At 49.4% G+C, this 72,089-nt stretch overlaps 1 protein-coding gene across 1 annotated transcript; it reads right to left on the bottom strand.

Moving 5' to 3' along the window:
- Positions 1 to 18,429: 18,429 nt before the first annotated feature.
- On the bottom strand, positions 18,430 to 51,244 carry LOC122383779 (probable histone-lysine N-methyltransferase PRDM7). Its single transcript, XM_043370535.1, has 11 exons — positions 50,862 to 51,244; positions 37,131 to 37,369; positions 36,696 to 36,856; positions 36,350 to 36,426; positions 36,048 to 36,134; positions 35,808 to 35,884; positions 25,790 to 25,883; positions 24,157 to 24,263; positions 20,287 to 20,430; positions 19,771 to 19,907; positions 18,430 to 19,475 (listed from the first exon to the last, which is right to left on the bottom strand). Exons 1-11 carry the CDS (start codon positions 50,992 to 50,994, stop codon positions 19,358 to 19,360), a joined length of 1,374 nt encoding a protein of 457 aa, XP_043226470.1. The 5' UTR covers positions 50,995 to 51,244; the 3' UTR covers positions 18,430 to 19,357.
- Positions 51,245 to 72,089: the final 20,845 nt, after the last annotated feature.

Below are 72,089 nucleotides of genomic sequence, written 5' to 3'. Positions count from 1 at the left end.
TACAAAACTGTCGCATGCCGACGGTCTATCTCGGGTATCCTGGAACACGGCAAAGACGCAGGCAGGACTCCAAGTAGACATTGATATGGACGAGCCAAAGAACCCAGTGTATGCAGTTCTGGAAACTGGTCTTTTACCCTTCTCCCTGACGGAATGGATAAAAGAGCAGCAAAAGGACAAAGAGCTGGGGGCAATTATCAAAAAAATACGTGAGGACCATAAAAGCCATGGGCCCTTTCGTCACCCCGGGTACACCCTCAATGGCGATGGCGTGCTGGTGTACTCAAACGTCAATGAGAAACAACGCCGAGTAATCCCCCTGGCCTGGCGTTCCGTCCTACTCAAGGGGTATCACTCAGCCCCAGCAGGTGGTCATCGGAATTCCCGAACAATGGCCAAAATGCTCAAACAGAAATACCACTGGGCTGGAATGGAGAGCGACACTCACCATTACGTGAAAGGCTGTTTGGAATGCCAGAAGCGCAACACCGGGCACAGGGGTCGAGCACCAGTCCAGGAGAACTATCAGGCCACGCGGCCATTTCGAAAGGTCAGCATCGACTTTCTAACCGGTCTCCCTGTGACAGCACGGGGAAACTCGGTGCTTCTCACCGCCATTTGCTGTTTTACTCGGTGGGTGGAACTCATTCCGCTACCAAACCGATCGGCGCGAGAGGTAGCCGCTGCGCTCACTCGCCGCATTTTCTTCAGACACGGATGTAGTCAGATAGCTTCAGACTCTGGAAAGGAGTTTATCGGAGAAGTCATGACCCAAGTTTACCAGCTACTCGGGGTAGATGCTCGTACTAACACTCATTACCACCCTGCCAGTCAGGGCAAGATCGAGCGCACCCACCGAGTGATTGCAGATATTCTTGCAAAATACGTTTCCTCTGGACAAACCGATTGGGATTTGTACGTGCCGCCTTGTATGATGGCTATGAACTCGGCAGTGCACAACAATCGATCGGTTCTGGTACCAGTGGGATGCTGCGCCTTTTGAACCACTCGGTGGGTAGCGGTCCCCTCGGGTTGGTGTCAGTTCTCAGGCCCTTTAACAGCTAATTCCGGTTAAGCCAAATATGAACGGTGAACCGTGTATGATTTAACGTCTCCGTCAAATATTCCCATACTCCCGGCTCTTCGCAGTAAAAGATATGTTACAATTTTACCGACGTTATTATTCAAGAAAACACGAAGCCAAGACATTGCAAACAGACTGCTATTGTTAAGTACCTACACGCGCAACTAAAATTTTGAAGACAATCCTCGGAGAGGGAATTCAACCCCCTAGCCAAAAAGCAGGAGCAGACACCTACCTCGAACGTCGCCAGCCACGAAGCGCCCCGATAGACGGCGAGCGCTACGTTTTAAGCGGTCCGAGGCGAAACCACGTGACGTGGCCGGCTCGGGGTAGAGGCCGGCCCCGTTTCGTGGCGGCGGCTGCTCCTGGGACCTACCCAGGCCGCGCTGACATTACAAGAGTTTGTTTCTTTCACCTTCTGGGCATACAAGGTCTTTGGGTGGCTTGGGCTATGCATCTCCGATGTATCTTTGAACGACAGATTTCTGGTGCTATTGATGATGCTTGTCTCTTTCTCCTCGGCTCATGTAGGGGAGGACCTATCATTCGCGGAGTGAGCCCCCCCCCCCCCCCCCATACCTCTCTGCAGTGAATGCATCGAGGGGTCCCCGAGCGACTGTCTTGGTTGGGCGTCATTTTGGGACGCACACTAGCTTACCTTGGCTGTTGCCCTCGCTGTGGCCGAACATTTGGCAACGGAAGCAGCGCGTGGCATCGGAGACACGCGCACAGTTACAATAAACCGCAGACAGTTCTTCCTCTTGGTCCGAAGCAGGATCATCGGCTGCATTTGGGAAAGGACAGTGCATCTGAGAGGTCTGTTGGACCTGATCGTCTGATACCGCATAGAGTTCTTCCTCTTGGTCCGAAGCAGGATCATCGGCTACATTTGGGAAATGATAGTGCATCTGAGAGATCTGTGGTGCCTGCTCGTCTGATACCGCATAGAGTTCTTCCTCTTGGTCCGAAGCAGGATCATCGGCTGCATTTGGGAAAGGACAGTGCATCTGAGAGGTCTGTTGGACCTGATCGTCTGATACCGCATAGAGTTCTTCCTCTTGGTCTGAAGCAGGATCATCGGCTACATTTGGGAAAGGACAGTGCATCTGAGAGATCTGTTGGGCCTGCTCGTCTGATACCGCATAGAGTTCTTCCTCTTGGTCCGAAGCAGGATCATCGGCTGCATTTAGGAAAGGACAGTGCATCTGAGAGGTCTGTGGTGCCTGCTCGTCTGATACCGCATAGAGTTCTTCCTCTTGGTCCGAAGCAGGATCATCGGCTGCATTTGGGAAAGGACAGTGTATCTGAGAGGTCTGTTGGACCTGATCGTCTGATACCGCATAGAGTTCTTCCTCTTGGTCCGAAGCAGGATCATCGGCTGCATTTGGGAGAGGACAGTGTATCTGAGAGGTCTGTGGTGCCTGCTCGTCTGATACCGCATAGAGTTCTTCCTCTTGGTCCGAAGCAGGATCATCGGCTGCATTTGGGAAAGGACAGTGCATCTGAGAGGTCTGTGGTGCCTGCTCGTCAGATACCGCATAGAGTTCTTCCTCTTGGTCCGAAGCAGGATCATCGGCTGCATTGGCGATTTCCACTAGACACGATGGGCTGGGCGTTGTGGTTTCAGGGCCCTCACTACTGCACCGGACTGGTAAATGCAAGAATAGTGTTAAAACAAGTAATCAAAGCAAAGTTTACGTCACCGAGCATCCACTGCTGTTTCTTCGACAGCGCCATTAGACGGAATTTTTTTTCGGAGCCATGATATAGCTGGGAGAGACTGGTGGCCTTCTGCATTTTGGCGAAGAGCCACATGTAGCCACCCAATCCATCAACTGTTTTTATTTATTTATTTGATAATTTTAGATGGCTCATAATTATCAAATAAATAAATAAATACATCCAGCCTTTGTGCTTAACTCCAAAAATGATAAGCAAAAAGGTTGGTAAAAATAAACTTCATCCAGCTCCCTTGAGGTCGTCAACACCTTGCTGACGGTGTGACCAATTTTCAACGTCAACGAGGGATCGCCTAGCCGCGTATTGTCAGACGAGAACACAAAGTAACATATGTGAGGTATGCGATTAGGAAACAGCAAGAGCTGGGATCGTCACGCAGGTGCAGCGGGACACACAAAAAGCATCATGAGTGCTGGCTCTGGGGACGGACATGTGAAAAAGCCTGGCGACTTGTGCGTCGCGGAACATATTGGTCATCGCCTTCGCCAGGGCCTGCCATCGCGCAGCTGACGGTGCACTCCATCGGGGCCAAGGAAGTCATCTGCAAGCGTGAACTGTTCGAACGTGACTTCGGGGTTGGCGCTGGGGCGGGAGAACTGTCGTCGCAGCACCTGGTTCGACAGTCGCCGCCTGCGCCGGTACACCGTAACCAATACATCACGGGCCCGAAGGCGAGAACGCGGCGGGAGCGGCATCACGATTACCCGGCCAGCACCGGCTGCCAGCATGCCCATGGTCAGCTCCTAATGCAGTAGGTACAACCTCCGCAGTACGACCCACACCAGTTTTGTTAACCCCTCCCGGCATCGCTGGTAGGTGTTCAATGGTCCGAAGTTCCCCTCCCGGTTCTGCTTCTCCTTCCGGTCCCTCTCTCGCCACCAGTTCATCTTCCGCGGCACGGCCTCACTGAGGGCCTGCAGTAACTAGCAGCTCGGCCCGCAGCAGTAGCTCGGCCCGGCACGCTGCCAGCACCACCAGGCGGCCACCGCAGCCGGGTTACCCAGCAGGGACTGCAGGTCAGAGTCGGTGAGGAGCCGAGTGAGCGGCGTCACGTCGAGCGTGACGGCGTCACCGACTGGTGACGTCATCGGCTCGCCGCCCGCCAGATAAGTCGGGTTCACCACGCTCCAGGCCATGTACAGGTAGCACTGCTGTTGGTGTGTCCCCGAGTACATGTGGTGGTACCACTGGAGCAGGTGGGGGACGCGCGGACCAGGCGGGGGACGGCGTAACTCCACCAGCTCGCCCAGCAGGGAGCCGTGGTGCGGAGACGGATACCTTCAAACACAGCCAGCCGGAGGAGCAGCCGTCCCAGACGGAGCCGCAGCTTGCGCTCTGAGAACGGCTCCGTCTCGCCTTCCAGCAGGATTTCCAGGTCCCAAAGCTCCTCACAGGAGGCCATCAGGAGGGATGTTAGGTGCTCCCTCACCAGTTGGAGGGAGCCGGTGATGGTCCGCCGTTGGTCCGAGAGCGCAGCGCTGCGCCGCCCAGAAGGCGAAGCTGCCGCCGATGAGTAGCTGCATGAGCGCTGCACTGACTGGGACTGCGCTGACTTTGGCTTTGGTGGGGTTGGAGGTCGCTGCCGGAGCGACGGATGTCGCGGGTGGCTTGGATCCACTTGCTGCATCGTCCGGTGGCTTGGAAGCCATGGTCCGGGGACGAGCGTGACTGGTCCAGGGACTTCGCGGGTCGCGTATTCGCTAACTGTGTTACACGAATCGGCTATCCAACTATCGACATCTCTAGTGTGACGTCACAGCCATCCAACGCGATAATGCATGCATTGAGGCAGATTTGAGTTGTAACGTTTTGCAAAGTTGAAAGATGATGATCACGAGTCGCCGTAGCCGAGTGGTTAAAGTCTCGGTCTGGTAATCGAGAGAAGGGTGGTTAGATTCCCACGACGTCCGTTTTCAATTAAAGACGTCGGTCGTAGACGCGCATTTTTGGCCCCCTTCGTTTGCACGCCGATAGCGTACGCCCAAAAATCTATGAAAAGTATTCATCTGATTAAGGAATATGTTGTAAAAGAACTTGTACCAGTTTGGTTGCAGTCTGTACACGAATTACCCATTTTGTTATGGCACTGTCGATATTCGTCAAAGTTGGAAGAGCTATTACGAAACACACCCGAATGACAACGGATTCCTGTATTAATTCATCGATCAGATAAACGTACCTACAAGATATGCAGTATTTGTACAGTCGCAGTTGTAAAGCAATGCATATGAACACAGCCGAACACTTTCATAAAAGTTGCTTCCATGGTGCATATCCAGCATAACATGCATGCTTTCACGAACGCACAAGACATGCAGTATTTGTACAGTTGCAGTTGTACAGCAATGCATATGAACACAGCCGAACAGTTTCATAAAAGGTTATAAGCCAGCAGCATATCCAGCAGATAAGCCACGTGCTATCTATGCAAATACACGCCAATACAAATCACCAGTTGGTAGAGAAGTCACGTATCAATGCCAAGCACCATGTCCTTTCGCATTCGGCACGTTAGCGCTAACGTTGCCAGTCAGGCATCGGCGGCGCTTTGCAGGCGCCGTGGCTCCTCCGCAATCCTTCGGGCGCCGCCCCTTTCCCAGCCGAGCGGCGCCACGTGGCTGCCCTTCAGGCGGCCAACATTCGCCGTGTGAGGTCACACTAGCGACGCTGTAGCTTCGGACCTGCTTTCTCGGACCTGGACTAGCTTTCGGACCTGCTTTTTCAGGCGGGCTTTTGACACACTTGTCATCTCACGACACATTGATTGCAGCATCAACCGGGTATACTTACCTGCGATGTCAGCTAGCACTCCTGTGTGTCAGTGCAGCGGGGACCTGTGAACCGCCGCCGACTCGCTCGCCAACATGCAGCGAACCAATCTAATGAAGAAACAACCTGCGGTTACCTACCTGCGATGTCGGCTAGCACGCCTGCGTGTCAGTGCAGCTGGTACCGGAGAACCGCCGGCTCGCTCGCTAACATGCAGCGAACCAACCGCTCTCGGATGGCTGTTTCAAAAATCATTGACCGTGCGTGCACGTTACAGAGAGCTGGACTCCATGCAGAGGTGTACTGGCTTGTTTGGCCACGGGCGGTCCGCTCTGGCGGCGGCTCCGGAGTAAATATGTGCACGGCATACCTTGGGACGTTGTCGGTCACTGAAGGGCATCACTCCGAGAGGCGGCTGATTGGACTGGACTGAGGAGGACGTTCGGGTAGGTCGGTTGGAAGCTGCGTGGTCGGGTCGTCCAGTGGGCACCATGTAGCCAGAACCGATCGGCTTCTTCATGAATGACAGCTGTGACCGCCTGTGCTTTTCTGCAACAGTTGGTTGCCTCAAAGTTGTCGCGTAGCCGATTTCTTGCTTGCTGCGCATCTCTCAAACTTGATATTTCGACACTCACGTATTATGTCGGCCTCGGCAGGGGGCCCGAGGACGCACACGTTTTCGGCCATGTCCAGGAGGCGACCGATGACGCGGGTAGCGTGCTCCCCGATGCTGCCTAAATCCGCTGCGCTGAAGGAGGACATTTGCGTGTACCGGGTGTACAGCTCAGCTCCGTTCAGCCAGATGAACGCGCTGCCGAGGCGCTCACCGCTTGCGGCGGCCGCCACCTGCCATGCGCTGATGTCGGTCTCGATGTTGTTGAGGACCGTCAGCCACGCCGCGCCCTCGCACGCACGGCTGCAGGTCAAATCCGTGACGGAGCCCCAGTCTGGACCTTTCCGCGACTGAGTCACCCAAGACCAGATGCATCCTGGGGTCTCGAACTGGCTCCAGCGGCACCGCCCGCTCCGCGAACCACTGGTCCGCCTCGTCGTTCTGGAAGCATATGACGTCATTCTCGTTCTCTGAAATGAGAAGGCATCAGCAAACACAACAAAAATGGGTGTTTTTTTCCAAGGGCATCCTGACAAGTAAAACAGAGACCGCGTAAAAGAAACGGGATAATTATGGAATTGTAGAGTGATATTGCAAATGAGGATGAATTGCACGCGTCGGAGCCCTCTCCGCACTGGTAAATCCCGCCCTGTTTAAGTCGGACACTAAACCGTACACCAGTGTGCGTCACCAATTGTTTGGGTCGTTCAATGTTGGACGGTAAGTCAGTGAGCCTATGTGGTGAAGTCGGGGGAAGCCTCCAGGCGGTATGCTTTTGTCACGGGTCTCCTTGTTTGACGACCCCGCAATGATATGATCGCAGCTGTCGGGATTCCATCCCTGCCACGAATGAGAGCTAATACACGAGCCAGTGGCCAACGACCTCTGCTCCCTTCCCCATACACTAGGACGATTTCTCCAACTTGGGGATTTGGGCCGGACGTCCGCGGGGGCTTGTGCTCCAAGGATACATCTTCTTTTGAGCATATCTCACTGCTTTTTGGGACGCTCCTCTGAAAAATGCCCGCGATCGCGCGCACACTTCCCCCAAATGACGCCGTAGCACTTTCCCGGCGAGCGGGGCCGAGCTGCCACTGTTCGTGGCGCGGCCCAGCTGCAGTCTGGCCACGACTGATCCGATACGTTGGTCAGCACTGCACAGATCAGGGCCGTTCCAACGAATGGCCGGCTCCATGGCTGCATTATCGTGGGTTAACTGCCGGCGCATGCCGAACACTTCTTTGACTGCGCTGACCATGCTTCCACTTTCGGGCGGACTGATGAGCCAGATACGGATGACCAGGTCCAGGTACGGCTTTGAGACAGCAGTTTGGCGCAGTAAAAGATGTTTCAGGAGCTCCTGATTCGTTTTCATGCCTTTGCATGCATCGGAATTCGGAGCGCAGTTCATTAAAAGATGGTTGACGATCTCCATAGAGCAGGTGATGGGGACGAGACCTGACCTGTATACAGACAGACGTCGTGACTGACATACCCATTTCTGTGAGGCACCGGTCCTCTTGTTCAATCATAAACTCCATTGTAGAACTCAATGGTATCTGAGAGAAGGGGACGGTCGTGGCGGAACGTGGAGAGCACCTCAACGGCATGCTGCAAACCTCGTGTCTGGCCACATCATGGGCCGTAGGGCTTTTTGTTTGATCGTATCTCCGCAGGACATAAGATCCAACACTTTCCTTAGGAGGGCCGTTGGGTAACCGCCGTCATAACCTTTATTGTCTATTGAAGTTGGTCTGTAGCTATCATCATTCGATAATAATTGATGTTTCTCTGGATGGGAGGCCGACTCGCTCGTCACAGCACTGAACACACCTCTGCCCTCCTGACCCAAACAGTGAAGGAACAGCGCCTTCTTCCCGTGAACATCCCTTGTCGTCCACCCAATGGTGACTGCATACAGCTCAAAATCATAATACCATACCGACCATGGCACTCCTAGTGACGCTGTAGCCAGATACGCTGCTGGAGGTCTGGTGCCGTCGGTTGCTGACTTCACTTGTGTTTTGATCGGTTCGATGGTTATTTCAGCACTGTCACGGCAATTTATCGGGAGCAGCGGAGGACCCTGAATACACAGTGGCGGCGACTATGGAGCTGTTAATTACTTACGTGTGTCCATATGACCGGAAGGGTGAGTCCAAATGAATGGAAAAGGAAAGCCTTCGTTCCGCGGCCGCAGCAACTGTCTCAGCGACCCGGCGGCGGCGGCGACTTCTGGGGGGAATGCGCTGAACTCGGTCACCAGGCCGAGGAACGACCGTAGGTCGGTGATGCTGCCCGGCCTGGGGAAGGCCTGGATGGCAAGGACTTTCTTGCCGTCGGCGGTATAGCCAGCTGAATTGATGCGGAAACCGCAGAATTCAACCTCGTCTTCCGTGAACTGACATTCGTTCGGGTTGAGCGTGATGCCGTGCTGGTCACACCTCTGCAGAATCTGCTGGACCTGCTGCAGATGAGCGGCGTTGTCAGCATCGTAGGCCAAGACGTCGTCCACGACCTTACACGTGCGCGGGATGTCGCCGAGCGCGGCGTCACCGCGCTGGTTGTACACGTCGCCAGAGCTGACGATTCCTATTGGGGCCCTCAGGTACCGGTAGCGGCCCCACGGCGGGATTAAACACGTCAGGTCCCTGGCTTCTGGCTGGATGGGGACCTGGCGGTACCCGCCTTCCTGTCCAGCTTGGTGAAGTACGCAGCGCCGGGTGAGACGGAGGCGACTGCGTCTTGAGGCGAGCGGACCGGGTATGTCGGTCGCTTCACGAACCGGTTCAGTTTTGTGAAATCCACGGTCAGCCGGCAGTCGGACACTGGCGTCTGACGACCGCTTGGCCACAGGAACGATCGGATGACATCAGTCTGTGCAGTGCTGGGGCAAGACATATTTAAACGAAGTTTTAATATGATTTATGAACATTCTCTATGAACTTTTTTATCGTGGCCCATGTGTTTGATCAAAACCTCGAAGTACGAGTCCGACAGGGCCAGCATTAGAAAGGTCGTGCCGCAGTATTTACGGAGGCGCGTGGCAGGGAAGAGTTTGGGCTGATCGAGCTTCAGCTCCTCAACGACAGCCTTGAGGACCACGCCTCTGTCGTAGTGGCCACTCTTGTTGCTTGGCGAAGCCAGTATACGACAGCCTTGAGGACCACGCCTCGGTCGTAGTGGCCACTCTTGTTGCCTGGCGAAGCCAGTATACGACAGCCTTGAGGACCACGCCTCCGTCGTAGTGGCCACTCTTGTTGCTTGGCGAAGCCAGTATACGACAGCCTTGAGGACCGCGCCTCGGTCGTAGTGGCCACTCTTGTTGCCTGGCGAAGCCAGTAGATACTTGTTTCCAGCTGGGATGTACTTATCACGGACTTGCATCAACCTCGATATAGCCTGCGCCGCAACCTGCGGTAGCTTGAGTATTATTCCTTCGAGAGAGAGAGAGAGAGAGAGAGAGAGAGAGAGAGAGAGGGAGGGAGAGGGAGAGGGAGAGAGAGAGAGAGAGAGAGAGAGAGAGAGAGGGAGGGAGGGAGAGGGAGAGAGAGAGAGAGAGAGAGAGAGAGAGAGAGAGAGAGAGAGAGAGAGAGAGAGAACATTGGTTTTGGGTTGAACAGCCCTTGTTGTTGTTCCGACAGCCCAGGTTGTCAGTTGAGCAGCCTAAGTTGTTTGTTGGTTAGCCTAGGTTGTTGCTTCAGCTTAGGTTGTTGCTTGGACAGCCAAGGCTGCTGGTTGGGCAGCCTAGGTTGTTGGTTGGGCAGCCTAGGTTGTTGCTTGGACAGCCTAGGTTGTTGGTTGGACAGCCTATGTAGTTGTTTGGACAGCATAGGTTGCTGCTTACAATGAACAGCCAACTACATATTTTCCTACATGCCGGGGTATGTCTTAAGCACCGCACGAGCCGGACAGCAAAACTATGACCAAGAAACTGTCGGTGTCAAAATGCCATGTTATTTGATAGGCCGGGCAGGAAACAAAAGTTTACTGCCCGAGTTTACTGCCCAGGGCAATGACCTCTAAACTACAGTTTATCGCATTAGCCCATGTATAATTGACAGGGAATGTATATTTGACATCATTATTGCATGATATTTGCCGCGTACAATTAGAAAACTAACATTTTTTGGTAAAAAATATCTGCTCTGCCTATCAAGGGTTTTGAAATATTTTGTATTGGTTACAAAGCCGAAATGATGGTAAGATGTGCGCCTAGGTAATCGAAATCCGTTATCGCTTGTTGTCTTATCTTCGTTTGATATGTCCACTGATACCTTGGGCCTAAGTTATTGCGTTATTATGACATTTGTAGACCTTTCCTCGAAACAAACATGTAAAATATGGAAAATATAATGTATTTCACGAAAGTTTAGCCATAGGGCATCAACAAAGTACGATTACCTACATAAATAAAGAAAAGATTCTTGAAAGAACACTGGAAACTTCACGTTAATCACTAGGAATATTATGCCTTCTTCTTGTTCTTATGTCGTGGCAAACTATTCATGTATTATGTTCCTTGGATATCCAGTTGTTTTGCCATTCTGAGTTGATATTTTCAGACACGAATCTTTTTGAAGTAAGGTATTTTGATGCATTTTCTTCTATCAATTTCCTTTAAAGCTTTATCCACAGCAGTAGCGCAATCACTGTTAGGAAATTATGGACAAAACAATTGTAGAAAAGTATCACCAAAACCTGTCGAAACTATAGTTCGTTTTTTTTCAAAAGGACGCTGGCTCCAAGTTCCTTATTGAAGCTCTCACGTGAGTTTTGGCAGCTTCAGCGTCTGGCCAAGAATTTCTTACCGAAAAAGCATTCGATTTCAAATTGTGCACGGTAAGTACCCGGAAATTGTGTCTTGAAAAATTAGCATGTTATGATGACGTCACTGGTAGCAGCAGGCACCCAATGTCCGTACGATGGGACAAAGTTTCGACGAATGTGGGGGAAACTTCGTTTTTCACTGTTGCCGAGGTTATAATCGAGTAAGCGGTTTCGTCCATGATAGTTATACGGTACATTGCAATACAAGTACGAAAGCATGACGTCACCGCTGTTCTCATGTCTGGTTCCAAAACACACGTGTGGAAATTTTCGGGAATACTTCACATTTGCTTCACATGTTAAACTAAGGCGAAGTTCTAGTTTCTCAGGTTCAGTTTTTGCTCGTTTTGCTCGCTAAAACGCGTGCTTTTTCGAAAAACATACTTTGAGCCAGCGTCCTTTTGAAAAAAAACGAACTATACTTAGCTTAGCCCTGTTCGGGCAGCGCATCCTACTGCAAAATTTTGCACCACGCATGCGCAGTAGGGGTCTCTCGGGTGCCAGGCTCCGCCCTTCGGTGTATGACGTCACATGTGTGACGTCGGCACGCGCAAAATCTTTCAGTTTTGCGCAACAAGAAAATAGGAGCTGCAGGAGGCGAAAGTGGCGCGAATTAAAGTTTACCGTCCTATATTTCTTATTGTAAGCGGTTTGAATGCTGCTTTTTGGGTATCATTATCACTTTTTTCAGTGGCACATTGCTATTAACCACATTTGAACGCATTTTATTCAGTTTTTGAACGAAAACCACCAGTCCATCCGCGCCACGGTTCGTCACGCGTCGAATAATGGCTGCCGCGGCCGCCGCGGCCCTCGGCTCTGGCGGCCCGGCGGAGAGTGGGCGGAGCCAGTGGCTGACGTCATTCCAAGTGTGCCGTCACACGCTGCAAAATATTTTGCGCGGACCCGAACAGGGCTCAGGTATGCGGCATGTAGGAAAAATCTTACTGACCTCAGCCGTACGAAATTATTTGGAAACTCGGTTTGCAAAATTTGACTCCGGCCCTCGTGCTTCGCACTCGGGCCTACGTCAATTTTGCAAACCTCGTTTCCAAATAATTTCGTCGGCCCGGTCAGTAATATATATTCCTCTTCACAAACAACTCTATCTTCATTTGTCTCAAAGTCCGTAAAAACAGAGTCGTCAGCAACTGTTTACCTATTGAAAAAAAAAAAACAGAAACCGCTTCACAAATCGACCAAAGGGTATCGTTGCGTCTGCTCTTTGGTCCTTGCCTATTCCCACCTTAACCCAGGCCTAGATCCGCACCTCTAGGTCAGCAGTCGTTTTGACGACCTTGTCATTTACGGTACTGTCCCGCTGAAAGTGAAACATCTTTTCTCGCAGGAACCAGTTGAGGTTGTTGGCGGCCTTTCCGCTGCATATGTTAAACACATTACAGGCGACCCCCACCGCAGCACAATTTCTTGTTGCCACACAGTACTGGGCTCCAACGAAGCCACCTCGCACACCCTCCACGCTGAGTACAACGGCCGTTGACGGTGTGGGTCGCCAGCACCTCCTGCCCACAAGCCTTGTGATCAGAGCACACACCGCCAGGTGCTGCTCTTCCGTAGGTCGGTTAAAATTGATGGCCTTGAGCTGGGCCTTTTCAATATAGGTGTGGTTGTCGAGCAGCACCTGAGGGCTGGAAGCATAAATGTTACATCAGTAGAAATATGTTGATTGTTGAGGTAGAAACATGACCTATGCCCGTCTTGTTTAGCTTTCTTGCAAAATTATGATACCTAGGTAGGCGTGCGGGCTATATCACTGCATCATGCTCAAATGATGTTTGTGATTGTATATGAATCTGAATTTGGTCAGCATGCAGCCCAGGATATAGTATGGCACCTTGTCCAAAGCAGTTTGGAGACAATACTGAGTAAAATGTTCCGGCACTCAGCAATCATCCGTACACTTGTTTTAAATAATTAACGGCTTTTGTTAACACTTGGGTAGCGGCAACCTATACAACAAAGCCAAGACAAAAGATACATTTATAGCTGTTATAGCTGTTCGGGAAATAACTAATAGCTCACCACTGGCTCTGTGCTCCTCATTAGCTCACTATTGGTTCATAGCTCCGCTAATGTTTACCGATGGCTCATAGCTCCACGTTAGCTCACTGCTGCGCTGTATCACCAAGGTTGACCGGATCCATTATGACAAGCTGCTCTTGTATGACAGAAAATAGATGAAGCTGATATGAGATGCAGTGATGACCTGATGAAAGTGGTGACCTGATGTGACCTGACCTTGAGTCACACTGTGCGATCGACGCCAGCACCGGTTGCTGCTTCGGGTTTGTTTGTGTGTGTGTCTGCTGGTGTGTGTTTGTGTTTCCCGAAGGTTTTTTAGACTCGCCAGTCGCATTGTTCATAATCCGTGTTTGTTGGCAATGTTTGATTGGCGGCAACAAGCAATACAAACAATGTTTGTTACCGTTTGATGTCAATGGCCCGTTGACACATTGTGATTGATTTCGTACCAAACTCGATCATGTCAAATACGGTCGTATTTGCGGTCGCCAAGATTGGCATAGAAGTTGCACAATGCGAGTTGAACTGTGGTTTGAAAACGCTGTGTATTGTACTATATAACGGCGTCGATTGATCATGCTGTGTACTTCCTAAATTTTCATGATGATGGTGTCAATAAAATGACTCAGAACATTGGACAACGGCGTCTCTTTACCTCTCGAATGTTCAGCCTCATTTAGTCAGGCGTGCTGTCTGTCCTGTATGGGCCAAGTCTTCAGAGGGTGACAGTGGTACACTTGAAATAAGGGTTATCAATAACTTTGACTGCTTAAAAGTAGTTTTTTCCGTTGATAGCAATAAAACGACTTCTTATTCAACGTGTTAGTTATTGCCCTAGCTTAAACTGTAATGCCATTCGTTCATATCACACATTGCCCGTTCGCCAAGCCGTCTATTCAACTTAGGACTGAAGCAGTCATTCAACAGCCGGGAAATCACATTTCCTGACTTGTGGAAGAGTCTGTTTCAGCCTTTGGGAACTGGGGACACATGCAACGAAATCTGTACTAGATAGTTTTATAATATACATGTAACATACACACCAGGATGCCGCACAATGCACCAACAGAGCACCGAACTCACCTCCCCGTGAATATACGTAGCAGTACGTAGCATACGGCGTGCCGCGCATAGCTAGTTGATATGGGTGATTTGATTGTGTCATGCTGTATTTTCTGGGCGTATTCATGCGTACCCGCGAGGTTGTTTGGACCGACTGTGCAGCAGGTGGTTTAGTTCATGATCTGACCAACGAGGCACCGTCAGACCGTAGCTGACTGTCCATGGTAAGTCACCATGGTAAGTCACCATTTCTAGGGAAGTAGGTATCTGTGGAGGGACCCGTAATCTGTATGTGGTAAACGGATGGGCACTCCATTGCACACATACAAATCCAGGTATCATTTTGTCACACATCATATATGTAGGCATAGGCACAGGTATCTATTTGTTGGGAATGTTAAAACCCAGCTCACTAAAGTGACCGCATTCGAACCTTGTTCACGTCTGTTCCTAGCTGTGCTCCTATGTATATCGTCACAGGCTCCACTCTGACCTCTGCTCACGTCCCGCTCCCGTTTTCAGGCACACTCACCGACCCCTGCGCCTGTCCGGACGGCTGGCTCCTCTGTGCCGGCCGCTGTATCTCCTGGCGAACGACGTCTGCTAGTTTCTCCTCGGCGCGGTCCGGGTGCCAGCAGATGGGCGCTCACCTGGCGACCGCTCGGTCCGAGGCCGAACACCAGTGTACCCTGGGCTCCAAGTACGGCTGGGTGGGTGCCACTGATGAGGCTTCAGAGGGTGTTTATGTTGGTGAGGATGGTCTAGGGGTGAGGGCTATCCCCACCACCTGGTGGCAGCCGGGTGAGCCAACTGACAACAGTTAAGTAACAGTTAAAGGGACTATCCCACCTTTAACATGGGGTTTGAGTTGAGATAGCCAAGTTTGCGGCGAGGTTCAGAAACCACTATCTATCTAGGTTGCAACCCCCGCGGCCTCTTGGTGTTGAAGAAATTCGTTCCCTTCATTTGAAAATGGGCCTTGTACAAGGCCCTATCTTCAACATGGAGCGACCGTTAGTGTGACGTCACCTCGTTTAGTCATTCTGATTTAACCCTATTCCTGGCGGGGGGGGGCCTCAGGAGCCCCCCCCCCCCTGAGGTTTTTTGGTTATTTCTCCCAAACGCGTTGAGCTAGGAAGCTCAAATTTTCTGACTTTTCCTAAAAGGCTTCTACGCAACATGTCTGAAAATTTTGAGTTGATCTGACCTCAGGTCAGGTCACCAGAGGCGGTTTGGTGACCCTACCTCAGAAAAGTTTGCAATCACGCCAGAGCTAGAGTTTTTGACCGATCAATTTCTTCTCTTCAGGCTTTAGTTAGGGTACCAGTATGTGCAATTTGTGTATCTCGGAATTTTGATATCGGTGACCTAAGGTCAGGTCAGTTTCGCGACCTCCCCATTATAAGTCAATGGGGGAAAAATCAACTCCTTGTTTTTACCACTAAAACGGGTCGGAATGGCCCCATATACCATACATGACTTTATATACGATCAACCTTCACTACCTTGAGGTCTGTTTTGCTGTTGGGCAGCTGTGAGGTCATGTGACGTCATCAAAGGTCACCAAAGGTTTTTGGCCAATAACTCCGTACAGAAACAAGATACAGACGCGTGGATGGTCTCATTGTGTTCAGCTCGTCAAGACGCATCGAATGATATACATGATGACCTCGAGGTCACGTGACCTGAGGTCAACCTTTGACCTTGACCTTTCGAGGTCAACATATATATCATTCGATGCGGATTGACGAGAGGATCACGATGATGCCCTTAGTTTGTTCCTATCTTGACTAATTCGAAAGTTATTCGAGAAAAACTCTTCATATCTAGCGCCGCCATTTTGACTTTTTCGACCCCTGTGACGTCATCTTTGACCTGACCTGAAAATGACCTTAGTGAAAATTGTAGACCTTGTCCATGCGTATCCGATGCCGTTTACCGCTTGTCGCTATCTTGCTTCGTTCTCGAGATCTCAGGGGGGGCCGAATCGGCCCCCCCCCCCCCCCCGCCAGTTTCTTGTCCCGGCGGAGCCCGCCAGGAATAGGGTTAAATGGGTTTGTTCGCTGAAAAATCGCTTTGAAGTTGGTCTGAACTTTGTTGTGGTGCCTACAGAGTAAAAAGAATCAGCTTTATGACAGTAATGTGGCCTGGGGAAGGAGGTAATTTTGGGCTGTGACGTCACATATTTGAAAGTTTGTGTTTGGAATATGGGAAGCCTAAGATGTTTAATGAAAAATAAATGCCAGAACCGTGTTCCTGGTCATCCAATCTATAAAGTCGGGCACAATTTAACTGGTTTTAACAACATTTTAGAAGGTGGGATAGTCCCTTTAAGTAAAAATTTACCGATTGTTTTGGCTTTCCGAACCAAGAAACTACAGCGCCCTTGAACAACAAATTGTTTTAATTCACTACTCGAATAACACATAGCACCTCCTACTACTATGCCGGTGTGTCTGTGAACCCGCCTCGTCTCGCCGGCCGACGTCCACGGAGCCCACAGGACCAGCGACGGGACGAACGGCCGTCCTGGACGTCAGCTACCGCTCAAACCAGGGCGGGACCGAGACAAGATTACTTTACTACCTCAGAGCTTTACTGCAGGGACCGAGCTATGTCTCGACGCTGACCAGGGCCCAGGGGAAAAACCAAAACAAAATAAGGATTAAATCGCGCAGTGGCGCACAGACTGGCGGATCCAGAAGGGCGCTATTGGACGCTGCAGGGGCAGTAGCGGCGGAGCACCTTCAATCAAGGGGGGCACTGCCGACTTTCGGTCACATTCTTACCATCAGTGCAACGCCCATAGGGCTAATATTAACCCTCGCATGTGTGCGGCGTTTGCCAGCTTCTAATGTGTAGGGGGGGGGGGGGGTCGGTTGGACCCCCCCCCTTGCCGTTTGGCCCCTGATCGAGCTAGAGCTTCGCGGAAAAAACGAGCGTGTTGCCCGTGACGAGAGGAAGCCGATGATACCCAATTTTAAGGTCCTAGGTCATTGGTTGACCTTCCAGGTCAGGTCAATGACCCAAAGTCGGGAAAATCGGGACCTGTTAGAAAGTCGTAAAGTGTGGCTACTAAGGGGTTTTTCGGGGTGCTGATCACGAATATCGTGTTAGTTTTGATCACAGATGATGTCTTGAAGCATTTAGACCAGGTCGGGTCAGGTCAGGTCAGGTCAACCAGTAGGCGTCGTGACGGGTATTCGTAGTACGTGTCAACCGCCTCTGACAGCTTCGTAACATGTTACGAAGTCACCAAAACTACTTCGTAAATGTTCAAATGGTTGCTAAATTCGAATTCAGCTCCAAAAACTAGCCTAGAAACATGTAAAACTCGAAAAAGTGACCCGAGGTCACCCGAGGTCACCAAAGGTCAATGACCTGACCTGACCTTCAGGTGACCTTGACACACACGGGAGTAACATCAAATCACATGTTTGAACGTTTGAAACCACGAAAAGCTTGCAAACACGCGGCTAGTGCGAGCCGACATACGCGAAATCGCGATTCCGGCCAAACATGGTCTCGGAAAAGAGGTCACAGGTCAAAGGTCATTTGGGTCAGGGTCATGAAATTTTCAGGGTAGGTGTCAAATTGATCAATGCGAGGGTACTGAAAGTTTCGTCGCGATCGGCCGCTTTTTACGCGAGTTATTCGCAAAAAAACCATGGGGGGGTCCATCCGACCCCCCCCCCTACACATGCGAGGGTTAAAATGCTAAAATCAAAGGGGGGCACGGTGCCCCGGTGCCCTCCCCTTTCCGCCGCCTATGTGCAGGGGCATACCATACATGACTCCTATGATTGACTAAGGTCAACCGGTGGACTTCTATCAACTAAATATAAATCTTTAGAACACTGAACACTCAAGGCTTGTAATGTTGTGCGGCGATGTAGCCAATAGTCAAACAATTGTTTGAAGTCAGTGGATGCTTCTTTTTTTTTTGTTCACCCAAATATTGTGAGCTCGGTATAATCACGACCACCAGTCTAACTGAACTGTCCCAGTTCCTCGTCAGTGTAAACCACAGCCCATCGTCAGGCCCCGGGTCTCCCCTGATATAACCCGTCTCTGTGTTGGCGGTATGACCACACACACACACAGACATATAATGCCGCGGGCGGTATGGTGCCGGCATGGTGCACAGAGACAGGTCACTACGAACGGCCGGACGGTAATGCACCGGCACTGTGCACCACAGCTGTCCAGCCGTATATAGAGAGACTGTATAGGATAGAATGCGTTACAACAACCAATGTGATGTGAGCGGTGTGTGAAACAGCCGAGATGTGCTAACACCAAATGTATTGAACAGATGAAACTATAAAACATCAACACAACACTCCATGAGGCATACCATTGCAGTATGAGCGAGCCATTTATCGATAGGGTCCAGTAATACCAACAATGAATACATCTAATCTCAAGGTTATTTAATACCGTAGCGCAATGTTATCGAGTCGTGTGTGTGCAACTAAATCCAAAATTGATAGTACGACATGCAACAACGCCCCTAATCATCGATCACAGCCAACAGTCACATTGTTACAATAAGTTGATCCACCGGCAATAGCATGCAATATAAAATCACAACAGGCTCGTAACAACCATCCCGCCAGCACAGCTGCACACACATCAGCTGGTCACCGTGCACCTCTCACTGTGTTTCCTCAGGTCATTGGGTCTAACAAATCCCTTACCACACCGCTCACACCTGTGTCGGTAGTCGTGTGTGTGCCGGGCGGTGACGTGTCTCCTCCATGACCGACTGCTGCGCGAACCGTGCCGGGCAGAAGGAGCACCCGTACGGCCGCTCCCCCGTGTGAGTCCGCATGTGTGTGGTGAGGTCCCCCCGTGTAACGAACCGGGCCGAGCACACCTGGCACCGGTGTGGCTTCACACCGTTGTGTGACCGCATGTGTCTGGTGTAGTCAGACGGGACGTTAAACATGGCGCCACACTGCTCACACTGACACACCTTCTCCCCGGTGTGGATCCGTCTGTGGCTCGTTAGGTGACTGTTCTGTGTGAACGCCTTCCCACAGACGTCACACACGTACGGTCTCTGGCCGGTGTGTATACGGCGGTGAGCGGTCAGATTACCGAGCTGAGTAAACGTCCTGCCGCACTCGTGACAGCGGTGGGGCCGCTCTCCCGTGTGGGTGAGGCGATGGTTACTCAATTTACACACATCGTTTGTAGAGTACTCACACCACTCACACTTGAACCGTCCATCCCTGCCGATGTGACCGTGCCATTTCTTCACATGCCTGTCCAGCCGCTCCTGTCCCAGACAGGTGTAGTCGCAGTGGACGCAGCGGACCGTGGAGCCACCTGGCGAATGACACTGATTACCACAAACCAGCATACATGGATGTATGTGCGTACTATCAACATGTGACTTCATGTGCAGTTTGCTGAAGCTCATAGTTGCGCTTGTCTACTTATCTATTAGATGAGACGGCCAGTAACATAGATGTCGCTCTAGTCAGTCTGCCTTTGGGGATGGCAGTCAACCAGTTATGCCTCGCAGAAATATGACGTTTTTCAAGTGTTTTACTGATTGGCCAACTACTGAGCATTTTGTAATATATCTATTCTATCGGAGATGCTATATTCGGTCGTTCACCTGACACGAAGGCTGCTGGCGGCGGGGCGGCGGCCGGAGCCTTCCTGAACGTCTGCACGTTGATGTTGAGCTCCCGGGCGTAGGCGTCTCCGTAGTAGACCAGCAGCTCGGAGCCCTTCACAATCGGCTTGTACGTCCTGTGGCCATGACGAAAGGTGTAACTATGAGTCAGAAAAAAGAGCACTGAATTTCGAATCTGAATTTCCTTGTGCGCGTTCGCGATAACAAAGTCACGTAGGTACCGAATAAAATCACCACTGCCAAAAAGGGTCACAGTCAGCAATAAAAATTGGCACATCACGAATGACCACAATGGAAAGAGCAGTTATACAGCTCAGCTGTTATTATTACCGAGAAATGTTCCAATAATTCAACAGTTGTTTCTGACTGCAAAGTACCAGCAACCCATGACCATCTGAGGCCGCGAACTGTATAACTGAATGACGGCAGCCGTGAGAAGCAGTGAACAAGTTTCTATAGGGCAAGGTCTGCGCTAGACACGTTCACCGTATTTACCTGTAGTACATCTGGCCCTTGTACTGGAAGGCGATCAGGTTCTGCTCCTGCTCGAAGCGGGCACAGTTGAGTCAGCCGCAGCCAGTTGCTGGAGCTCGAGTCGCCGGCGTTCACGTAGTGGTGCACGCGGCGACACTTTTTGATCTGCGAAACCGTTGGTGTGCGTCAGTCAATGGCCGTTTAGCGTTTAATTACGTATTTACAACACAAGAAGTTAATCCGGCAGTTGCTGGGGTATTTCGCCACCCACCGTTTGCTGGGGGGGGGGGGGGAGGGGCGTTAAACGCCCCCAGCCGATAACTCGAGAACCAATAGGCGCAGCGAAACGAACGAGGCGGCAAACGAAAGAACGCGACGAGACGCTTCAGATGAGTAATTTAAAGTTGAATGTTGAGGTCACAGGTCGGGTCAAGGTCAGGTCAAACACCTGAAATCGGGCTTTCAGTAGCATGGACTTCAGGACTTCGCAATGGGCGCCTCTCGTCATAAACTCTGTCCAAACGGTGCACAATCCATCATATAAGGCCTACAAGAGTGTCAGCTCCATGTAGGGGTCAGTCAAGCATAGGTCAGGGTCAAGGTCAGGTCAACCGGGTAGGCACATATCCCCGAAAATCAAAACTGATATTCGCAGCCTGTGACACATGTTTTATAAGTAATTTGGGGCGTAGAACACGATGGTGACATTCATTTTATCATATGTGTACGTGTTTGGCTCAAAAAGTTCAATTTAAAAAATGCATGTATATACCATGGTCGTGAAGTAGTCACGAGAAATTGCCAAGATTCAGTTCAAGATTTTGGAAAATGCGGAACGATAATCAATAATCGAAGATAGCCATTTGATTGGTCATGGTATTGGCAGTCTAATGGCGTTTACCGCATGTCTGTATGTCTATTCTGTGATTTTATATGATTTTTTTTAGCATGTGCCGTTTTTGGTTGAAAACTGAGAAATCATGACGTCACTAAAACCTCGATATCTCAAAAATTTTCTCACCGATTTTTTTTTGAAACTTTGTCACAATAACCTTCAATCAATTCCCTACAGGTACCCAAAATTTGGCGCGCCTGCGGCGCGCCGTTTTTATGCTATGGCCCGGCGAAAAAAGTGGGGGCGTTTACGCCCCCCCCCCCCCCCAGCAACTCGCGGGTTAAGAGTTACTAGTTATCGAGGGTGTCAGCATCACCGAGATGTTGAAGACTGTACTTCCTCATCCATGACAGCAATGTCAATCTGGCACCAGCTTTTCTAAGCTTTTCTAACATCAAATCAGTAACACGACGTGGGGATTTGATATTTCATTTCATTCTGTTCATAAACCACACTAAAGCCTGAAACAGACTCTTTCCGCAGTCAGGAAATCGCATGCGGATGCGATTGATGCGGGAAGAACCAAGAACTATAATGTAGTTGAATAGGCTCTCGCGTGCGATTTCTTGAATGCGGAAAGTCTGTTTCAGCCTTAACCCGCGCCCTGCTGGGGGGGGGGGGGGTGTTTGAACCCTTGTGGTTTTTTGCAAATATCTCAAAAACGCCGCCGTTTTTGGTACACCTTATCATACATCAATTCTACACATGTTGTGAAAATTTCAGACCAAGGTCATTCAAGGTCAGGTCACCAGGTCACTTGAAGTGACCTCACCTCATAAAAAGTTTCAATGTCTGTCATAGCTACACAGAGTGACCGATCGCTTTGAAACTTTCAGCGATTGCTAAGAGCAATAGCATGTACAAAATGTATATCTCAGAATTTTGATATCGATGACCTAAGGTCAGGACAATTTTGCGACCTCCCCATTATAAGTCAATGGGAGAAAATTGAAATGCGCCGCTTTTGGACGAAAGCCATTATAAACACTCCAAAACACCGAATTACAAGTGGTTTAGACACACTGAACATGAAAATGGTGTCCGTGACCCTTGTTTATGCCCTGAGGTCATCTTAGGTCACGAATGGTATCTAACAGTTTTTCGCAAATAACTTTTGATAAATGCATGCCAGAGCGATGAAAACGACTTAGATGTGTTCAGCTCGACGATACGGATCGACTGATATGCAACATGACCCCTTCCGGTCAGGTCATGACCTTGACCTGAGGTCAAATTTTCAAGTTGACCTTTCAAGGTCAAGTTATAGTTCATTCGATGCGTCTTGACGAAAGGAACACGATGCCGGTGAAAGTAAGCTCGTACAAGGCTTGGGTCAAAAGTTATTGCAGAAAAACTGTTTCCGAAAAAATCGGTTATTTTTTGCAGTTTTTGCCCCCTGCAGGCAAAACCGTTGAAGTTAGGTCAAATCTGAGGGAATTATTCAGAAAGGGCGTTATTAGGGCTATCGAATGCGCTTTTCTGCAGTGCTGTAGCTCTATTGGTTCCCGAGTTATGCGTTGGCTTCTTGGAAATTTTCGACATTCGACCTGGAAATCGGCGAAATTTTGCCTTAAATGACCTCTGGTGACCTGACCTTTGACCTGACCAAAAAATTGACCGAAGTGATTTCGTCATTATTTTTGACGCTCTTTCGAACGCCGCCTTCCGCGTATCGCTACGTGGCCCAGGAGCCGGGTTACAAGGGGGGTGTTCAAACACCCCCCCCCCCCAGCAGGGCGTAGAAATCCAGGACCCCCAGCCGGGCGCGGGTTAAAGGTAGTGTGCCACCTTCGAATGATTTCCCATTTTATTTTTCCTAGGATAAGAAGCTTCTGTTTTTACCTAATATCGCAAAAAATCAAAAAATGGGCCTAAAATAGTGCTTTTTTCGCCTAAAAGTTTATCGGTTTTTCGATATGTATAACAATTATAGTGGGCTGACCTGCAAACAGGCGTCGGCAACAATCACGAATGCGGTGCACATGTGACAATAAGCAAAGTTCATTATAGAGTTACGACGTACGGGAATGAGTTATCAGCTGTCTAATCGTAGACAACACAATGTCGAATTTAAACTGTAAGCCTGTATTGGTATTGTTTCTTTAATTTGGCTGTCGAACAATAATTTATGGTTTGAAATATTATTCTATGTAAAATAATTGATATGAAACAGCCGTCTCTAAAGTTATGACCCCATCTCACCACATGAAAGTGGCAGAAACGACAATGATCAGCTGACGCATTTTTCTTGGCCGAAGTCAGAGTGCGCGGCCCGACGCACCACCACCGCACCACAAAGTATGAGCAGAAGCCGCGCCCAAAGCCAGGGCCCCGGTAACGTGAGGTAGCCGAGTCGGGGCAGCGTGCGCTGACCCAAGCCGGGGCCGCGGCTTTGGGCGCGGTCTACCGCATCCCCGCGGGCAGCCCCGGGCTATGACATGACACCGGGAGGACGCGCGGCCCCGGCTTGGGTCAGCGCACGCTGCCCCGACTCGGCTACCTCACGTTACCGGGGCCCTGGCTTTGGGCGCGGTCTACCGCACCACCTAACAGGCGTGTTCGAAACCGCAGGAGATGATGATGAACGGGTTTATCGAAACTTGATTGGATGAGCCTATCGGTAATAGCGATTTCAGTGTGTGCATTTATTGTTCAAAGTGGTGTGAAATGTGGTTGGGGTACGACCGACAACCCGTCGGGGCGAATTTCGCACTGGGGTACTCAAAATTTGAAGAATTTAAGACGTTTCCATGAGTTTTGAAGGTATGGATAAGGTCTGAAAATCCGGTTCTCCTTATCTGGGCCATTAACTCCATACGGTCCCGGAAAGCTGGCACACTACCTTTAATGCAAATATCTGAGTTGGTTCAAAAATGCTTTTCTCTCAATTTTCCTGGCTGGTTCCGTTTTTGTTGTTTCCCGATAGGCTCGATCGATATTTAGTTTCAAAAATACATCCCACGCAGACCCACCACAGACCCGCGGCTGGCTCTCACCTCCCAGCTGTAGCCCGAGTCGGTGGCCTGGCGTCGGTCGGCGGTGACGATGCCCTCGTAGGGACCGAACCTCAGCCGCGCCGGCAGGTCCTTCTCTGTCCAAATGCCTGTATGCCGGTGAAGGGGGGGGGGGGGATACAGGTCAGTGACGCTGGTAGTTACTGTCCATAGGCTAAACACAGCCTGCCGAGAACAGAATCAGGAGGCAGTGGCAATGTATAATACACTTCAGAACGCGATAAGGAATACATCACCGCCGCAGGATATTTAACCCGCGCCCGGCTGGGGGTCCTGGATTTCCACGCCCTGCTGGGGGGGGGGGGGGGTGTTTGAACACCCCCCCCCCCCCTTCTAACTCGGCTCCTGGGCCACGTAGCGATACGCGGAAGGCGGCGTTCGAAAGAGCGTCAAAAATAATGAGGAAATCACTTCGGTCAATTTTTTGGTCAGGTCAAAGGTCAGGTCACCAGAGGTCATTGAAGGCAAATTTTCGCCGATTTCCAGGTCGAATGTCGAAAATTTCCAAGAAGCCAACGCATAACTCGGGAACCAATAGAGCTACAGCGCCGCGGAAAAGCGCATTCGATAGCCCTATTAACGCCCTTTCTGAATAATTTTCTCAGATTTGACCTAACGTCAACGGTTTTGCCTGCAGGGGACAAAAACTGCAAAAATAGCCGATTTTTTCGGAAACAGTTTTTCTGCAATAACTTTTGACCCAAGCATTGTACGAGCTTACTTTTACCGGCATCGTGTTCCTCTCGTCAAGACGCATCGAACGAACTATAATTTGACCTTGAAAGGTCAACTTGAAAATTTGACCTCAGGTCAAGGTCATGACCTGACCGGAAAGGGTCATGTTGCATATCAGTCGATCCGTATCGTCGAGCTGAACACATCTAAGGCGTTTTCATCGCTCTAGCATGCCTCTATCAAAAGTTATTTGCGAAAAACTGTTAGATACCATTCGTGACCTAAGATGACCTCAGGGCATAAACAGAGGTCACAGACACCATTTTCATGTTCAGTGTGTCTAAACCACTTGTAATTCAGTGTTTGGGAGTGTTTATAATGTCTTTCGTCCAAAACAGGCGCATTTCAATTTTCTCCCATTGACTTATAATGGTGAGGTCGCAAAAATGACCTGACCTTAGGTCATCGATATCAAAATTCTGAGATATACATTTTGTACATGCTAATGCTCTTAGCAATCGCTGAAAGTTTCAAAGCGATCGGTCACTCGGTGTAGCTATGACAGACATTGAAACTTTTTATGAGGTGAGGTCACTTCGAGTGACCTGGTGACCTGACCTTGAATGACCTTGGTCTGAAATTTTCACAACATGTGTAGAATTGATGTATGATAAGGTGTACCAAAAACGGCGGCGCTCCGCGCCGCCGTTTTTGAGATATTCGCGAAAAACCACAGGGGGGGGGTGTTCAAACACCCCCCCCCCCAGCAGGGCGCGGGTTAAGGTGGACAACAAGAGATGGAGGAACTGTAGGAAACGGCATGACAACACTTTATTGAGGCTACAAAAGAACGATTCCATCAATACAGTCCTAGAAGATCATGAAACAACAAAGCGGGGATCCATAATCAAGTGATCAGGATAAATAATGGCGGTTTTACCGGTGTTGGCTCCGGGGATTTTGGACCGGCCCGGGTTGAGGAACTCGGGACGGGTCTTGATGTCTCTCTCTGGATCGCCAATGTCGAACGGGACCTGTGCAGTGTGAAGCGTGTTGCGATGATCACAATAAGTAGTTAACCGCTGATAATTGTTCAATGATTGCGAAAAGAATAACACGGAACACTTTTTTCAATTTAAATAGTTTAGCGAGCATAGCATGACAAAGGTAGAGTAACTACCACTCGAACCACTTGCTACGGCGAGATGATATAAAATAATGAGCAACGGTAGCTCGAGCTATAGCTTACTTGTATTTGTATTTGTATTTGTATTTGTATTTAAAGAGCACTCCACAGCAGCAGTGTGGCTTTTCTGGCTCCGCGTCACAATGTCACATGCATGGTAGAAAGGATAAAAATATTCACTCATACATATTTTTATCCTTTCTACCATGCATGTGACATTGTGACGCGGAGCCAGAAAAGCCACACTGCTGCTGTGGAGTGCTCTTTAAATACAAAAAATATTCACTCATACATACCCCGCAGGGGGCTGACCGTGGTCGGAGCTGCTGCTTAGCCGGGGTCATCTGGCTCCGGCTGTGCGGCGGCTGTGACTTCGGCCAGTAAGGGGAGTAGCGCCCCCTCGGCCCCAGCTTGACGCGCGTTTTGACCTGGACTTGCCTTGCTTACTGGATGGATTGTCTGCAGGATTGGCCCCGCAGGGGGTTGGCAGTGGCCGGGGTCGCTGTTGGACTGGGTTCCTTGGGCCTTTGCCCCGCGGCGGCCCTGGCCTCGGCCAGCAAGGGGAGTAGCGCCCCCTCGGCCCCAGCTTGACCCATGCTTGCTTATGACTTGCTTTGATCGCTGGATGGACAGATGGTACGGTCCGACTTTTCTTGGTTTTTCGTGGTTTTGTTTCTCTTGAGCGGTCTTTGTTTGCTTTTGCTTTGCTTCTCACCGGATGTCCGCGTTTCGTTCGATCACAGCTTTCTGATTCTTTTCCTACCTTTTTCGTTGTTTTTGCACCCGCAGGAACACAGCCGAGTTGGGCTAGTGTAAGGGGAGTGGCGTCCCCTCGGGTACCAGCCGGTTTTACTAGGCTAGGCGAGCCGACCCGTACCCCAGGACAACGGGATCCTGGAGGTTGAGCCCCCCACCGTGCGGAGCCAGTCGCGGTGGCTGGGCAACACGCCTCTTTGGCCCTGAGTTCTGTAAGGGCGGGACACTCAGTGGGGCGCCGCACTTGAGGAGCCATTCCCAGTCGTGATGCCGCCGGGGGTGGTGTCGGAGAGGTGTCGCCGGCGGGGTTCGGGCACTTGTGCTCGTCCTCCGTCGGTGGGACTGATCTGTCGCTGCCCCTGGCGGTGACTCGGCGAGGCGTCAAGGGAGGAGGCGGTATCCGACCGTGGGGGGTGGTGAGTCTCTCTCTCCCCCGCGGAAGGTGCCGCCAAGTCCCGTACAGTCAGCTCGGCCGTCCTAGGCCTTGTAGCGGCGCCGTTGCGGAGCGTCGGCGGCCGAGCTGGCGGAGACCAAGAGACTCACATGGATAACCAGACCAACCCCTCCTCCCCCTCTCTCACCAATCCCTCGGCTTCGGCCGATTCTCGCCCGCCGACCTCGGCCGACGGGCGAACGGTGCACGATCCAAGACAGAAAAATCCAAAAATCCTCATCTTCCGGAGCGCCGACAGGGAGCTGAGCTCCTTGACGCCCTTCCAGCGGAAGGATGGCTGCGACCGGTTTGGTTCGATCGTTCGTTGTGACCGGATGCGTGATGGCGCGCTGGAGGTGGAATTCAGGAAAAGCGAGGAGGCGGCGAAAGCGTTGGACGCTACTCGCTTCGTATTCTCCGAGGGACGGGCATCCGGCCGGAGGCTCGTCTCCATCCCGTTTACAGTGGAGCCCCACCGCTCTAAGAACTCCTCACGAGGGGTCATTAACTGTTTTGACTTGAGGGGAGTGAGCGACGAGGACATTGCGGACGGGCTCGCCGATTTCGGCGTGACAGCGGCTCGCCGCATCATGACGAAGAGAGGCACGGTCCCGACAAATAATATCATTCTGACATTTGACACCACCGACATGCCGAACGAGGTCCGTGTGGGGTACATCAAGGTCCGCGTGCGCCCATACGTCCCGGCACCCATGCGCTGCTATCGGTGCCAGAGGTTCGGCCACACGAAGGACAACTGCCGGGGTAGACCCACATGCTCCAAGTGCGCTTCTCAGGACCACACTGACGATACGTGCGACTCGGAGACCCCTCGATGCGTCAACTGCGGAGAGGGGCAGAAACCGCACTCCGCGTATGACAGGTCCTGCCCTACATACGTCAAGGAGAAGGAGATTAACACCATCAAGGCTACCAGGAATCTGTCATTCAAAGAGGCCCGGGAGGTATATAACCAAAATCACCCGAAGACCTCGTATGCCCAGAAGGTGAAAGTGACAAACGCTACCGATGCCTCCCAGATGAGCGTGGCACAGCTCGTGCAGCTTCTCAAAAGATTTGGCCTCACTGTCGTAGCCACTGGTGACTCCGCGGTCTCTTCGGCGCCTGGTGCGCCGCCGAGTGACACAGAGCAGACTGCTCAAGAGTCAGTGTGGGGTCCACCCAGTCCCGCTCCAGCTGCGAGCGGTGAAGGAGACGATTGGACCGTCGTCCAGCGCCGACAGGGTGGTCGGCGCCCCCCGGCGCAGGGTAAGGCGCCATCCACCCCGCCCCGCCCCCGACCGCCCACGGCGGTGCAGGAGGCTCTGCGGCGGGGAGAGGAGGAGAGGAGGGCACGAGAGGCGAGGAGGGCTCGCCTCGTTCAAAAGGCCATCGAGGCTAAGGAGGCCTCTGTTGCCGCCTCCGCCTCCGGGAGTGCCAATGCGGCTGTCGCCGCTGAAACCCCGGAGACCCCTCAGGCGGGGACTCGGCCCATCATGGGCCCCCCGCCCCCTCCTTCGCTCTCGCAGCAGCGGCGGCCTCCGCCGTCGCTGCCAGACACACCTGTGTCAAGGACACAGGCCGCCGCCCCGACATCCCCGTCGGGGCAGCCTCAGCCCCCTGCGGCTCCGGGGCGCCTTGCCAAACGGCAGACGCCCCCGAGCTGGTCGCCCTCGGAGGGTGACGCTCCTCGGGCGAAAAAGCCCCAGCAGGGCTTGAGTCACGCCCGATCTGCCTCCGCAGAAGGCAGACTCCACCGAGAGGGCTCGGGGCACCCCCGTATCCGCTACGGGGGGAGCGCCTCTTCGGAAAAAGAGGACTTAGTCTAGTCATTTACTCTAGTCATTTCCTCTTTTATCCTTTTATCTTTTTCGCGCTATTGCGCTTTTTTACCAGGTGCGTTTCTCTCGGTGTTTTTTACCTTTTTTGTGGCCAGTCAGGTATCTGCGTGCGCCTTTGCCTCATGTTATACGCGCCCTTTTTGCGCCTTTTTAACCACGCCTTTTATTCTACAGTGGAACTGTAGAGGCCTCCGGGCCAACTACCAGGACCTACAGTCTCTTATCCGTTGGCGCACACCCCTTGTTTTAGGTCTCCAGGAGACCAAGTTAGCGCCAAATGTCACCTTTGTCATCAAGGGCTACTCTGTTTTTAGAAGAGACCTAGATACCCCGACCATTGCCCATGGAGGTGTGCTTCTGGCGGTTCACCATAGCGTACCTGCGCGCCAGGTGCCGCTGCAGACTCCCCTGCAGGCGGTGGCCGCCAGAGTTGATTTCAACCACCGGGAACTGACCGTGTGCTCTTTATACCTACCACCAGGTAGAGCGCTCCCGGTGGTTGAGCTAAATCGACTTGTCGATGAACTTCCACCTCCGGTCCTGCTAGTCGGCGATTTTAACGCCCATAGCCTGGCGTGGGGTTGCGACACGACTGGCACTCGTGGTCGACTTTTAGAATCTTTTATCCGCGATGAGGCGCTCTGTATTTTAAATACAGGACAGCGCACCCATTTTACAACACCCTCCGGTCAAACATCGGCTCTGGACCTGAGCTTAGCCAGCCCGCAGCTAGCTCAGCTTTTTAACTGGTTCGTCCATGACGACCCACTCGGGAGCGACCATTTCCCGGTGTGGCTGGAGCACCAGGAGTCCCCAGTAGTAGGCAGCCGTCCACCTAGGTGGAATCTTCGGAAGGCCGACTGGGGCGATTTCCAGACCGCCGTAGAGGCCTCTGTTCTATCCAGAGCCGACACCTCTGTGATATCCACAGAGGAGTTTACGTCCCTACTCATTGATTCCGCAAACGGGTGCATACCCAAGACGTCGAGCCAGCCTCGTCGTCCTCCTGTTCCGTGGTGGACCAAGGAATGCGGAGACGCGATTCGTGCCAGGAAGCGCGCTTTTAGAAAGTTTGACCGGAGTGGCACCACTGAGAACCTCATCGCTTTTAAGAAAGCGCGGGCTTTTGCCCGACGCGTTTTAAAAGAGGCAAAGGCTGTTTCATGGCGCACTTACGTAAGTTCCTTAAACCGTTTTACTCCTACGACCCAGATATGGGCACGCATGAAGCGCATTGAAGGCCGGTTCAGCTCTGTTCCGCTTCCGGTTTTAAGAGTGAACAACACGGACATATCTCACCCTTCAGACGTCGCAGAGACGATAGGCCGTGCACTCTATCAGCGCTGCCGAGGAGAGTCCTCACGACCTGCACCAGCCGCCGTGGACTTCAGCACAGCTGAAAATTTCGTGTACAATGAGCCTTTCACCATGGTTGAGCTTACGTCTGCCATCAGCTCGTTGCGCAGCGTCTCAGAAGGTCCGGATGCTGTCCACAACGACATGCTCCGTCATCTCCCCGCAGTTGCCCTCGAGGCGCTGCTAGCAACCTTCAATTCGCTTTGGGAGACTGGCACCTTCCCTGAGACCTGGCGGGAAGCCATTATCATTCCTATCTTGAAGGCTGGCAAGTCGGGACATGACCCTCTCCATTATCGGCCCATCTCTCTCACATCATCGCTATCAAAGCTGATGGAGAAGATGGTCAATGTGCGTCTTAGCTGGTTTCTGGAACATCACGGTGTTTTTACAAACGCCCAGTGCGGTTTTAGAAAACACCGCAGCCCTGTGGACCACATCTTAGCCCTTGACACCGAGATACGCACCTGTTTTATTGAAAAGAAGCACCTTGGAGCACTGTTCTTTGATATTGAGGCGGCCTACGATACAGTGTTACGACACAGAATACTTTCCAAAGTACATAAGTACGGCATACGTGGCCGAATGGGTCTCTTTATCAAGAACTTTTTATCGGGTCGTCGGTTCAAAGTCCGTGTTGGCAGCCGTCTTTCGAGCAGTTTTATTCAGGAGAACGGAGTTCCTCAGGGCGGAGTGCTCAGTGTGGCGCTGTTCGCTGTGGCGATCAATGACATTGGCGACAATCTCGCACCATCTATCGGCAAATCACTATTTGTCGATGATTTCGCGATCTGGTTTTCAGCTACGACCGCCCGTCACGTTGCCAGACAGATGCAGCTCGCTGTAACCCGTCTGGAGAGGTGGAGCGACGACAACGGCCTTCGTTTTTCAACAACGAAGACCGTCGCTATGCACTTTTGCCGCCGCCGCTGTGACGACTTAGCCTTGGGAATCAAGCTCCATGGACAGGTGATTCCTACTCGGCCGGTGGCGAAGTTTCTTGGAATCTTTTTTGACAGTCGTTTGACGTATAGAGAACATTTTAGAACGCTTCGGGAACGATGTTTTAAATCCCTGAACGTTTTAAAATGTGTCGCCCGCACATCTTATGGTGCGGACCGCAGGACCCTTCTTCTTCTCTATCGATCGATTATACGATCGAAGCTGGATTACGCTTCCTTTGTCTATGATTCAGCGAGTGAATCCAGCAAGAAGGTCCTGGATACAGTCCATCATGCAGCACTCCGAATAGCCACCGGAGCATTCCGCACCTCGCCCAGGAGCAGCATTCTTGCTGAGGCGCACGAGCCGCCACTTTCTCTCCGCCGTCAGATGCTGGGGATGCGTTATGCTCTTAAACTACGTCAATTCCCGACGCATCCGACGTACCCGTACGTCTTTTCGCGTCACATTGCTTCATCTGGTAATGGGACGAGTCATCCATTCGGAGCACGCATGAGAGGGTTATTCTCTACATCGAATATAGCCTTGCGCGGCGTTCGGCGTATCTGGGGAACGCCTTCTCCACCCTGGAGAAACGCCCCGCCGCAGGTAGACCTCTCGCTTTCCGAAGTAAAAAAGGATAGCCTGCTGTCCTATGAAGCACAAACCAGAGCCTTGGAGCATATAGCCTCGTATGATGGTTTTATTTCAGTCTACACAGACGGCTCAAAAACATCCGAGGGAGCGGGCTGCTCTTTTGTCGCTGGTCGGGACACCCGCTCGTTTTCCCTTCCACCCAGCGCCTCGGTGTTTTCCTCAGAGCTAGTCGCCATCGAAAAGGCTCTGTGTTTTATTGAGGTGTCCGACGGTTTTTTCTATTTGATTTTATCAGACTCACTAAGCAGTCTGTTGGCCTTACGACGGTTTAATCCTGACGACCCGATCATTCAGGACATTTTAACTCGGCTAACTTCGGTGGAACAGTCCGGAAAAACTATCCGGTTTTGCTGGATTCCCAGTCATGTTGGAATCCAAGGCAACGAGCTTGCTGACGCCGCCGCGAGACGCGCTGCCGCAGCGCCCTACACTCGGCGATTTCCTCTGCCTGCCCGGGATTACTATCCCGTCGTACGATCTTCCATGCTCTTGCAGTGGCAGGCAGAGTGGGACTCGCGCGCGAGCAGTAAGCTGAGAGATATCAAGCCAACTCTCGAGCCTTGGTCGTCATCCATGCAAAGTAACAGACATAACGAAGTCGTCTTATGTAGGCTGCGCATCGGCCATACGTATGCCACGCATGGTCATCTCCTCCGCGGAGAAGAGCAGCCCACCTGTCGCAGGTGTACCGTGCCTCTCACTGTCTCTCACGTGCTTTTATCTTGTCCTCTCGCTGAACCGAACCGGACACGCTACCTCGGGCGCATCGCTCCGAGTACCACTATCCGCCGCTTACTGGGTGACGAGTCACCCTGGGTTTTATCCGGCAACATCTTTTCTTTTATCCGTTCGATCAACTTCCAAGTGATTTACTCGACCTGACCCCAATCCAACTAGCCCTCTCTAGTCCTTTCATCTAGTCAGTTGTCTAGGACGACACTTTTGCGCTGTCTTATCTTACCTTGCTATTTTATATCGAGTCTTACTTTCTAGTCTTAGTATCTAGAAGGTTCTTTCTTGTGGCACACTTGTTTTATTAGTACGACGTTATGGGCGCAAAATGACCTTAGCAGTCGGCGCGCCCTAAAGCCCCAATCAACAAACAAACAAATTCACTCATACATACAAATTACAGGTGCAACGGCACACCAACATGCATGTCACCAGTCACACACATCCACACTCTCATACACGGCGTCAAATCAGGTAATAGAAGACAGCATTCGTCGTTTTAAAGCGCGTTTGAAGCCCTGTCCACTGAGCGAAACCAGTTCGGGTGGCAGCTGGTTGTGCAGCGCCGGCGCTCTAGCACAGAATCGTCTTTTACCCGCCTCGGTCCTCGACCTCGGCACACTGAGCAGACCGTCCTGCCTGGTGGCGCGCTGGCGTACCTCCTCATTACGATGGAGGACGGCTGCTAGTGAGTGGGGCTCTCCTCTGCGGAGCACCTTGTGCGCCAGGCAGAGTGTAGAGTGATCGGCCAGCTGCTGGGCCTCGAGCCAGCCCAGTCTCTCCCGCAGGTCCGCCACGTGATCAAATTTTCCTCGGCCGAAAATCACCTTTGCAGCGAAATTTAGGATCTTCTGTACTCTGACCATGTTCTTTTTAGTACCGTTACCATAAACTGATATGCAGTAGCGGACCTGCGAGAGAACCAGGGCTGTTACAAGGGAGGTGATGACACCTCGTGGCACCACATGTCGCACGTGCGACAGGGGCCGATCAGGGTCCCAGTGCAGCGGCGGGTGACGGCACCCACGTGACTGTCCCATGTCAGGTTTTTGTCAAACGTTACACCCAGATTTTTGACCTCGTTACAAGGGACGAGGGTTGTGTCACGGAAGGTGACTGTGAAATTTGGAAGGTTGCGCAAATTTTGGCGGTTTCCGAAAGCAATGAGTTGAGTTTTGTTCGCGTTGACCTTGAGAGCATTCGCGCAGAACCATTTGTCCAAAGAAGCAAGTGAGTTTTCCATGCTAGTGATGAGTGCTGGGAGTTCACTCTTTTTGCCTGAGACAATCACCTGGGTGTCGTCTGCGCACTGCAGCACTCTAGCATCGGCGGCGTGTAGCGACAGGTCGTTGGCGAACACCGTAAACAGCAGCGGTCCGAGGGCGCTGCCCTGAAACACTCCCATGGTGTTCGGGAGCGGGGGCGAGACTTGCTCGGCGCCCGTGACGTCACGCAGGACGACACTGTGCGTGTGACCGCGTAGGTACGCCTCGAACCACGCCGTGTCGATGCCGTGCAGACGCAATTTGCTGATAAGTATATCATGGTCAATGACATCAAAGCACTTGCTAAGGTCGATCAGGCACAGAAGGGAGATTTCCCCACCGTCGGCGGCTGTCAGGATGTGATCGGAGACAGTAACCAGCACGGTTTCCGTCGAGTGGTGAGGGCGGAAACCGTGCTGGTTGGGGGATAGGAGGTGGTTTGATGCAAGGTAATGATAAAGTTGGCGATGAACCACCCTCTCTACGATTTTGGAAATTATCGGAATGATGGAAATCGGGCGGAAGTTAGAGGGGTTGGATGGGTCACCGGTTTTGTGGATAGGATGGACGAGGGAATGTTTCCATGAGGCTGGATAGTCTGACAGGACGAGGCAGGTGTTGATGATGTGAAGGATAACGACGCCGACGGCAGGGAAAACAGCCTTCAGCGCCCGAACACAAACACCATCAGCGCCGCGAGCGGGAGAGTTACGCATACTCAGCAACGTGCTGGTCAGAGTGTCGATGTCAATCGGTAAGAGCTTAAAACCACAGGCACCGACCCTGGGCAGACGGCACTCTACCTGTGGAACCGCGCCCCGGCCCCGGTCGGCTACCTCAGCAGCCACTCGCGGTCCAACAGAGACGAAAAAGCGGTTCAGCTCCTCGCTGGATAGCTGAGGCAGCACCGGTGTACCGGAGCGCTTCCCACCCACCACGCTCCGAATGCTCTGCCAGACAGACTGCGGCCCGCGCTCCCTGATACGGTCCTCAATCCCCTCGCGAGTGTCACGGCGAATGGCAGAGCGGACGGCACGGTTCAGATCGCGGTAGTCGGCCGAGCTACGCCCGCAGGCACGCAGGGCGGCACGGCGGCGAGACATGAGTTCACCGGTGGCAGCCGAGATGGGAGGGGCCGCCGGATTTCGCACGCGAACAGATCGCAGCGGCGCGTGCTGGTCGAGTATGTTCGTAAAAGTTGATAAAAAAGCATCCCACTTCTCGGTCACGGTTGGCGATCTAAAAACGTCACCCCAGTCGGCATAGTGTAAATCTAAAAGGAAGGCGTCCTGATCGAGTCGCTTTAGACAGCGAGACTGAGTGATGACAGGTTGGCGACGGGTACGAGGCAAATTAACACGTAAGCGAATGAAGTGATGAGGGCTAAAATCGCAGTAAATTGCACGACAGTCAGAGACTAGGTTTTGACTAGATGTGATGCAGACGTCAAGCAGGGAACCTGAGGTAAAAGTGGGCACGTTTACGATTTGACACATTGAGTAATCATTTAAAAACTCTTCGAGACGAGACCGAGCCGGAGCGGGCGCACTTTTTAAAAGGTCACAGTTGAGGTCACCGCACATAAGAAGTGGCACCGTCGGATGAGTAAGTGTTACGCTCTGTACCTGCGTCTCCAGGTCCCTGAAGTCAGCGTCCAGCGCCGTCACCGTGTACTTACAAACACATCGCATGATTTATGTGATCGACCGGAGTTCAAACCTACACAATTAATGCCAACAGACGTACAAACGGAGCGAGGGCAATTAGCGGTCCCCTCCCGAGTTCCGTACCTTGGTGTCGGGTACGACCTGCAGCGGTCCGTGCACAGGACAGTCGCCCTCCCACTCGCGGTCACACTCGTCACAGACTGGAACAACACGAAAAAGAGGTCATTTCATTCTGTAAAAAGACTGAAGACTCGGAAAACAAGACCACGTATTGCGGCCGATACGACCGTATAATACACAGCAGAATGTGGAGACTGACAGGTTTAGTGTTGTTTGCTTATGAGACGGTAGCTGGTTACTCACAGATGTAGTCGTCGTCGTCCAGGTCCTCCTCCTCCCGGTAGTTGACCATGTTCCGGCGTCGTTTGAACACCTCCCGCTCGGGAGGCTCTGTGAAATTTCACATTACATCACGTCATGCCCGCACACTCAATGTAACATACGTAGCCACAACAGCACCAGCTGGAATAACATCCAGTTGCTTTCGCGTAAAGTAACGGACAAAGCGTTTGGTCTCACGATAAACGCTAAAACCGATCGTGACGGTAAAATGGTGTCTAGGACATGCTATTTATACCAATGACAATGGTGATGACGGCACTTACCTTCTCCCAAGTCCTTGAACTCGGCGATGATGTGGTTCCACAGCAGTTCAGCTTTCGTGTCCACAGCGTGCCGGGCCCTGAAAGTCGCGTCAAACCATACATAACATGGTCTTGGAGGTTCATATATTTGGCGATAAAAAAATCTTGAATCTTGACTTGCAGAGGGTGTGCGAAAAGTAAATCGGCCGCCAAACAAACAGAATACGTACACAAATAATACGCCAAAATGTAAACCAAAAGCGCCAGTCGTTGTAATTACAGCAAAAAGTCGCTAGTTTTATAGGTATCGCTAGATATAGATAGGTAACTTGAAATTTTCACAATAACACTCGCTGTCATCACTTACTTGAACTGATCCTCGAGCGTAAAGCCGATGAAATCGTACGGCGGCGACGGTGGCCGGTGCGGAGACCGGTCCGCCTCCTTTGCTGCCTCCTCTGTGATGACCCGCCGCTGGTCCTGCGACGGGACGTCACCGGACACGGCCGAGGAAGCAGCGGGCACCGTCTGAAATATAGTGACAGGTGCTGATAAGATACTCCAAGAAAGCCAAGCGATGACCCTCCAGCCTCGGGTATATTATTGAACGGGAAATGACTCGATACCTAGCAAGTAGGAGCGTAAATTACTACACAATTAAATACTACCTAATAATTACTACCATGTCCCACAATTATCACAAGCGTGTAAAATGCTACTGTACCTCTCTGGAGAGAAATGTTAAATGTCCCGTGTTTTGCAGAGAAGACGGCCACCACCACCCCAACAGTTCCCCACCAACCTCAGCCGATGTCACCGTCGCCTTCCTCTTCACCGGGGGCTGGAACCTGCTCTTGGCGGCGCCACGTCGCACGGTGGAACGCGACCGCCGCTGGGCCGGCCGGACGAATCGCGACGGACTCCAGTCATCGTCGCCGTCATCGGCTGACTTCGTTGACCGAGAACGCTTCGGTCGGGCCGGCCGGGGCGGCGGCGGCGGCGGCGGGGCGCGCATGAACGACGGCGGCTGGCCCGCGATGCCTGTGTGGGTACCGACACAAGCACTCAGCCGATAATGGAACATTTAACTGCTTCTCCTGGATTTCTGGCGGAGTCGTCAGCCATAAATGGAGGGCTGGGGCCGTGCTCTAACAAAACGACAGCAGTATTCGTTTGTATAGGTATGGGGGGGGGGGGAGGGATTACAGGGCGCGTTAACACCTTTCCGGCGTGGCGGACATAGTGCATACTGCATACCTTCCTTTCTCATAGGTACGACTGCCGTACCGTTCCAGTGGCAACGCCGATGAACAGTTTGGCTAATCGTCACAAAACTGGCATTGGCATTGGGTTAATTGGCATCAACTCCTAGGCACGCCTATCTCGGTGGTGTAACCATGCCTAACCAAAGGCCGAATCAGATCACCACGGTGGTCAAATACTAAACAGAGCCGGGAAATCAAACCAAATCCTGTTACACAGCCAGTCCCGGGCCGACACAACAGCAAACTCTCATACCTGAGATCTGCATAAATTAGACGATTATAATCTTACCCTCGCTTTAGATGTTTTCACAGCCGCTGACACATAGGATCGATTGGCCGCCGGCACCCAAGCTCGCTTAAAGCAATTTAACCCTTGCCCGATGGGGGGGGGGTGTCAAACGGACCCCCTCTCGGTTTTCGCGAATAACTCGCGTAAAAACGGCCGATCACGACACAACTTCTAGTACCCTCGCGTTAAACAATTTCACACCTACCCTGAAAATTTCATGACCCTGACCCAAATGACCTTTGACCTACTTTTCGAGACCATGTTTGGCCGGAATCGCGATTCGGTGTATGTGGGCTGGCATTAGCCGAGCGTTTGCAGTCTTTTCGTGGTTTTAAGCATTCAAACATGTGATATGATGCTGCTCCCATGCATTAGGGTGGGTGTCAAGGTCACCTGAAGGTCAGGTCAGGTCATTGACCTTTGATGACCAAGGTCCACTTTTTCGAGTTTTACATGTTTTTAGGCTAGATTTGGGAGCTGAATTCGAATTCAACCATTTGAACTAACTATATGAAGTACTTTGGTGCCTTCATAATATATTGGCCGTTTTCACGACGGAACTTTCGCAGAGGAACTTATTTGATGCCTAAAAAGTACCTACCCTTTGAGGCCTTAACATCCCTCAAACTGAAATATTTTATGTTCAAAATAATTTTAGAAGTTTAAATCCGGGCATTTTTTGCCCTCAAATCACTTATTTATTTAAAAACACAGCAATTTTTGGTTCTAGTAGCCCACCTTTCGACTATGAGGTATCAAATCAGCGTGGCAACTTGCTCCCTCTTTACTCCCTCGGGTATCTAATTCCGGAATTCTTAAAAACAAGGAAAGTATATATTGAGCTTTCTTTTATGCCTATTGAGTTATGTTTTAATGGTAATTAAAATATGGCAAATTTTTAAATTACATTTCACATAAGAAAAACACGCAAAACAATGAAACAAAAATAACTACGGTGGAAATAACCAATCAGCACCTCAGTAGGATATGACGTCATACAAGAATGGTGTTGAAGGCCGTTTGCAGTCCCGGCCGGTAGGTCACGTGACCGCCGGGAGCCTCGGGTCACGCGGCGGTCGGGAGTCGGACGCGGGACGTGGTCGCGGGTGGACGCGCGGGGCATCATGCTTTGCTTTGCTTGCTTTGTCAACTTAATATAACTTACGATCGCATACGTGTGAAACCCAAACACTGCTCAGTGGCCAGTGCCCTTAGAAATTGAGTTTTGGAAAGCTCAAGTCCCTATAGCTCCTCAGGTCGGCAACAGTTGAAGCCTCATCTGGACTAGTGAAAAAAGCGAGGGTAAGGAACCTTGTGCTGCTTTTTCTTTTACCGTTATAATTATCTCAAACCATCACAATTTTGAGTTGCCACATTGTCTGGTTCACTACATTCGTGTAAAACTTGGTGAAGGCTGGTGGCTCAAAGAAAGGTGAAGATATTTCTTTAAGTGCCTAATCCGTGAAATATCCCGGCTTTACAAATCTACACTTTTCATTTTTTTCCACGATACAGTTTTTAAAATTGTTAAAATTTATTCAACATTTGTTAAAAGGGGCTTTGGTTTTGTGTAAACTAGATCATAAAGTTTACTATAGTTTTGTGCAAAACCTGGTGGCTGAAGAAAATAGTAATTTTGCTAAAATGATGTGCGGAAATTTGTTGCTTTCCAATTTCCAAATCACATTACTCATACCTATATTTCATTCAAAATTAGGAGGCATTATTACTGTTTTTTCTTGCAACATGAACTGAGTTTGGGTACAGTGCTGCGGAAACGTTGTGGAACTTTAAGCTAGCTAGAGCAGTTTCCATAAAAATTGTTTAGATAGTTGACATGGCATGTTGACAACGGTTTTGCTGTTTCTAAAAAAGTGAAAAATATTTTCCTGCATTAAACAGACAAGGCATGTCATTCTCATAAGCTATCGAATGTGTGTGCGTGTGTGTTTTTTTAAGCTGTCAATTGTAACTTCAGTTACTTCACTTTAGAACATATTGCCCAGAATGCGTTACTGATCATGAGCTGGTATATCATATCATATGTAGCAAATACATAAATGGGAATAGTGTGTCATGAATTGTTGTGCATGCTTCTGGATCATCTGTAATTACATCAAAGGCTCGGCTCAAGAGTGTCCTGCCGACCAGCTTATGCCGAACCCTTTCTTTCCGCAGAACGTCTTCCGTCGCCTGCGACTCCCGCACGCCGTTTGCGCCCCGGCCGTCCGTACCGGTCTTCGCGCTGCGAGCCGCGCTGCTGGAGTTCGCGGCGGCGTCGTGGAGCTCCCATCGGGACAACGTGTGATGCCCGCGTCGAGCTTATAAGCCGTGAGCTTCGATTGGCGGCTCACGCGGTCACCAGCTGTATGTACAGCCTCGGCCCCGAAGACCCCGCTAATGGCCGAGACCGGCATACCCCCTGCATGGGTCCGCTGTCCGGCGCAGCGCTGGCCGCCCGCATGTTACGTTTGGCTGTATCGCTGCCCAGCGGGAGCGCGCTCCACGCTGCGGTAGAGGTACACGTTGTGACCCGACTGAGGACCGCAACCGGATGGTGAGACGTCGGCCTCTGCGCCCTGGCCGGGGTATGCGTGACCGACGTCACAGTGGAGGAACACCCAAACAAGACCAGCCCACCGTCGGAGCAGCATGGAAATATCATGTTCTGCCTGGACGTCGGACCCGGCGGCCGCAGAGCACCTGCACACGTGCGGAGAGGGGCGCTGGAGGCGCGGCTTCTGACATCCCGCGGCGCGGCTGCTGGCAATACCTGACAACGGCGGCAATGGAGGCGGTTGGGGACAGCTGCAGCAATGGTGATGGCGGTGATGGCGACATGGCGGTTTGGGACTTCATCTCAGCGCGGCCGCCGCCCAGGCGCCGCTGCGCCCGGCTGCTCAGCCACCTACCGGATGGCGGGGTGGCCCTTACGGCCCTCACGCCCGTTCGGTCCGCGGCCACGTTCTGGGGTGGCGGTCGCGGGGTTAGCGGCGTTGGACTTCGTCCTTTATCCAGACTGCACCGTACCATCTGAACGGATGGATCTGCCAAGAAAGATGACATCCAAGGCGGCTATGAGGCGATCACAAAGCTTCAGCAAGAGCTTCTCCTTCATGGGGCCGGCCGGCCGTTAAGTCGCAACACCGGCTGCCGAGTGCCAACAGCTGCGTGCGCTGGCGCCGACGCGTTGTGGGCCGCGCTGCTGACGCTCAAGCTGCGATATCAACCATCTATGAATAAGTGGCAGCGGTGGCGGCTTGTCAGTTGTTAACGTGCCTTTGCAGACGTTGTGAATAGCCCGCGTTGGAATCGCATGGTTGGCAACACCACGCAAGATAAAATGGGCTTCCTTGATGAACCTACTTTTTAAGCATTGTAGCCTTTGTAATTTTTGATGTTTTGCTGTAGGTATTATTTTCTACATATATACTATATAGGCACTCACGTGCTTTGAATCGCGCAATGCAATTGAACCATGGTAAAGACAATGATAAATGAACTGAGAGCTGACATGCCCCATGCTTTGTGTGTGTGTCATGTGTGTGTGTGTTTTTTTTTGTTTTTTTTTTTTTGCGAGTCGATAAAAGTGGTTTTGGACACTGGATGAGTTTTTAGGGGTGTGGTGAGGGGGAATGTAATTCCACAGACCTTTTGTCAGATTCACCAATGCAGTAGGTCTGTGCGGTATTTAGATATCGGAGCATTCTTTGAAAGTCGTGAATAGGGCAACTGAGTACCTACCTATAGCCGTGATATCCCCTCACAAAAACTTCTTTTAAATAACCGGGGATAAGTACATAAGCAGAGTAATTGCTATTACGAACACCTAGGTATCACAATGCTGAGCGAATAGGAAAATCTATAGATGGAGAATTGTGCCGCGTTACGGGTGCTCGGGCGCAGCCAATCCAGCGTTACCCCAGCGGTGACCTTGACCCGCATCGTCTGTCTCGGCTCCAAAGCCAAACCGGCGTGGAATTGGGAGCGCTCGAGCACTCATGGTCCAGCGCAATTCTCCACCTGAATCCATTCCTGATACACATTTGCTTGCTCATAGTCATGTAACCCCGGTAAATTCATCTAACTTTCATATTGGTCGCTCCATAGACAGATGGCCACAGATATCAACTTAAAAGGCCATTGTTGCATTCATTTAGTGGAGATCATTAAAGAGCCGTGATAGGCCACAAGTCGCGTGACATCATACGTGTAACAACCAATGACGTCGGCCTGCAAAACCCAATGGAAGCGGCTAGCAGCGTGCAATAAAACAGGGCGCTGCTTTCTAAATGTCTGTCGTGCGCCATAAATGAATATATCTTTTGTAGTGTGGCAACTCAGTATCTTTTTTTAACTATTGTACTAGTATTTAATAATTTCATAATTTTATAATTGTGCTTACGCTTTGTGTTGATGTTAGCGATAAATCCTTAGATAAAGTAAATCGATGTGATATTTAATAGAAAAATAGCAAACTAACGTGCCATTCATTCGAAAGCTGGTAAACCTACTAAAAAGAACTACTAAAATTCCTGAGGAACCAAAGGATTAAATTGGTATCAAATAGATGCCTGCTATTCCGTCGTGAAAACGGCCATTATGAAGCTGTCTGAGGCGGCTGACATCTACTACGAATACCCGGCAGGACCCCTCCTAGTTGAACTGACCTGACCCGACTTGGCCTAAATGCATGAAGACATCATCTGTGATCAAAACAAACATGACATTCGTGATTAGCACCCCGAAAAACCCTTAGCAGCCACACTTTACGACGCTTTAACAGGTCCCGATTTTCCATGCTGTTGGGTCACTTCGTTAATGTTCAATTCAAATGGTTGCTTAATTCAAATTCAGCTCCTAAAACTAGCTTAGAAACATGTCAAACTGGAAAAAAGAGCCGAGGTAATCAAAGATCAGTGACCTGACCTGACCTTCAGGTGACCTTGACACCCACATTAATGCATGTCACAGCATCATATCACATGTCTGAACGCTTGAAACCACGAAAAGACTGCAAACGCGCGGCTAATGCGAATCGACATCCACCGAATCGCGATTCCAGCCAAACATGGTCTCGAAAAATAGGTCATAGGTCAAAGGTCATTAGGGTGGTCAGCCGGGTCATAACATTTAAAGGGTAAGTGCAAAATTGATTAACGCGAGGGTATTGAAAGTTTCATGGCAATCGGCCGCTTTTTACATGAGTTATCCGCGCAAACCAGGGGGGGGGAGAGAGGGTTCGTTCGACCTCCCCCCCCCCCCTATATATGGGCGAGGATAAACTTAGGTTCTCCAAATAGCCGTTCCGTATGGATTACACTTTAAAGCAGCTCCATCCTCCCGCTAGAGATACAAACTACCGAATAATGCACGTTTAATTCATACCATAATTTAATTCATGCTGAATACCGGCAACATGTTTACAGCTTGCTTTTCCGTAATCCTAGCACACCTTTTCCGTGGATTAACCCTCGCCCGTATTGGTGTTTTTCCAGCCGTGAACGTACAACGGGGGGGGGGGGGGGCCGTTGGACCCTCCTTGCCGTTTCGCCCTTGATCGAGCTAGAGCTTCGCGGTAAAAACGAGCATGTAGTTGACACCCACCCTAATGCATGGGGCCGGGGCAACATCATATCCCATGTTCATGTTTGAACGCTTGAAACCACGAAAAGACTGCAAACGCGCGGCTAATGCGGCGTATGCCGGCCCGACATACGCCAAATCACGATTCCGGCCAAACATGGTCTCGAAAAGTAGGTCACAGGTCAAAGGTCATTTGGGTCAGGGTCATGAAACTTTAAGGGTAGGTGTAAAATTGATTAACGCGAGGGTACTGAAAGTTTCGTCGCGGTCAGCCGCTTTTTACGCGAGTTATTCGCGAAAAACCGAGAGGGGGTCCGTTCGACCCTCGTTCGACCCCTCCCTAAGTACTGATACGGGTGAGGGTTAACGACACCTCTATACTGATACCTTTAAAGATTCCTCGTTGATGGAGCTACACAGTACACATTACTCGGCCAGAAACTGACGGGCTGTTTGCCATTGGTTTTGTTTTGTAGGGTTAAGGTTCGACGAGACATTCATTAACCCTATTAGTGGCAGGGGGGGGGGTTGTTTTTATCCACCCCTCAGGTTTTTCGGGAATAACTCCGAAACCGCTGAAGCTACGATGCTGAAATTTTCTGAATTTTCCTAAAACTAAATTGGGCACATTCCTTGAAAATTTCCAGTTCATAACTTTACCAGGGGCGGCTCCAGAGCACTGGGAATTGGGGAGTCCTATTTGTGAAGCGAGTCATTTGGGCGAAGATCACGATGCTGATGTATTATCACTGTATGCACCAGTTTTACGAACAGTGAATGAAAGGTATCATGTGATAACATACACAAAGTTATTGTGCATCCTCTTTTGACACGTTTTTGCTATAATAGGCGGATCCAGGCGTCCAAAAAGGGGGCTATGTTTTACCTCCCAACATAGGTGCCCTGACACCGCCTATGCATGACCAATACAATCGTAGTCGTTCTCTCATAAGAAAATTGTAACATAACAAGAACATTACCACCCTTTCCAGAAACAGTACCAACAAAAACCTTATTTACTATACTTTTTGTGTACCCCCAATCTCAATGATCTGTATCCGCCTATGATTTTTGAAAATGCATATTTTTAGGATCCATGTGAATTCCTGGTTCATTCTCTATCGATCAGCAAAAGTTGCGTTAAGATTGGTTCAAAAACTGGCCGTGATAAACAGTCTAAAATGTATCTGCAATTTGCCCGTTTTTACCCCCCTCTACCCCCCTATTGACATTTTCTTAATTTTTATTTTTTTAGAAATGTAGATCACGTTGAGCGAAATCGAATGCCGTTTGAATTTTGAAAATCGGCCCGTTAGATCTCGAGATATCAAGGGGGGTCGTAAACAGCCCCCCCCCCCTGCCACTAATAGGGGTAGCCAGGAGCCTGCCACTAATAGGGTTAAGGCTGCGCGTATACAGCATACGCAGCCTTCATTAACCCGGGCCCGGCTGGGGGTCCTGGATTTCCACGCCCTGGGCCTCGTTTCATAAAGCGAGTCCGTAACTTACGCCGGTTTTTGGGCTTGTGTTGCAAGTGCATGTGAAGTGATAAATTTATTTCCCCTTTTCCCTTCTGTTCTTGCTTGCAAGATAAATAAACTCAACGATTCAAATTATCGTCATCGCTTCACATGCACTTGCAATACAAGACCAAAAACCGGCGTAAGTTACGGACTCGCTTTATGAAACCAGGCCCTGCTGGGGGGGGGGGGTTGAACACCCCCCCCCCCTCTAACTCGGCTCCTGGGCCACGTAGCGATACGCGAAAAGCGGCGTTCGAAAGAGCGCCAAAGATAATGACGAAATCACTTCGGTCACTTTTTTGGTCAGGTCAAATGTCAGGTCACCAGAGGTCATTGAAGGCAAAATTTCGCCGATTTTCAGGTCGAATGTCGACAATTTCCAGGAAGCCAACGCATAACTCGGGAACCAATAGAGCTTAAGCGCCGCAGAAAAGCGCATTCGATAGCCCTATTAACCCGCGAGTTGCTGGGGGGGGGGGGGAAGGGGGCGTTAAACGCCCCCACTTTTTTCGCCGGGCCATAGCATAATAACCATGGATGAAGTAGATACTATATATAGATATAAGTATCTATATATATATATATATATATATATATATATATATATATATATATATATATATATATATATATATATATAAGTAGGTAGTAGGTAATCCATGTAATAACTATTAACTAACTAATAACTCGCGTAAAAAGCGGCCGATCGCGACGAAACTTTCAGTACCCTCGCGTTAATCAATTTTACACCTACCCTGAAAATTTAATGACCCTGACCCCAATGACCTTTGACCTGTGACCTACTTTTCAAGACCATGTTTGGCCGGATCCCGATTCGGCGTATGTCGGCTCGCATTAGCCGCGCGCTTGCAGTCTTTTCGTGGTTTCAAGCGTTCAAACATGTGATATGATGTTGCCCCCATGCATAAGGGTGGGTGACAAGGTCACCTGAAGGTCAGGTCAGGTCATTGACCTTCGATGACCTCCGTTCACTTATTCGAGTTTTACATGTTTCTAGGCCAGTTTTTGGAGCTGAATTCGAATTTAGCAACCATATGAACATTTATGAAGTAGTTTTGGTGCCTTCGTAACATGTTACGAAGCTGTCAGAGGCGGTTGACACCTACTAGGAATACCCGGCAGGACCCCTACTGGTTGACCTGACCTGACCTGACCCGACCTGGACTAAATGCATGAAGACATCATCTGTGATCAAAACTAACATGATATTCGTGATCAGCACCCCGAAGAACCCCATAACAGCCACACTTTACGACGTTCTAACAGGTCCCGATTTTCCCGACTTTTGGGTCATTGACCTGACCTGCAAGGTCAACCAATGACCTACTATGTATTTCAGACCCCATGAGACCCTGTTTTTCGGCGATAATTTCTTCAGTTTTTGTCCAATTGGCTTGAAATTTTGACATTAGACATTTCAGCTCAAGCGCCAATTTTCATCAATATGGTCTCTTAGACAAAATGTCAATATTTAGAGCACTTGTCATTGGCTCGTAATGCTAATTAGATTTTGCACCCGGATAGAGGCTCGTTCGCTACCGCAGCGGATTGGATGGGAGCGCTGGCCAATCACGTTGCGCCGGGCCCAACTAAGCTCCGCCCACTGGCCGTGACCGCGCTGGGTCTATGCAGGCTCAGTCGGCGGCAGCACCGCGGAGAGGTCGCACGGGGGCCGTGCACTGGAAACATACATGGAATCGACAGGAAGTGCCTGAGCGAAAGCTTGCTCTTCATTTAGGGGAGTTGGTAACCGCTTCTCTCTTTTTGGTATATCAACACCGATCCAGCTCAGAATATGAAGAATAATCAAAATGAGGATCTTAACCCGGCGGCCGCGGCTGGGCCTCCGCGCCACCCGCCGGCCGCTGGGGGGGGGGGGGAGCATATAGTTGCCCCCCTCCCTTTACTTCTGCGACGATATCGTCGCAACGCGAAGAGATAGAGAAGCGAAACTTTGCACACATCTTCCTGAATACCTAGCCGAGGTTGTGTCCAAATTTGGTGTCGATCCCATTTGAAATGACGTCACAGTGACGTCATAAGTGAAATTATAGATTTGCGACTCTCATATTCCTCACGATACATCAGATATATGGGACCGAATATAAAGGGTCGATTATTGGTCAGAAACTAGATGGAAGTGTAGTTACATGTTTTAGGATGACAGCAGGTGCTGTCTAGCTCATTTACAGTTGAGTTTCATGCTCAGCGTCATCAGAGACGGTCCATATCGGAAAACGACAAAACTTTATGACGTCACTGTGACGTCATCTTAGGTGCTACAACCACCAAACTTTCCTCATACATTGCCTAGGTATTCATTTAACGCTATGCCAAGTTTCACGTTTGTACCTCATCAGGTTTCGGAGATATTTTACAAAACGTAAAGGGGGGGGCAACTTTATGCCCCCCCCCCCCCAGCGGCTCGTGGGTTAACCTCCCCAGAACCAACATTAAATAGAGAGCTGAGTCATGCACTATCTGAATATCTGAATGAATGCACATTCTGGCGCCTACCTCATGGTCAGGTCGTGCCACTATTCTGTCACCTATGACATCATGCGAAGCCTCTGCAGACTGCACTACTCGAAAATATCGATATGGTTGGCTGCGTCAATTGCTGTTTCTGAAGACGCTGTTATACCCTATGCAGAAAAAAAAAACAGAGTAGGATTATTAGTCGCGAGCACTTACGATTGCCTCAGACATCGCTCCACGAGCTGCATTCGTTATTCGGGAAGCGTTGAGAAGGGAGCAGAAATGTGATGTGCGATTTACTGCAAAATTAAAACTTGATACCCTTCTCTTTGCAAAAGACTTAAACAAGCATCAAGGCACACAAATCACCCATCACCTTCAGACATTTATTGTAGAGACAAATCGGTTTACCAATACAACATAACTGTTTAGTTAGTGCATTTAAGTACCATTGATATTAATGCAACACACTGCTTACATAACACTACACTACATTACAAAACACAAAACATGACACTATGACGCAAGCTGGCCCGATTGGAGTCGTCCGTCGCCTGGGGCCGGGTACTGTCTGCTTTTTTGGCTCGGCGGGTTTCGGGCGGGGTCGACGCTTTCTGATACTTTGGTTTGGTCATGTGTTCTTTGTTTAACTTAATTGGAGAGGCGCCTTTGATTTAAGCTTTTTGCTTTTGCGCCAATCCTCTATTGTTTTGTTCGTTGTTCTTGTTTACATATGGAAAAAATACAATGAACTGAACTGAACTGAACTGAACTGCGCATGGTAGAAACGTGACATCAGAATAAGGGAAACAGGCGCATAGGCTAGTAAAGAAATCGCGTCTTTTTGTGAAACTTAAGTTAAACTTAACTTTTCAAGCTCTCCAATAGTGAGGCAGTAGGGTACTTGCTTACAGGTATCTTAATTATTTGCAGTTCAACACGAAAGCCTGGGGTCAAGTCAGTCCGGTGACCTCAATCTAGCCAATTATAAAATGGGCTAGTTCTGAAGGTGTTCAATCACATGAATCCATCTCAGGCATACGCATAAGCATAATATATTTCACATTTTAACCACACTTCTTAAATGCTACGGTGTAACTGTTTACCATGTCTTGCAAATTTGACGTAGGCTGACCGACGTCTTGCATCAGTTCACAGTCAATTGACATCAACGGCCTTTTTTGATGTCGTTCAATCAAGCAAAAATGCATCACTAGCCATGGACTTAGTATTAAAGTAGATATACCTATCTTTATTGATTGACAGGGTGCAGGTTTATTTGCGATAAATGCAATACCGAAGGCTAGTGCGCTTATAACGAGCGCTAGTTTCTGCTGTATCGTTATTACTGCAACGGCAACCGCAAGGCAGCCACGTCCAATGCGAGCCGCCCCGGTCCGGCATACGGCCTTGGGTGCGGCGGCTACTGCCTCGTCGGCTCCACGCATCCGACTGACCGGCCAAGGTCACCGCTCCGTCCGCCGGGAGGGCGGAGCTTAATGGTCACGTGCCTGTGACGTCACGCCTACGTACGGATAGCCTCTACTCCACTGACGGATTTACGGAGCTGATTTTAACATTACGAGGCAACGACAAGTACCCTAACAATTGACATTTTGTTAAGAGACCATATTAGCGAAAATTGGCGCTTGAGCTGAAATGTGCTTTGCGAAAATTTGAAGTCAATTGGATAAATATTAAATAAATTATCGCCGAAAAACAGGGTCTCATGGGGTCTGAAATGCATAGTAGGACCTTAAAGGGACCATCCCACCTTAAAGGGACCCTCCCACCTTAACATTAGATTTGAGTTGAGATAGCCAAAATGGGGTCCCTGGCTCACAATTACCGGTTTCGGCACTCACAACATCGAGAAATGCCTTAAATCGGAAATATTGAATTTCAAAATTGCAGCATTTTGATTCAGAGGGGCTAATGCTTAGGAATACCCCTCTGAATGTGTGACGTCAGCGCAAATATCTAACGATTTTTAAATGTTTGACTAAAACGTTTTGTAGCACGCGGTGGTATATGCTATTTGCGCGCAACGTCTGCCGCAAACGCCGCACTTCTAAAATAAAGTCGCTAGAAACAGCGGAGATCCCAAAAAAGTAAACAAAAGTAAAAGTCTAATATCTTGAAAACCGGTGAATATTTTCCGGTGAAATTTGGTAGATATTCGTTTTCGCTCTTTCTGAACCGAGCGACATCACTTTCATGTCAATTCATAAACTTTTTTGAAGGTGGGAGGGTCCCTTTAACATTAGATTTGAGTTGAGATAGCCAAAATGGGGTCCCTGGCTCACAATTACCGGTTTCGGCACTCACAACATCGAGAAATGCCTTAAATCGGAAATATTGAATTTCAAAATTGCAGCATTTTGATTCAGAGGGGCTAATGCTTAGGAATACCCCTCTGAATGTGTGACGTCAGCGCAGATATCTAACGATTTTTAAATGTTTGACTAAAACGTTTTGTAGCACGCGGTGGTATATGCTATTTGCGCGCAACATCTGCCGCAAACGCCGCACTTCTAAAATAAAGGGCCTGTTCCAGCGCCTCCAGAAGAAATTCTTGACTGGAAGCTCTACCAGAGGTTTTACTGGAGGCGCTGGAACGCAATCTGGAGATTTCTGGAGATTGGCGTCATAGATACCAAAAGAATGACGATTATTCTCTCTTGAAACGCAAAATTTGTTTTCAATTTTAGTTAAAAAGATAAATAAAATTATAGCAATGTAATTTTCTTTACATTCAAGTTGTAAAATAATCAGTCAAATGTCCTTTGTTTACATTCGTGATTGTCACATGTGCACCATAATTGTAGACCAGAGCCTCCAGAGAAATTTGGACCTCTCAACTCTCTGGAGGCTACTGGAGGTTTCTGGAGCTTTGGCGAGAGCTTTCTGGAGCTTTCTGGAGGCGCTGGAACGCTCTCTGGAGGATTCTAGAGCTTTCTGGAGCTTTCTGGAGGTTTCTGGAGGCGCTGGAACAGGCCCAAAGTCGCTAGAAACAGCGGAGATCCCAAAAAGTAAACAAAAGTAAAAGTCTAATATCTTGAAAACCGGTGAATATTTTTCGGTGAAATTTGGTAGATATTCGTTTTCGCTCTTTCTGAACCGAGCGACATCACTTTCATGCCAATTCATAAACTTTTTTGAAGGTGGGAGGGTCCCTTTAAAATTAGGTATCATCGGCTTCCTCTCGTCACGGGCAGCACGCTCGTTTTTTCCGCGAAGCTCTAGCTCAATCAGGGGCGAAACGGTAAGGGGGGGGTCCGTCCCCCCTTATACGTTCGCGGCTGGAAAAACACCAATACGGGCGAGGGTTAAACATATAAAAACATAAAAAATGGGTAGCTCTGACTCACCGAGTTCAGACAACTTGTCATAGTTGGACTTCATGTTACAATAAACTTGCTTCTCGAGATCACTTAGGGCTTCCCAGGCGTCCTCGGCAAAAAACTGTCGTATGTGTCTAAACTTCCCATCTTCGGCTTCCATCTTACGATATAATCAACGGTCGCAGCAGCAAGCAAGGGCAAAAACAACACAATCGCGATATTATAGGAGCTTAAATATCAATCTGTTGCTTTCCAATATAGATCCAAGCGATCTAATTTAATTATACCCTATGTTTCAAAAGCCTCTTCTTGGCTTCCTGCCCAAAGCCATAGGTAGGTATATTTCCATTTCCTGCCACTTCCTGCTTCTTGTTTGTTGCTGTTTACCTTTACATTCCAATTCATCTTCTGCTTGGGACCGGAAGATACATTCAAGGTTTCATAGAAATAAATCAAATATCTATTGAGGCAAGATATCCTTTCTCTTCCATTAAGTTACTATTTTCTTTATTATCCTGTAATTTTGTCAAGATGATGTAGTAAAAATTAAAATAAGGATGAAAAAATTCAGCAGGAATATCACAAGAAAGATTGTAAATTTGCCATGAATCAAGTTATCAAAAGTTTTACGACAAAATTGCACATGCTATTACAACTTTTGCAATTTCTAAAAGGGCATATGTACTTTAATATGGTTTCCCTTATTTATTGGCTGCTTATTGACTTGAATTATGCATCAAATGGCATCAAATCATAAAAGAAACCTTGCATAGTCTTCAATGACGTCATTTATGTTCGACAAATTCAATGTGCATTTTACGCAAATTTCACGCTAGGTTGATGCCAAGTTGATGATAACATTAACAACGCGTTTTGAACGTTCACGTGAGTTTTGAGCGTTTTGAGTGGTTTTCCGCGCGCGTGTTGGTGGATTGTATGTGGGTGTAGACGTAGTGGGTGTTTCTCGATGATTGTTGTGAATGGCAAGAGTCTTTTTATTTCTCAGTTCGTATTTCCGAGCCGTATGTTAATTTTTACCAGCTAAAATTCAAAGGTAACCCATGGAGCATCCGTCAAATTGCGCTGCAAATGTCGCGGTTGCGTCATATATATCTGAGGGCTGTTCACGGGCTCCTGTGTGCGGTCGGACCGTACACAGCCTCCAAGCTCCGCCCACTGTGTCCCTATGTCGGCCTTCCGTCACCGCTCCTGGCCGGTCGGGACCTGCCACAGCGGACTGTCCACCGCACGCAGCCGTGACGTCAGAACCACCTACCCATCCCCCAAGCCATCCCCTACCCCCACGCCTGCGGCCCACAACGCACACACCGCACTCAGCAGTTTGCGGTGCCCGTGAACACCCCTCTGGTACCTATGCTAGCTCAGTTGTTTTGCTTTTTAGTTTTTACATAAAAATAGAAGCACACCCAGATCACGGTATTAGTATATAAAAACCGTTTTTTTTTTGCTTTACTTCTTACTTCAGGTACCTTACCAGTAGGTACAGGAATTTTGATGGCCACCATGGCCATTGGCCTCAGGCCTGTAGGGTCCCTATGGCATCGAGGGTATGTCAAGTTTAGGTCCTAACTACACTTGTGACGCTGTTGATACGAATATGAAACAGCAAAAATTTTAGGTTTTAGGTTAGGTTAGGTTGTAGGTTTGTAGGTTTTAGGTTGTAGGTAGGTAGGTTTGTAGGTTAGGTTAGGTTAGGGTAGGTTTGTAGGTTGTAGGTTGGTAGGTTATAGGTAAGTAGGTAAGGTTAGGTCAGGTTTGATTATGTTTTTTCCTTTTATTTGCGAGACATATGAGGATCATTTTTGGATTCAGGATGTCAAATAATGTAAAAATATGAAAAATTTATCAATGAAATCTTCTTAGGACTTAAACTTGACATTTACCGCATCGAGCTCCTGAACTGAGGACTCTCGTGGAAGCTAATCTAGGAATTAGGATAGAGTATCTGATTCGGTTTCAGTAATTGTCCGGTCTGGTCTTGAATTGGTTGAGAGTGGATACCAGGATCACACAAGGAACCAAATCAGAACCAAACTGAACAAACCAGAATGGAACAAATCACCTCTCATGAACTAACCAATTGCTGTCTTGCCCCTGATCTTCAGCCCTCCAGGATGGACTCTCAGAAGTTCTGCCTCAAATGAGACTGGTTCCAGGACAGCGTCACGTCTGTGTTTGACCAGCTCTGCTCCGGAGGGGAGCTGCTGGACGTCACGCTCTGCTGTGAGGGACAGCGTGTCTGGGCCCACAGGATGATGCTGTCTGCCTGCAGTCTGTACTTCAGGGAACTGCTAAAGGTGGGTGATGGGGCAGTTAACCTACTAGAGTCCTGGAGAGTCATATGGGGCTGATGACACTGACAATTGACTTGAAAACTTTGAATGTAATGATTATTGTCATTCGAATATGATAGCAGTGGCATTTAGGTATAATACTGACAAAATCCCTAAAAGGCTTTGAACTTTGAAGTGTAATTGTAGTTTACCTTGCAGTCGGCGTGCCCCTAACCCCCAGCAAACAAACAAATGCAATTGTAGTTTTGCTTTAAAGAGTAAAAAACATGCTTTAAATCTAGCAGAGGAATGCATTTTCTTCACAGGCACAGTGAATAACTTAAATAGTGATTTGGGACGTCAAAATAACAAATATTACACTTGTTTAGTAGAACGAGAGCCGAACGTTCCTTCCTTGGGCGGTCAGGCGGGCCGAGAGTGGCGGGGTCTGCAAGCCAATAAGGGTCATTTCATGCTTCTCTGGGTGGCTGCCTATGTTCTTGCAGGTAGTGGTCTTGTACCTGCAGCTCAGTGCTCACCCATAATGATAATCAAGTAGTACCTATAGCCGTAAAAACACTGACCTCATTCCCCTTCCCTCTCAGGCTCGGCGGCTAATGCTCCGGGCTCCTTACCGATGACGGAGGAGAGTCCTTCTCTCCGCCTCTGAGGGAGCTCACTGAACTACCCTCTCGCCCCGCGCCATCTACGCCGTCCTCACCGCCGGCCGACCCGACCAACGAGAACGACACTGACGCCCTCCGGCACTGCTGGCAGAGGAAACTGAAGGAGAGCGTCGCTGCCAGACTACCCGGTGAGTGCGGGTTCGAATCCCGAGAGGAGCGGAATTTTTAAAGGTGATTTTGGATTAGGGCGTAGCTCGCCACCGGTCTAGATAGATAGATGGCCGGCTTGTTAGTGTTGGTAGAAAAAGCAGTTTATTTGCAATCAACTGAAATACCACACCATGGTCCTGGATTTGAGTAGTTTTGTTCTGTGTCGCTGTGCTAAGATTTTACCATCGCGATTGAAATCGAGAGACTTTAGAATGTTTGAATTCCCAGCAATGTGGATATTTGATAGCTTTCGTTCGTAATGCTACTGGTGTTTGTGTTTCGAGTGAACCGTTTTAATTGACGTGTGATTTGCGAGAGTGATTTATCAGATTAATGGCGTTAAAGGTAGTGTGCCACCTTTGAAAGATTTCCCATTTTATTTTTCCTAGGATAAGAAGCTTCTGTTTTTACCTAATATCGCAAAAAAAATCAAAAATGGGCCTGGAATAGTGCCTTTTTCGCCTAAAAGTTTATCGGTTTTTAGATATGTATAACAACTGTAGTGGGCTCACCTGCAAACAGGCGTCGGGCAACAATCGCGAATGCGGCGCACTTGTGACAATAAGCAAAGGTCATTATAGTGTTACGACCATACGACGTACGGGAATGAGTTATCAGCTGTCTAATCGTAGACAACACAATGTCGAGCCTTAAACTGTAAGCCCGTATTGGTATTGTTTCTTTTATTTGGCTGTCGAACATTATTTATGGTTTGAAATATTTTATGTAAAATAATTGATATGAAAAAGCCGTCTTATAAGTTATGACCCCATTTCACCACACGCAAGTGGCAGAAATGACAATGATCAGCTGACGCATTTTTCTTGGCCGAAGTCAGAGCGCGCAGCCCGACGCACCACCACCGCACCACAAAGTATGAGCAGAAGCCGCGCCCAAAGCCAGGGCCCCGGTAACGTGAGGTAGCCGAGTCGGGGCAGCGTGCGCTGACCCAAGCCGGGGCCGCAGCTTTGGGCGCGGTCTACCGCATCCCCGCGGGCAGCCCCGGGCTATCACATGACACCGGGAGGACGCGCGGCTCCGGCTTGGGTCAGCGCACGCTGCCCTGACTCCGGGCTACCTCACTTTACCGGGGCCCTGGCTTTGGGCGTGGTCTACCGCACCACCTAACAGGCGTGTTCGAAACCGCAGGAGCTGATGATGAACGGGTTTATCGAAACTTGATTGGATGAGCATATCGGTAATAGCGATTTCAGTGTGTGCATTTATTGTTCATAGTGGTGTGAAATGTGGTTGGGGTACGACCGACAACCCGTCGGGGCGAATTTCGCACTGGGGTACTCAAAATTTGAAGAATTTAAGACGTTTCCATGAGTTTTGAAGGTATGGATAAGTTCTAAAAATCCGGTTCTCCTTATCTGGGCCATTAACTCCATACGGTCCAAGAAAGCTGGCACACTACCTTTAAGGGCGTCTTCAACTGCCCGTAGTCGGGCGCCTGGCGCCGCCCATGGCGCCTCCCGGTGGGGCGTGCCTGGCACCGCCCCTGCCGCGTGGCCCGGGGCGGGGTCAGCGGCCGGCGGTCGAGGCACGGGCGTGTGGAAGGCTTTGATTAACGGCTCGCTCCCCCGTGCTCTTGGTTCGTCCCTTCAGAAATAAATTCACCGCATTGAGTGCAGGTGTCATTGGCTCCCACTATCAACATCTTTTAATTTGTATGTGTGTGGGCGTGTAACATGGTGGTACGTGATTTCCTCGCTACGTGTTTTCCTGATGGACGCCTTTTATTTTGAATGATATTGAGGGTTTCTTTGAAAATTGTGTGGAGCCCCATTATGATTAAAAAATAAGGAAGTAATAGCCTTTGGCTCATTGTATAATTGACAATGAGGACGCCTTTTCTCTTCAACAGAGGGCACCTATCTTCACCAGCCGCCGTCCCGGTACATTTTCCCCGGAGTGGAGGTGCTGGTCGATCCTGACGACTCGGACAGTGACAGAGACTCGCTGGACTCGGAGCGCGGCAGCGACGATGAGGTGAGTTACTGCGAGTGAGTGGGTTCGATTCTAACCACAGGATGCTGTGTTGTACGATTTGTTTCGTATTGCGACAGTTTTTATTCAAGTTTAAAGAATCAGCGTTGTTCAATGCTATCATTCAAATCGAATGCTCACTTTCAACTCCTGAGTTGCGTTAAATGTGTTTGTGTTCGGGACTTTTATGTTGGAAAACGGAAATAAATCTTTTCGCATTCCATATGTTTATAGGATTCCTAACAATATTTTCGTTTTATTATAGTTCGTATTTTTTTTTTATAAGTTTGACCCTCACTGTAAACATATTTTTGAACGCAGCACGCGAATTGCTAGCTGACTTACTGAGAAAACTGGTCAGCGCACATTGTATGGAGGATATGAATGATGTATTCAAAATAAGGTTTGAACTCCGATGATGGATCGTTATGTTATACGCCGTGCGATTTCTTAATTAGTTCAGTAATAATTCCTGACAAGTCTTCTATCCCTGTGGGGTCATAAATAAGGCCAAATACGAGCTATGAGTCTGAGAAATAGGAGTCAGGTAGAACTAATTTTGATCAGGTTGATCGTCTGTGAAATCATTGTGCGCCATAGGAGCCAGGTAGAACTAATTTTGATCAGAGGCCTGTTTCACTAACAAATAAAGTGTGTAATTACAAAGAAAAAACTTGAGTTTAAAACAAATAATTACCAACATTTGAAATTTGGATTTCACGAAACCTTCGGGCATGAATTTTGAGTTTAAAATTTACCAACTTTTTTACAAGAAAAAAGTTTGTAAGAAACATCGAAATCGCAAACTTTCTGTTTCACGAAGACCAAAAACTTGAAAGAAAACGTTGTACTTACAAACCCGAAATTCCAGTGGCCCTTACGTTTGGAATTTTATTACTTTTTGTGCAATGATGAAAAGCAATCAATTATTTAAAACAAATATGATATGCTGAGTCATTATATGCTCTTTTTCACTTAGCACATTCCCTACGGTCCAGCTACGAGCAATAAATAAATATCGTCATGTTTTGTCATTCTCGCGCCATAATTGCATTCAACAGTCTTCTGCTGTCAAAAGTTTTACGTTTTATTTTCTTTCAATAAGAAGATATTGTGAATTTTCATTTATACCATTCAGAAACAGCATCATTATTTTTGATTTATTCCTGCAATTTCCGAAATGAATACTAGACATAGTTTGATTAAAAGAAGCAATATCTGTAACATGTTATAGTTCTTGATTAAAAACAATTTTACTGTTTACAAGTTTATTTACCAACTCTTTTTATCGGAGGTGCCGCTGGTGATGAAGTTTAGTGAAATCCGATTACATAGTTTGCAAAAATACTTATGAATTGTAAAGTTCAAACACTTGCAATCGCAAGTTTTTAGTGAAACAGGCCTCAGGTTGATCGTCTGTGAAATCAATGTGCGCCAATCAGTTTTCTCAGTAGTTCAGCTAGCAATTCTCGTGCCGTGTTCAAAAAGATGTTTACAGTGGGGGTCAAACTTAGAAAAAAAAAACGAACTATAGCATGTAGCTTCATCATCAGAGCACATAATCTCTCGGAAGCGCACCATCTCTGGACACATCAGGGCACGTCGGGACAATAACACCCCGCCCCTTCTCTCTGTCTGCAGTATGTGACCGCCGACGACCATCTAAAACACTCCTCGGACACTCCAGAGACGGCCGTCACGCCTCCACACGCTGACTCATGTCCTCCAACACCTCCCGGACGGGGGACTCGCTCTGCGGCATCATCAGGAGCACCATCTTCAACATCGGCTGCTGCAGTGGAGACTTCAGCCAGACCGACGGTGCACACTTTGGCGGAGGATGCGGAGTCGGAGCCTGCCACGGTGGGTTGTTCAGGCTCAGCCCTGAAAAGGCCGATCAGTGACACACTAGCAAAGGACGAGGGGGATGTGAAGAGACGTCCGGCGCTCGGCGGTGGTGGCGAGTCTGATGCTACTCCCATCACCGCGCCGACAACGCCGGAGGCGGTGGTGGCGCGGGAAGTGCGCCGGAAAATGCCACCGGCGCGGCTGACGAGATCAGCTCATCTACCACTTAGGTCCGGGGATCGGGTAAAACACACCGAAGTTGGGGTCAATTTGGTGAGAGTTTTCATACGCGCACCAACACAGATTGGTGACCATAAACATCTATTTTCATACAGTGTCTGCACACAATAACTAATGTTGTGCCTGGGTGACTGATGCGGTTAGACTGAGTTTGGAGGTAGGAAGTGGAAATCATGAATCCGACGGTCTAGGTTAGAAAGCCATCATGTGAACTATTGTGGAGCTATCAGCCAATGGTGAGCTAAATTACGGCTAAAAACTTTGTGGAGCTATGAGCCAGTGGTTAGATTTATTTAGTTATGAGCCAGTGGTGAGCTAATTCGGAGCTGGGAGCTCAGGGTGAGCAAATTGGAGACTATTAGAGATGAGCTAGTTTGAGCCGACCCCCACCGGACACGATTTGGTAGCCGAGGTCTGTGACGTCAGCTGGGCGTGAAGTTTTCCCTTCACCATAGGCTTTACACACAAACTGGCCAAAGTTCATACCTGGATAGCCCAGCCTGAAGGGCAACAAATGATTACATTTTGCCCTTATTAGATACAGCGCTTCATTTTATAACTGAAAACGTCCGTTATTAGGCCTCTATGGAGGTACAAAGTACTCGAAATCGAAGTTCAAGAAGATGCTGTCCGAGCACAATCTGGTAACATCATGTGACTTCTTTTCAACAGATTATATATAATTTAAGGATATATTTACACGATTTCTGCCTAAAACATCATAAATAGTACCGTAAAGTGGGGCTATTTGAGACAGTGGGGCTATTTGAGACAGTATTTAAGATCGCTATAAAATGAAGATCGTTTGATTTTTGTGTGATATTTTTGCACAGAGAGGTGTGGAATCGATCAGAAAATCGCCTGAGCAAAAAATTAAGCATAAATTTTAAGTGGTTTTTATTTTATAGCAATTTTAAATACTGTCTCAAATAGCCCCACTGTCTCAAATAGCCCCACCTTACGGTACACTTTTAATATTTATTACTTCTGTTTAAGTCATAACATTGTAAAACGCAAAGTTTATCATTTTAGTCACGTGACCAAGGGTATAGCAGGGGGTTGGGACAAACACTCAAAGGATTTCAAGTTTTGTAATTAAGTTATATAAGTTTCATATTGAAATTGAAAGACTGTATTTTTTGCTTATAAAATACAAATTTTCGTTTGTAGAATATTTTCCTTAAAGGCGAAATTCTCCATATAAGAAATGTCCGTGACGTCACCAGGGCTTTACTCAAAACACCCGACCTACCTGTTTCTTTTAGGTATCTTGGTTTGAGCTATATGAAGCAGGAGTGAGCTATCATGAAGCGCTAAGCCAGTGGTGAGCTAATTAATCCCATTTGTTGGCGTGTATCGTTGGACAAATACCTCATTTATTTGTGACATCATTAAACACCAGAAGTTTTCTCTCTTCAGTGCAACACGACAACAACACAAGAACGCATGGCGGCGGCCATTACGGACAGGAGGACCTTGGTGGTGAGGGACTGTCCAACCAAAGGCGTCCAACCAACCACTGAACTCCGGTCATCATGCTACACGTGCACTTGGATCGAACTATGAAATAATAATAACTAATGGCGCTCCACCAACTCAGTCTCTGAACAAACGTAGATAAATCATGGTTGATCCACGCCATAGCTGTTCAAACAACAATACGGCTCATCACTAAACTAAACAATCGCAACATTGCGCGGATCAGAAGTATGTGGCGCATATCCACAACCCAACAGAGATGACGTCAGCAACTGGGCCTGCAGTCGTTGCATCGTCAAGGCACCATATGTTCAATGGTGATTGGAGGCTGCGTGCGCACGTGTTGACTGTCAGCGCGAATGCGAGCGGGCCCAGCGGGTCACTTTGCTGGACACCCGTTGAGGACATGGTTTTGTGACCAGCGTAGATAAGTGGAGTGGGCGTGCTATACGCCTGATGGGCCATCGCATATACCTCCGGGCAGCAGTCGTTCAGACATCGAAGCACGGCGTCACGTCTCACAGTATTAGACGCGTTTTTGACGTCTACCTTGAGGAGCACTCGTGTTGCTTCTGTTTGATCTGGTGAACTTTTTGTATAGTTTCTTGTTGCGTGTACCGCGGCCTCACAGCTGAGTGGCGTGCCGACACCGAGTTGAGCGGGTCTCAGTTCCGGACCCGGCAGGTCAGCTGCAAGGCGGGCGGCGATGCGTGCTGGTAGGCGGCGGTAGACACTGCCGACGGCGATCGGACGCAGGCCTCCGTCTTTCTTCCGGAAGGCGCACAGAGATGCACTGTAGAGGGCGTCCCGCTCACATGCTGGTAACTGACCAGCCAACACCAGGTTGGTGAGTGCGGTAAGTGAAGTTAGCATGCGCTGACCGGCCTCGCCCGCCTCTGCTGAGATTAGCTGCGGCAAGTGAAGGGGCCTGATGCCGTCCAGACCCGCAGCTGATCCCGTCGGCATGGAGAGAACTGACTGCCGGACCTGGCTCTCCGTTACAGTCATCAGCGGTGCCTCTGTAGCAGATGGCGGCGGTGGCATGTCTTCGTGTGTTTGAGGCGTAGCAAACTGACGACCTCTTCGGAGGGCTGCACTAAGGACTCGCTAGATGTGGGTATCCTGAGTGCAGCTCCCACGTCGCCGTCTGCGCACTTCGCGTACACCCGACGGGCGATTTTATCATCCTCGGAAGGATGCGCTTGATTTCTGCTTGCGCCGTATTCTTGAGAGAGTGTTGGCCAAGGCTACCTCTCTCTTGCATTTCAACGGTCCGCGTTACCAACGCTCCGTCGGTGACCTGTCGCTTAATGAGTGTTGTTAAGGAGCAGTTACGTTTGTTGTTGGCGTCTGGGGATCGCAGAGCACTATATGCGAAGGAGAAAAGGCACCACCAAGCGCCAGGACTTGAGCTGGAGACTGCTACATTAATTCTTTCCGGGAGGCTGTTGACCACTACCGCGCGGGCCACTTTCGGAATTAGTCTTCTGACTCTTGTGGATAGTCTGCTGCACAGTCAGGTTTGTCCCTAAATGGCACCTGTAAGTAGCTGCCATTTTGCATTTTGCAAACTTCAGCATCAGCGCACAAGTCAATGGCCACACACAGACACCTGCTAAAAGAGGTTTTGTAGGACTGACCTTTCCTGAAAGTGGTAGCTAAGGCCTTATGATATATTTATAATTTGAAATTATGAAAGAATGAAAGGCAGATTAAATGTGTATCACAAATCCTCAACTTTCAACCTTTTAATTGAAACACCCATCATTTTTACATAATTACCATTTTGAATTACATACTTGAAATGTGAAATAAGAAACAGTGCACATTGCTAACTTGAAGACCAGCAGGTGCGCCCCCAGTTTGGTTTCTGGCTCCAGGGCCACAAAGTGGGCCGTCATGTCCAAGAAGGCGACAAGTGTCCGGCTGCTCCAGAGGTCCATGGTGAGGCATACAGTGCTGTCTTTTGGCAGGAGCAGAAGAGTTATCATAAGCGCAGCTTTCTTGCCCTCTGCTAGGGACAGCAGCTGTTGTCGCACGACAACAGGGGGGGGGGGGGGGCGCTCCAGGGCAGGGCCCGGCGCTCCGTCTGCTCCGCCATCATCTGGTCACCCAACGCCCGCACAAATCGCACTCGTCCACCACGCCGCGTATCGGCGGCATCGCTGTCCGGATGACGCATGGTGAACAGCTGATGAGCGTTCAGGCACGCCACAGACAGCATAAAAAACAGCATCCGCGTGGGCCAGCGGCGGACTGCTGCGCCACACGTATAGTGAGCGATGATATTGTCACATACGTCCACTCCCCCTTTGTGCTATTAAAGAATAGCACAATTTCCGGCTTTCCGCTGATCTGGTCGACCTTTGGCATCTTGTGCTGGGTTGTAGGCGACCAGCATTACCTTCCCCGGCTTGGGGCAGTGGGAGGCCAGCTGCACCCCGTTCCGGAAGCTATCTTGTTGCTTCCAGCCTCCCGACCTGTTGGGTCCGTCATCTCCTTGGGAAGGAGCCGCTTATTCCGGTTCAGTGTGCCGACAGAAGACAGCCGCTTCTGGTCTCTTAACTCCTCGACCAGGGGGATGGACGTGAAATACCTGTAAGCAAAAGTAACAAAAACTGTCAGAAATCTTCAATAAAGCACATCCTTCATGCAATAACACTGTTTTGGTCATTTTCCTTCATAACTATATCAACACTTCATGGGCGTTTTGCTTACGATCGGACACATTTATACCGTTATATTCATCGCACGTTTTGTGTCAAAATTTATCTAAATATTACATTTTCTGACAATCATTGTTGATGAAACATTTTTACGAAAAGTCGAATAATTTAGTAACTATTGAATTTGCCATCTTACCTGTCCATGGTGATGTTCTTCCCCGTGTTCTTCACTTATTCGACCAGATAGTGCACCGGATGCGGCACAGACTCCATTACGACACCTGGAGGAGACGTCTCGGGTGGCTGAGGTTTCCCCGAGTAGGGCCACAGCTTCCAGATATATCTATTTCTGGCGTCGGCCACCGATCGCACAAACATGCCGTACTTTCCAGGCTTCGTCGGCATATACAGGGTGTCCCATAAGTTCGTTCTCACATTATATTTGCATGTGAAACAGAGTACATTGCGTTTTGATATATTTATGACCCCTCATTGTGCTCCCCAGTTAATAGGCAAACACATGAATACATGCTGCGGCATGCCAACTGGCAGGTTTGGCTGCTTAGCAGGCTTGAAGTTAGCCCAGACTGAATTGACGTGCGCCGTGAGCTCCTCGAGGCTGGAACAGCACTTCGCTTCGACGAGCCTCAAGTTCAGTATAACCAACGAATTTTTATGAAATTTTGATCCGATGAGTTGCCTGGCATGTGATCTTGCCACAAACGCCTGTCGCAGTCACCTTGCACTGCTTTTAAGCTTTGCTTGACCTGTGCACTGATGCACTGTCTTGCCTGAAGCTGGGCCTACGACCTTCCGGATGCCATTTTCTCCTCTATAAATGTGTTCATACTCGCGGTTCGAGCTCAGCTTGAAGGCTGAAACTCCTCCTAGATGTTCTTGGGAAAGCATTCTGCTTCCCAAAACTGTTTCTGGAGTACCAAGCGGAACCTGGTCAGCGTCTGGACGCCTATAACCCCACAATACAGTGACCCTGTCCTTTTGCATAGGAACATAACGGGACGGAACGGAGGCCTCCTCCTTCGCCCTTATGGGGTTGTTTTCGGGTTTGGACGGGTGTTTCATCTCGAACGTGGACTAGTTAGTCCAGATGACCTGATTGACGTCCTCAGCCCTCTAGTTTTTTAGCCTCAGGTATAACGAAACTCATGTTTGGCCATTTTAAGACATTTTTGACTGTTTTGAGCCCTCCGGTAAGCAAAGCTTAACCCTCGCCCTGGCAGGGGGAGGGGTCGATGCGACCCCCCCCCCCCCTCCTAGGGTTTTTCGAAGATAGCGTAAAAACGGCGGCGCGCAGCGCCGCCAAATTTGGCACAGCCTATGGGGCAACCTTTTTACATATGACCTGAAAATTTCAGGTCCGGGTGACCTTGGGTCAGGTCACCAGGTTAGAAAAACCGGTACAAGGTCATGGTCAAATTTCAATTTTCTTTTTGCACCTGTCCAACTCACAGTTTTGGACTGATTTCCTTCAAACTTTCAGGATGTGCTAAGTTCACCGAGTTGTATAACATATAGTTCGGGTTTTTTGAGGTCACTGACCTGAGGTCAGTTAGAGGTCATTACGTCGTAATGTTAAGCCTATGGGAAAATACTAAATTCCGAAAATACTGGAGATATCTACTTCTTTCTATCACTTTTGTGCTTTAAATCCATAGTAAATAACAGCAGGTCACTTGGTGCTTCGTTGTTTGGTGTACTTATCCATGGGTCAGGTCAAATGAGGTCAACTGAGGTCAAATGACGTTTTTGCCAATAACTTGGCACATAATGACGCTAGAGCTTAAAAAATGGTATCATTGTGTTCCTGGTGATCAGCCGAATCGAATGATATGCGATATGATGCAATTTGGTTAACTTGAACTTAATTTATAATTTTAAGTTTACTTAAAATTTAAGAAAAACTTTAAGTACACTTAAGCACGCTAAAAAGTATATCATTCGACGCGCCTTGACGTGCTGAGTTCACTGGTGCTTTTCTTTTTGCTCTATCTTAATTAGATCAAAAGTTATAAGCGAAAAACTTTTGACCCGTTTTTAGCGAAATTTTTACATTTATACCCCCCAAAACCCCCCTAAATATTGACCTAGAGCAACCAAATTTGCACAGGGGCGAGAACTCCAGGGGGCCCACCTACCTACTAAATTTGGTGTTTCTAGGTGCCATAGGAGCCAATCGCGAGGGGGGGGGGGGGTCGCATCGACCCCTCCCCCTGCCAGGCCGTGTTATGAAAAATGCCCTGCCAGGGCGAGGGTTAAGTACCGTTGAGTTATGTACCCCGAAAGAATACTCTTAGACAGCTGGTAATCCATCCTGAAAAGTCTGCTTACCAACTTTCTAGCCCTTTGACCTTTTTGATGGCCACTTTGGCGCCACACAGTTTTGGCCACATGACTCACTCCTGAGGGCTGACTGGAAAGAGAATAAACTTGCAGTGATTGACTCCCGACAAATCATCGGCGTCACTTGCTAACTGTGCGTCCAGTTAGCGATGGACATTGGCTACAGACTGGTAGGCCTCAATCACCCTCAATCGTCGAGAATGTTCACGTGCTGACTAAATACCGAGACGTACCCGTATCGGAGACCTTAATGTTGCGGCGTTACCCGTCTCTGTAGGAAGCGGGCTCTCTAGCAAAAACTATTTTGTCTACAGAAATTAGTTACTGTGGAGCATATTGCTACCAGCCATGGCAACCACGTAAGCTCAGTTACGAACCAATTTCAGCGTGCCTTTAAGCAAGAGAGCCTATAAACGTAAAATTTAGGTGAGAACGAACTTATGGGACACCCTGTAGACCTTGAACGGGCATCTGCCCCGATATGACACGAGTGTCTCGTCGATGGTCAGACAGTCTGATGGCTTGTTGTGTTTCCGAAGGTTGCTGTCAAACTTCATAAACACCTCTCTCATTAGACAGAACTTGTCCCCAGGGCGCCGGTCGGCTCTGGTGCCGCTGTCGTCGAACCGCACTCTTGATAGAAGTTTCACGTACCTCGGCAAACTCATGGTCGCTCGAAACTGAGCTGGAGCGAATGAGCCGGTGAACAGTTCGGACGCCGACTCCAGAGGAAAAGTGCCTCTCAGGACGTTTAGTGCGAAAAACGCCAGGAGTTCGGTGCGGCCGATCGGCATGAAGAGGTGTTCATTTTTTGTCCAGTTTCTGTTTGGTGCTCGTCATGAACTTCCTTCTCTGCTCTTCCAGTTTTTGGCTTGTGTGGGTGACGCAGGGCTCAAAAAAGGTCTCCGTGGTTGTCGACGGACACTTGAAGGTCGTGGGGTCAGAATCAGAATCAGAATATATTTAAAGCTCATCCAGACAATCACTGGTTTTTCATGTGCTCGCGTCAACAATATGGGCAGAGGACACTTAACCGGTAAAAGACACGATATGGGTAAAAGACATTTAAAACATGTAAAACAAAAGTGGAAGTGCTAAGATCACAATAAAAGCTCCTGTGCGTACAGTGGATCTAGTAAGGATCTCCAGACGTTACTAGATGGCGTTGAGCCTCAGTCGAGTCCATGTCAAATTCAAGGGGAGGTCAGTACCGAGCTGGGCCCGATGGGGAGGTGGGCGAGGGGGGGGGGGGCGGTTGGCGAGGTCACGGTGCGGGTGACCTGTCAAACAGCCCCGGCGCGGTTGGGCACTGCCGCGGGCAAATGGCGCACTCCAGTGTTGTTCCATATCGCGGTGGTGGGCCGGGCCGGGGCGGCCGGTTAGCTTGGCTGCTTGGAGGAAAGGATAATGAGGCATGGGTTTGCTGTGGCCGGTTCATCTGTCAACTATGATGAACCCAAAGTAATGCAGATATGATGTTGGTAATGCAGCTGGCAATGGAATGCTAGCGAATGCTCCGAGCGCCCGAAGGATTAAGATTATTTATGTCTCCTGAAATTTTCATTGAATATAATTCAAGCACTAGAAATATCGTATCGTTCGCCAATTTTTTGACCGGCTGGCGTTTCTTCCGTAGAGCGTCCTTGAGCAAATAATTATCACGCAGGTGATTTATTTTTTGCTGGTAAGATTTAAGGTCAAATCAAGTCGCTGAGAGGAGATGAGGAAAAGCGGACGAATGCCACATTTTTGTGCATAAAGTCTCAATTAAAAAAAGCTTTAAGTTATTATACGTGTAAGCTAGAAAACAATAAGATAAGTTAATAAAAATATTTGACCCGAAATTGGCCTCTGTTTTCTCTGACCATGATTGCGTGTAAGACACATGTCCAATTCCGACATGTGTCTGTGTCCGACATGTGTCCAATTGCAGGTCCAATTCCGGGTTCAACCCGAACCAACATGGTTCGGCTCCCCCTCTTTCAATATAAATTTGGCCCGAACCTTTTGAATGAAAGGAATCATGAGGAAAGAGTCCCCGCTAAGCTGAGCTTGTTGCGTTAACCCTACCCTCTACCCTCCGATCAAGCAATTCCTGGTCTATGGCAGAATTCAGAGTCCAAAGTTTAACGTGCGCACATAGCCGCGCACGGCCGATCCCCTCACTGACTTCGCCTGGCAGCGGCCTGCCACCAACCACAACCATACCCGTCAGGAGCTCAAAAACGTCAAGCACACGTCGCGTTTCGAACCCGGACTTTTGCAACCGGGACGTGCGCTCTCACCACACGGAGTCCAACGCCCTGCCGTCCGAGCTACCGGGACGGACATTTATCTAGGGGCTTCGCCTCGTGACATTGACAGACGTCAGACACTTTGGCCGAACTCTAGCCGAAACACTGAGCAAGCTGCGCAGGGCTATAGGTGCTCGTAGCGTTTAGGTTGGGTAACCTGTGAGCTGAACGCGATGTCGTGAGTTCGAGCCCCACTCCCGGGTCTGGTTTTATCTGGACACGAACCAAAACCTTTTCTTTTACTGCAACACAGGCAAGCACGATGACATCTTTCGCCAACATCTTTCCCCAAAATCCTCTCAAAAAAGTCAAAATTATCGCTTATAAATGTCTAGCTTAGTTTCATTTTTAAAGAAAATATTTTTTGGTCATTTTTCTGGAGCCATTTTAGCTCTTTCTTTTCGGATTCTTTTCGACCCGATAAACTCATCAAAACTGAACGTGCCAAATGAAAAAATACCCAACTCAAATAACATTTTAGAAAAGCCTAAGACTGTCATCATGCAACTATCGACTGAATAGTTGCATGCTTTTAATACGTCCTAGATTTCAATTATCATTGTTCAAGATTTTGGCTGGAACTGGCGCTGCCTCTCGCTTGTCCGTTTGTTTGAGATAATGATTCCCTTCAGTCGCATTCTTGCTGGTTCCACATGAACAGGATACCACCATACCGGAGTGAACGCACCCGCAACCATCATCCCCTCCCCTCAGCCTCGGCGCAGTGGCGGGCGGCCCTGGGCGGCCCACTCCCGGTGCTACGCACGCCCCGTGCGCCGTGATACCGCGTCACTCCCCCTCCCTCCTTCCCCCACAATGACCGGTGACCTCACTTCCCTCGGGATTTGGACTCGCCCTACCCCGACCGTAGCGCCACGTGGTGGCTCTGGAGATCTTAAATAGACCCACTGTACATATCTGTGCGTTCCCCGCCGCGCCGTGCACAAGTATTTCTTGACGGTCCCTCTGAACGCCGATATGCGGGTCTCCCTAATGTCGCGCGGCATGGCATTGAACGCGCTGGCGGCTCGATAGGCAAACCTTCGCTTGCCAGACTCGGTTTTGACACGTGGCAAAACAAGAAGGTCATCCTGTCTGGTCGACCTCGATCTCACACTCAGCGCGGTACGAAACAACTAGCACGAACAACTAGGCCTTAACCCTCGCCCGTAAACGGCGATCTGCCACCTTCGCCCATGCAGGGGGGGGGGGGGTGCGACCCCCCCCCCTTGGCGTTTGAAAACGGAGTGTCGTAGAGCTTAGCGGAAAAGACCAACGGATTGCTCTCGCCGAGATCTCGCGATTGGTGGTATATTTTTTGGTCCTAGGTCAACATTTGACCTACTTTTGACCGGTCAAAGGTCAAATTTTCGGAAAAATAGACTTTTTTCAACTTTCGGCGGCGATTGCGGCAAAACGGTGGGAGACATCGACTTGAAACCTTCACTATCGTGTTCCTTGATCAATTCTCTATCGTTTGGTATGCATTTCGTTTCCCTAGCTCTAAAAATGGCGCGTTGGGAGCGCCGGAAGTCGGCAAGGTCACAGTCGGCGGCAGAAATTCGAAAAATCAAAATTTAAATTTTTGAAATCTGATTGTATTTTTGGATTTGGGAGGTCCATTTGCTCCCTATAGAAGCTAATATTGCTGCATATTCCCATTGAGGTGACAAGAATTAGCAAAATAGTGGTTCGGGCGCTTTTCAAAAATAGTACCGGACGCTGTTCCTCTTGTGACGTCATAGCTCCGTGACCTGACCTGACCCGGTCAAGTTTCTTATACCATATGATAGCCAATACTTGCCCCAACATGCATGGGAAGTTTCATCACGATCCATCAACCGATGTTCGTACCACCTGCAGGAAACCTCGGGCGTTGGCACTCAGTTTGTGAAAATCCGGCCGGAGGCTGTTCCCTTTGTGACGTCATAACTCCGTGACCTGACATGACCCGGTCAAATTTTTTTTTATCAAAAGATGCGCAAGGTTTGCCCCATAAGGTACCCAAAATTTGGCGGCGCTGCGCGCCGCCGTTTTTGCACTATTTCCGAAAAGCCTCAGGGGGGGGGGGGGTTGCACCAACCCCCCCTACATGGGCGAGGGTTAACAACTAGCACATAACTAATGCCTGTCCTAATGAACGAATCTCATACATGTAACACTTGACACGAATGAGTCAGCTATGCGACATTTACATTGCCACAATGCACAACCGCGACGATCAATACAATTTCAATACAATTTCAGAGCTCCAATGCTGCAGCAGCAAGACAATGGCAAACACAACGCTCTGCAACTGAACCATTGAATCACTTTGAATGACTCACTAAGTCGCTCTGAATACTGACTCATAAAGTCACTTTGAAGCCGGCAGTGGGCTGACTCACGATTGCAGACTGCGAACTCTGCAAACCGCTGCGACCTGAGACGCTGACTCCTCCGGCGCGGTCTGGTGCAACATGATGCCGAGCCGCGCTGGCCAGCGCGCCGCAGCAGCAGACTCGGCGGCAGACGATTCTCCGGCGGCAGATAGCTCCGGGCCGTCCGACGCCACCATGAAGAAGAAGCTTCCGAAACTGTTACCTCCTCGGACTTGGATCGTTCGCCTCCGTTATACGCGCCATCAGTTTAGATGTTTATTGGCGATTTCTAAAGACACAAGACAGAACATTCTATAAACACACAAAAGAGGAACGTTTCACACAAAAACAGAGACATTAAAACGTACGACATTCTACAAGACAAACGAAAACACTGAGCATAAGCCTATGCCATTGCAAATGAAGCATACAAGGCAAAAATAGAGCAATCGAACGGCGCAATACGAAAACGGAATGACTTCTGGAAATTAATATCGAAACTAACATTCTAAAATACCGACAATCTGTAAATGTTCGAAATATAGTAAAGCTTACCGGAAGGTGTGCTCCTAAAGCCCTCGGAGGAAGAAAAAGGCACCGGGCGAAAACGCACCCGCCTTCGGCTCTGACCGGCCAGCGAATGCTGGGCCGGAGCGGCGGCCGGCCCGGCCCCCGCGCCGTGCAACCCGACGCGGAGGGGCGCCGCCCCGTCGTAGACGGCACGTGGCGGCGGCGTGCAGCGGCGGTAACACAATTAATAAACAAAATTTCCCTCTAACAAATCACCGCCTAATTAAATCTTAAAATAATCTGTGATTAGAGCGGGATGCCCAGCTCTAATCAGACATGAAGAACGATGAACGTCAGCACTAGCAATGATGCTTAGTAGTTCAACTACTTACCTACACTTCTGGTATTTCTTTGTGATGGACTTTCTTATGAGTTTCGTATGACTTTCTTATGAGTTAAAAAGGTGCTTTGGTGACTTACCTCGTCGCCCTGGTCGGCCTCAGTCCCATGACTGTCGTCACCTCCGTCGCTGCTCAGTACCACGCGGAAGGCTTTGGTCATGTTGGCCGCGCTGTCTGTTACGGCAACGATCACCTTTGTCGTGAGCTCGGAGGCCTCAAGAATGTCACGGTGATTCCATGCTATGTTCGAAGCAGTGTGTCGGTCAGCAGAGCTCGTCTTCAGACTTACGATCCTGTGCATCATGCGTTTAGCACATAATTCTGTCTCGCCATCATTGAGACTCATGACCGTCGTCCGGAACAACGCTACCAGCTTCTCCACAGCCTCAGCATCCATCTTGTTGCGGTTTGTCAGCTGTTGCTGATGCACCTACCGCGCTGGTAAAGTCGTCACTAGAATCAGACCATCCTGGGTCAGCTGTCTCAGGTGCCACCTCTTCCTTTAGCTCTGCTGGCTCTGGCTCCTGAGCGGTGTCTTTCGCTCTCTCAGAGAATTCAGCAAAAAAAAAAAACAGGGGAGAAGCGGCCCCGAGGCCAAGCGCCTGAGGCACCAGCCAGCTAGTGGCGAGTCTCCTTTGACCACGCGGCGCACTTTGGCAGAGCGATATTGGCTCCCAGCCTGGCCTTAGCGCGCAGGCCTCAGGATTTACCATCCCCACGCCTCCCACCCTCCTCGTATCTATCTAGTTTTTATATGCACACATACACGGACTAGCAGACACCCACCTTTCGTCGTCGTCATATGACGGATAGCGGGACAGCTTGAAGGTGCCGTCAACTCGAACACCGGCCAGCTCTTGCCCACATGCTTCGCAAATCGCATGACATAAAGTCCGTACCCATCATCGTTTGCTGCTCGAGCTCCATGTTTGCCCATTCTGAGTAGGCCTTCTCAAACCGTTGGAGATCAATGGACGTCACATGAGAATGAGTGAAGTGCTGTCAATTTGGTTTGTTTCTCCAGCATTTGTAAAAACACTCTAAGCGGTTCCAGGAGAAGGAAACGGAGCTCCCTCCACATGATAGCACGATCTGCGTACCGCGAACATTTGGACAGGTGACGCCACAAATTAGCCGCAGCCGCTGCTCGCCATAACGGAAATAATTTTAATTGCTTACGCCACATGTTTTATGCGTGCTATGCTGCCAAAGGCTTATATGCTATGCTAGCAATGCTGTTCGTGCTATCAATCTTGCTGTAAGAATATGTTACCAATATGCCTACTTTTGTTTGTGTAGGTAGAGCTCAATCATCCAGCTTTCTCTATTTCTTGGCTCTGCACCCTTTTCCATAGTTGTCATCATCTGATGGAGGAGGATCATCATTATCTTGTTGGCTTCCGAAATACTCCTGTTTTTCTGCTTCCAGCCGCCACTTCTCCGTGATGACTAAAGTGCAAATTGTAAATGGTGTCAGCAGGTTCCTAATGCGATCCACCCGACCGTCTCGGTGGTGCTGAACAATGTCGTGAACGCCATGCGGCTCCCGGGCATCAGGACCGCCACTGGAAGGGGGAGGGCGAATGTCGCCCCTTCCCCCTAAGGTCTCAGCTCCCACTGAAGCTAGAAAAGGACATTTGGAGTTTGGTTGGGGCGGTGAAGAACTCTTGCGTGTTAATTTTATGACACTGGGTCAGTATCTTCTAGGTCAAATGAGGTCAAACGTGCAAATGTGCACAGCGGGGGCATTCCACGTCAAATCGAACAAAAATCGGCTGTTTTGCACCTTACCATCAGCGATTTCATTATAAATTTGTGAGCGAGTTCCTGTGTGGCCCCGGACATTACATTGATGTTTTTTTTGCACATTCTGACCACAGGTCTTCTAAATAAAGGGCATCAAATTTTTACAAAATGTTGCATCTTTATATTTTTGAACGACCATAACTTTGGTTGTACTTGTTTGATTTCAAT

The sequence above is a fragment of the Amphibalanus amphitrite genome, unplaced genomic scaffold (assembly GCF_019059575.1).
Source record: "Amphibalanus amphitrite isolate SeventyFive unplaced genomic scaffold, NRLGWU_Aamphi_draft 000173F_arrow, whole genome shotgun sequence".
Classification (NCBI taxonomy): Eukaryota; Metazoa; Arthropoda; class Thecostraca; order Balanomorpha; family Balanidae; genus Amphibalanus; species Amphibalanus amphitrite.
Note: the sequence above shows the minus strand (reverse complement) of the source record. Positions and strands in the feature narration are given on the sequence as shown.

Coding starts and splice junctions, on each gene's coding strand:
- LOC122383779 (XM_043370535.1), bottom strand. CDS start 50,994: ATGGAAGCCGAAGATGGGAAGTTTAGACACATACGACAGTTTTTTGCC. Junction 37,370..50,861: donor TGACAAGTTGTCTGAACTCG/GTGAGTCAGAGC, acceptor GTACCCACACAG/GCATCGCGGGCCAGCCGCCG. Junction 20,431..24,156: donor ACTCGGGCTACAGCTGGGAG/GTGAGAGCCAGC, acceptor ACGGTTTCGCAG/ATCAAAAAGTGTCGCCGCGT.